This window comes from Esox lucius, unplaced genomic scaffold (genome assembly GCF_011004845.1).
Source record: "Esox lucius isolate fEsoLuc1 unplaced genomic scaffold, fEsoLuc1.pri scaffold_58_arrow_ctg1, whole genome shotgun sequence".
NCBI lineage: Eukaryota > Metazoa > Chordata > Actinopteri > Esociformes > Esocidae > Esox > Esox lucius.
In genome coordinates this window covers 1-63,962 of record NW_022995036.1, presented here as the reverse complement: position 1 = coordinate 63,962, position 63,962 = coordinate 1, and the positions used below count along the sequence as shown (strand labels likewise).

The following is a 63,962-nucleotide window of genomic DNA, read 5'->3' as shown; positions in this document are numbered from 1 at the left end:
AGCCCCTTTGTTGTTGTATATTTTATTTCTCAGTGTTCTTTGCTTTGCTTGTTTTTGTAAAGCGTCTTTGGGTCATTGAAAAGCGCTATATAAATCCCATGTATTATTATTATTATTATTAAAAAAAGAAATGTAATTTCAAACCTTAATGGCTAAAGGTTAAAATCATGTGTATGTCAGCAATAAAACCATTTGTAAAAGCACATCATTGTTTACATAGTATTTTTCATAGAACAATAATTCAAGGTAAAACATACACTTAGACAATGAATGATAAAACATGAAAACAATGAAAGCCATTTTGTGGGGTCTGTGGTAGGGGGTACAAAGAAAGCTTTGGTTGGTTGTTAACCAGAGGCTAAATGATCCTTGTGTCGCCAGACGGTTGTTTATACAAATTGATTGTACCCTTATAAGCTAATTTGGAGTAGTTGTAAAAGGCATGTTGAGACATGCCATGGCCTCTAAAAACATCCCCCTATCCCAATGGCCTTCTATCTTCAGCAATTTTATTGGTTGCTTTCACACTTTACCATATCAAACAGGTGCGAACCCTTGATTATATCTCCTTTGAAAAGGAATTCACCATTTGAAGTCCATGAAGTCAAATCTTTAGACCTGTGCATTGTATTAAGACTGAATTCAACATTCTTCCTATGCCTCGCAGGCACATTATCCAAAATGTAATCAACAAGGTTAGCATTTCGGTCAACAGTTTGCTTAGTCTTAGTCACGTTTACTACATCAGTCCCAGTCTCAGACCCGGGTAGAATTAAAGTCAGTGTGTTTGTATCAAGATCCCCCTGTCTCACAACAGTCAAAAGTTTTTGTAAAATGTCAGATTATCTTTTAGCTTTCTCATATAAATCCATATCAGGCTTCAACAGTATATTGCGAATTGATTCCTGGAAGCTGAAAACATCCCAGTTCTTGCATTGCCAGTATATTAACCGGACACGTCACCCATTGAGCAAGTTTGGGAGGCTCTGGATCAGCGTATACAACAGCGTGTTCCAGGTCCTGCCAATATCCAGCAACTTTGCACAGCCACTGAAGAGGAGAGGACCAACATTCCACAGGCCACAATCAACAACCTGATCATCTCTATGCGAAGGAGATGTGTTGCACTGCGTGAGGCAAATGGTGGTCACACCAGATACTGACTGGTTTCTGGATCCATCTATAAATCACAGTGGTGGCAGTGTGATAACATGGGAGTGCAGGGCTTCCAATGGCACTGGGTCACTTCCAATGGCACTGGGTCAATTATTGGAAGGTGCTTCACTTTACAGATTGATAATGACCCAAAACATATTGCGAAATAAACCCAGGACTTTTTTATGGCAAAGAAGAGGAATATTCTGCAATGGCCGAGTCAATCGTCTGATCTCAACCTGATCAAGCATTAATTTCATTTGCTGAAGACAAAAACTGAAGACAGCTGCAGTAAAGGCCTGGCAAAGCAATGAAAAGTCTGTCTGCTGTGTGGCTTTGTGGGAGGCATGGTTGGGGGTTAGTAGTGTCCTGTGTCTGTGTGTGAAGTGCATTAGTGGAGCATGAGAAAAGACAAGGTGAAAAAGGAAGATAAGAAACCAACGCAGGGGAGGGGGGATGTTATCAGCATTGGGGATATCCTTGTGCCGCTCCATTCTAGCAAAAGCTCTGTTGGCATGGGTGCCTCTGACTTGGCTAGGGACGAGGCAATGTGAGAAATCGTTTCCTCTGAAGTGTTGGCTCACATTGACTTCCTGGTTAAGGGAGGGGGTGTAGAAGGAGCAGATTGGACAGGAGGAGGCCTGTGGCTCTTCTGACTCAGCAGGGGCTCTTGTAGCGGTGGCACAGGGTCATAAAGTGTTATTGTGAGAGAAAAAAAAGGAATAACAATTACTAATTGCTCTCTATGACACAGTCTGACACACTTTTCTCAGAAATCCAGTTAAGATTTGTGTTACATTTCAAACGAAAAAGTACTATTGAAACACGGGGGCAGGTTTCTATTGCTCTAAGGTTGTGGTAACATTGACACAATCAATAAATACATATAAATTAACATACAATTTTTCCTATATGCTTTTTACTAATAACATTTGTGAAGCAAACCCATTTCCCATCCCCTACCCCGGCAGTTGATTCAATCAATGCCAGCATGACCATCAAATACAGTTACATCTATTTGTACATTCAAAGGGAAAATTGTAAAACGTGTTCACTATAATGTGCTATCAAATTGTTGTCACATGATCTTCCCGAGCACATACTCGTTGTGCTTTCTCTACGCAAGATAAGATGGACGGTGAGGAATAGTATGAAAACTAATTTAGATGAATGGATAAATGGAGATTCTAAATGTCAGGCCATCTCTCCTCTCCTCTCTTTCTTAAAATTCATATTTGATGAGAAAGACAGTGTTACTGGTCCTATCATAGGATATCTTCTAACGCGAGTGTGTAGTACGGTCACAATAACAATGATGTACCCAGGAAAAAAAAAATTGTTTCTCAAAGACTGATGTGGTTCACCACAAATGCAACATAGATCCACATATTTCTATGGGGTTTAATTTATAGATTTTGCAGCAATCTTCTCCTAGCTAGCAACCGTGTTGCACTGAAGGCATTATTCTCGTGAGCACCTGTATAAGCGACTCGCAAACAATGCATTTGACTGATTTAAGGTGTTTTGAGGCGTTAGCCCAAGCAATGAATTTGATTGTGTTGACATGTCTTGGGAATTTACTGTCAAAAACGTTTTTCCCTTCTCCTTGGAACAAAAATCCTATAGGTATTCCCCAAGCCTAGCAACATTATAGGCCTGGTTTAAATGGCTACAATCCTAGGGACATGTTCTCCATTGTGTTTTAAAGAATGAGCTGAAGTTTGTAGCTGAAGGAGGAATCAAAGAAAGACTAATTGAGGAAAAGCCCATAAGCAATTATTCATGGTGAACATTGCTTAACCATAAAGACATCTTTGCCTTAATTTTTTCATTTGTAGATAATGTAATACACAGCTGTTTTACAATGTTCATAAGGCAGATAATTAAGGAATGCATTTTGTGATTGATATTGGCTGTTAGATATTGGCTCTTTCCTGTACAAAGTTATTTAGAAAGCACTTTTGAATTGCCAGATAAATTCAACACCATTGTTGTTTGCTTTTTGGGGTTTAAGGCCGGGTGTTTGATAAAAGCACTTTGTGACACCTGCTGATTTAAAAAGGGCTTTTATAAATAAATCTGATTGATTGATAAATATATTTAAATGTATTAAATATAAATGTATTGAGGCAGATGTTAATCCATCTGCCTCCACATTGGGTCAACTCCTGTTGTTTTGAAATGTACTAAATAATTAGAAGTGACTTGACTTTCCACCAAGTTGGATATTGGTCACATTTCTCTCACACAAACACACAGCTTACGTGCTCGTAGAGGGCGGGTCTTCTGCCTAAAGGACTGGCAACTTTCGATATGGGTGAGCCACACTACTAAATGTTACCACATGTCTGAGTCTCCATAACCAGGGCAACGATGACATTGAATGACAGACAACAAGCCTGTCATTCTGAATTACTACTACTTACTATTCCTCATTGACCGTCCTCTGAAATGTGTTACTCAACTGTATGAAATACGAAACCTGTAGGAAAGACAATTTAAATATTCAATCATTTGATAAATGTTTTAATTCATTATTAATACAAAGGCAAAAGTCTTTAAAGTTAAACCAATCACCACAATGAATCTTTCTTTGAATCTTCCTTCATCCACAATCTTCAGCTCTTTCCTAAAAAAATAGAGAACATTTTCCTAGGATTGTAACCATGGGCCTTTTCAAATAGGGATGAGAAGTAGAGATCAAATGTGAAATTGAGGAAAGACTACAGAATACAGATGTTCCCCTTCAAAACCTTTTACAGATATATTTCTCTAGTGTGAAGTTCTCCATCTGTAGCTGGTCTCAAATACATAGACATACAAACACAGTGGTGGCAGTGTGATGACATGGGAGTGCATGGCTTCCAATGGCACTGGGTCACTATTGTTTATTGATGTTATGACAGAAGATGAAAAGCAGCCTGATGAATTCTAAAGTGTATTGGGATATACAGGTGCTGGTCATAAAATTAGAATATCATCAAAAAGTTGATTTATTTCAGTAATTCCATTCAAAAAGTGAAACTTGTACACACACCTAAAGGATTATTAGGAACACCATACTAATACTGTGTTTGACCCCCTTTCGCCTTCAGAACTGCATTGATTCTACGTGGCATTGATTCAACAAGGTGCTGAAAGCATTCTTTAGAAATGTTGGCCCATATTGATAGGATAGCATCTTGCAGTTGATGGAGATTGGTGGGATGCACATCCAGGACACAAAGCTCCCGTTCCACCACATCCCAAATATGCTCTATTGGGTTGAGATCTGGTGACTGTGGGGGCCATTTCAGTACAGTGAACTCACTGTCATGTTCAAGAAACCAATTTGAAATGATTCGAGCTTTGTGACATGGTGCATTATCCTGCTGGAAGTAGCCATCAGAGGATGGGTACATAGTGGTCAGAAACAATGCTCAGGTAGGCCGTGGCATTTAAACGATGCCCAATAGGCACTAAGGGGCCTAAAGTGTGCCAAGAAAACATCACCCACACCATTACACCACCACCATCAGCCTGCACAGTGGTAACAAGGCATGATGGATCCATGTTCTCATTCTGTTTATGCCAAATTCTGACTCTACCATCTGAATGTCTCAACAGAAATTGAGACTCATCAGACCAGGCAACATTTTTCCAGTCTTCAACTGTCCAGTTTAGGTGAGCTCATGCAAATTGTAGCCTCTTTTTCCTATTTGTAGTGGAGATGAGTGGTACCCGGTGGGGTCTTCTGCTGTTGTAGCCCATCCGCCTCAAGGTGGTGCGTGTTGTGGCTTCACAAATGCTTTGCTGCATACCTCGGTTGTAACAAGTGGTTATTTCAGTCAAAGTTGCTCTTCTATCAGCTTGAATCAGTCAGTCCATTCTCCTCTGACCTCTAGCATCAACAAGGGATTTTCGCCCACAGGACTGCCGCATACTGGATGTTTTTCCCTTTTCACACCATTCTATGTAAACCCTAGAAATGATTGTGAAAATCCCAGTAACTCAGACCTGCCCGTCTGGCACCAACAACCATGCCACGCTCAAAATTGCTTAAATCACCTCTCTTTCCCATTCTGACATTCAGTTTGGAGTTCAGGAGATTGTCTTGACCAGTAACACACCCCTAAATGCATTGAATCAACTGCCATGTGATTGGTTGATTAGATAATTGCAATAATGAGAAATTGATCAAATGTTCCTAATAATTCTTTAGGTGAGTGTATATTATGTTCATTCATTACACATAGACTGATATATTTCAAGTGTTTATTTATTGTAATTGTGATGATTATAACTGACAACTAATGAAAATCCCAAATTCAATATATCCGAAACATTTTATATTACTTAATTGAGGGAAAGCCCATAAGCAAATATTCAGGGTGAACAAAGAATTAACCATAAAGATTTCTTTGATAAATGAAAACATTTATCAAACTATTGAAGAGTTAAATAGTTTTTCCTATAGGTTTCCCATTTCATACATTTTTGGAACATATTTCAGAGGACAGTCATGGCTTGTGATTAAATCCATTTTCACAAAGCAAGTGAAAGTCATGGACTCCATCAGTTCATATGCTATATAGCAGCTGTAGCTTACACAGTTTGATTTCAATGAAAACCTTTGTTAAGACAGTCTTTCTGCATAACAATATGCAGCACCTTTCATTGCGATGCACAAATGCATTTTAATGGTAGGTTCTTCATAAAAAAAATATATATCAGGAAGTCTCCATCAACACAGACAGACCTCTATTGTGAGTTCATGTCACATTCCAACCAGCAAGTCACTCAAAGGAGAACAGATGAGGAAGTTGTTATGGACATTTTGAACTAAGGTACATTTGAGAAATGTCTGTCTTTCAATTGGCTGGTATAAAGATCTTTACTTTGATTGTGACACACGTCTGTATAATATCAGAGAAACATTAGGTATTTAGGCCATGTTCTCCTGCCTAGAGAAACAAAGGTGCCAGTCCTTTTGTTCCTTGGAAATGTTGTCCTTGGAGGGAAGAAAGGTCAGTTTGATAAACGCAACAGAAAACATTGGCAGGAAGGATAAGGTGGGGGGACAGCCCACATTTAGCCTATAACCTATGTGTCATAATGGGCAACAATTTAACACACCCCTTTTAACTGTAATAAATACGGATTGTTCATGTATCTACTTTAGAGACTCCTCGAATGATTATGTTTGTAAGCGTTTGACGCGTCTCTCTTATTTGCAAATAATTGAAAAAAGTATTAAATTGTGCCAAGATAATTTTGTCTCTGTTCTTACTCCTTTAAGAGTGTCGATCGATGGAATTGCCATCACAAAGCACAAGTGTGGTAAAGGAAACTTGTTCTAAGATGTCAGAAGGAATCTACGAATTTGAAGGGAATGTAACTAGCACAAATATTGATTGCCCATTATATGGCAATGAAGGAGCTGACAAGACCAAACCAGGTGGAGACGTCATTCAACATTCAGGTAATATTGCATGCACATAAAACACACAAACGAACACATACAGGTAGAAACATATAGCATGCACACACACCCTTATTCATAAAATAAAAATGTAAATAAAACATATTTATTCTTTAAGATTTCATTACAATTTGGACATTTAGCAGGCTTATGACTTATCTTATTAGCAATTGAGTGCACCATTTCATGCTTTTAATTACTGTATTTCAAAATGTTTATTTGATGTTCAGATTCAGCATATTCAAAGTGGTGGAAAAAACCTTCTGGAGTTGCTGCAGTGTGTCTGGGACTGCTGTGTGTTCTGCTTCTGGCTGAGATCATAGGACTGTCTGTCTACTGTAAGTTAAATTCACTCTCACTTAAAGCTGAACTGACAATTTTTTAAGAAAATGAAATCTCAGTAAAATAATGGAATATTTCAATGGAATGGAACAAGTCAAAAGGTCCCATTTGACTAGATGGACCTTGACCCAAGAATAGGCAAAATTGATGTGTCCGATGTAAAAAGCTGTTAGAGAATTATACAAATAGACTCATGGCTGTAATTGCAGTCAAAGGTGCCTCTACCAAATATTGACCATAAGGGCAATGCAATCAATTATTTTCTGTTTTGTAATTAATTGAGAAAGATTTGTAGAATTAGTTATTCACTCTGACATTGTCTTTTTGTGCGCATCACTGACAAAAACTACTAATGAAATCCATTTTGAATTAATGTTCTAACAAAATAAAATGTGGCCATTTCAGAGGGGTGAATACTTTTGAGAGTTACTGAATTTTCTTTTTCGATGCAAGAACTCTTAACATTTTGCTTTTTTTTGCCAACTCACTCGATTGAGTCATTACTACGGCAGTTCAAGTTCAGACTGCCGTACTACACACATTTAATAAACATTGTTCATTATCATAATATCAAAAACAAGTGCTTAGACGAAAGAGTAAAATCTCAACAACCCCTGTATCATAATCCCAAATTGGACATCAGCAAATTAGCAGAGGAAATAATGTTGATATACTATGTGTAGACAAAACGATAGAATCCATGGACCAGCCCTTAATATACAGTGGATATAAAAAGTCTACACACCCCTGTTAAAATGCGAGGTGCTTGGAATGTGAAAGAATGAGACAAAGTCAGAACTTATGTCAGAACTTTTTCAAACATTAATGTGACCTATAACGTTAACAATTCCATTTAAAAACAAACTGAAATCTTTGAGGGAAATTTATTTTTTTCAAAAACTCATAATATCCTGGTTGCATAAGTGTAAACTCCCTTAAACTAATACTTGCACCTTTTGATTTTATTTCAGCACTCAGTCTTTTTGGGTAGGAGTCTATTAGCATGGGACACCTTGACGTGGCAATATTTGCCCACTCTTTTTTGCAAAAGCGCTCCAAATCTGTCAGATTGCGAGGACATCTCCTGTGCACAGCCCTCTTCAGATCACCCCACAGAATTTCAATTGGATTCAGGTCTGGGCTCTGGCTGGGCCATTCCTAAACTTCTTCTGGTGAAGCCATGTTTTGTGGACTTGGATGTGTGCTTTGGGTCAATGTCATGGTGAAAGGTGAACTTCCTCTTCACCTTCAGCTTTCTAACGGACATCTGAAAATTTTTAGCCAAAATTGCCTGGTGTTTGGAACTGTTCATAATTCCCTCCACCCTGACTAAGACCCTGGTTCCAGCTGAAGAAAAACAGGCACAAAGCATGATGCTGCCACAACCATGCTTCACTGTGGGAGTGGTGTTCTTTGGGTAATGTACAGTGTTGTTTTGGCGCCAAACATACCTTTTGTAATCAAGGCCAAAAGGTTCAACCTTGGTTTTTTTTTAGAACATAACACATTTTGTTTTCGTAAACATCAGCTGGGCTTGGATGTTTTTCTTTCTTTAAGAAAAGACTTCCGTCTAGCCACCCTACCCCATAGCCCATTTATATGAAGAATACAGGAGATTGTTGTCACATGTAGCACACAGCCAGTACTTGCGAGAAATACCTGCAGTTCCTTTAATGTTGCTATAGGCCTCTTGGAAGCCTCCCTGACCTGTTTTCTTCTCGTCTTTTCATCAATTTTGGACGGACGTCCAATACTTGGTAATGTCTCTGTTGTGCCATATTTTCTCCATTTGATGATGACTGTCTTGAATGTGTTCCATGGTATATCTAATGCTTTGGAAATTCTTTGTACCCTTCTCCTGAGTGATATCTTTCAACAATGAGATCCCTCTGATGCTTTGGAAGCTCTTTGCGGACCATGGCTTTTGCTCTGAGATGCAACTAAGAAAATGTCAGGAAAATCCTACTAGAACAGCTGAACTTTATTTGTGATTAATTAAGAGTCACTTTAAATGTTGGCAGGTGTGTAATGACTTCTATTTAACATGAGTTTGTATGTGATTGGTTAATTCTGAACACATCCCCAGTTATAAGGGGGAGTGCACACGTATGCAACCAGGTTTTTTAAAAATTTCTCCATCTCGAAGATTTCAGTTTGTTTTTCAATTGAATTGTTCACATTATGTCACATTCAAAGTGGAAAAGGTTCTGACATGGTTTATCTTTGTCTCATTATTTTACATCACAAAAATCTAGCATTTTAAGGGCTGTGTAGACTTTTTATATCCACTGTAACTTGAATATTACAGATGGCGTAATTGGCTGTCAATACTTCATAAAAAGAGACAAACTACAGACCAGTAACAAGAACCTGACTGAAGAGAGAGACCAGCTACAGACTAGTTACAACTACCTGACAAAAGAGAGCGACCAGCTACAGACTAGATACAAAACCCTGAGTGAAGAGAAAGACCAGCTACAGACTAGATACAACAACCTGATTGAAGAAGGAGACCAGCAACAGACAAGTTACAACAACCTGACAAAAGAGAGAGAACAGCTACAGACTAGATACAAAATCCTGATTGAAGAGAGAGACCAGCAACAGACAAGTTACAACAACCTGACAAAAGAGAGAGACCAGCTACATTCTAGTTACAACAACCTGACAAAAGAGAGAGACCAGCTACAGACTAGATGCAAAACCCTGAGTGAAGAGAGAGACCAGCTACAGACTAGATACAACAACCTGATTGAAGAAGGAGACCAGCAACAGACAAGTTACAACAACCTGACAAAAGAGAGAGAACAGCTACAGACTAGATACAAAATCCTGATTGAAGAGAGAGACCAGCAACAGACTAGTTACAACAACCTGACAAAAGAGAGAGACCAGCTACATTCTAGTTACAACAACCTGACAAAAGAGAGAGACCAGCTACAGACTAGGTGCAAAACCCTGAGTGAAGAGAGAGACCAGCTACAGACTAGTAACAACAACCTGACAAAAGAGAGAGACCAGCTACAGAGAGACAGAGACATCTTCCAGAGATTATTGGGTAAGTGAATTGAACTGGTTTTCCTTTTAACAAAATCTCATCAAAATGGCATTCATATTGACTTGCAAAACTGAAACTGAAAACTGAATAAACATATTATATGTGTAATTTAATTAGTGAAATGTCCAAATGGATGGAAAGTGTTTGGTAACCGCTCCTATTACGTCTCAACGGAGAAAAATAACTGGGAATATGCCAACCAGGACTGTCTGAAGAGAGGGGCACAGCTAGTCATCATAAACAACCAAGAGGAACAGGTGAGAGGGAGATCCATAAGGGATTTAGGGATTTATATGGTTATTTTGATGCCATTGTCAACATCATAATCTTTCTCTGATAGAAATTCCTAATTACATTAAACATACGTTCTTGGATCGGTCTGACTGACCGTGAGACTGAGGGGACCTGGAAATGGGTGGACAACACAACTCTGACTACAGTGTAAGATATTGCACTCTGATATTGCACCCCATGCTCCAGACAGGAACTTGCTTTGAGATGAGGCTAATTCATTTAGTGCAAATTCGCAGCATTTGTAAATTATGATATGTTTGTTTGATGTTCGTTTCATATTATGTTTTAATAGCATTCGTAACACACTGTAATGACATTCGTAAGATATGTAATGTTTTAGCCAATTCGTAATGTACTACACGTTTGGTAGCTCATTCTAATGTAATCTAGCATAACGTAACATATCACACGATATCGGGGTGCCATGGATTTACGTAGTCTACTTAGCCCCATGTCCACATTCGATTGTGAGGTAGATAAACGTCTCTGCTGTCTCTTTAACTTTAAAAAATATCAGCAATTTGGATTTATGAATTTGTTCTCTACCAGTTTCTGACTCTCTGGTTCTCTGTGCTGTTCTCATTATAGGTACTGGGGTGACAGAGAGCCTAATAATGGTGATGGTAAAAATGGAGAGGAGGACTGTGCAGAGATTAATAGTTGGTATAGTGATCCTGTAAAGAAATGGAATGATTTTTCATGTACCACTGTACTTAACTGGATTTGTGAAAAAGTCATTTATTAACAATAATTATCTACTATACAATCAGAATAAATTAAGACAGTACACAAACAATAAACAACATGCCATTTAGCAAAAATGTGTATCCAAGATCACTTACAGCCATAGTGAGATGGGGTTGATTTTAAAGTTCAGTATTGATCTGAATTTTGCCTTTAAAATAATATCAAATGCATTGCAAAATTGTAAGATGAATTTAATAGAGAAATCAGGCTTGACTGGTTGACTGTTCTTTTATAAATGTAATTTGCAAAAGTTATTATTGTGATTCTGCTTGTCTCACATCCAACAAGTTTTAGGTGCACACAATCTGCACAAAATAATTAAACATGTTGTCCTGTGTGTATTGAGAAATATCCATTGCAGTTCCATGTTTCTGACAACCACATTGAAGAAGAACCTGTCATTGGGGGCTTCTTATTTATTCATGTTTGTTTCCCAGAATGCCCATTTTAAGCATAAAGGAGATGATTGACTTGACAATCTATTGTAGCATACAAATCTCGTTTAGTCAGGTGGTCAGTCAGGCTAGGTTCAGTAAAGGGTGGTCAATCAGGCTGGTTTCAGTAACAGGTGGTCAATCAGGCCAGGCTAGGTACTGGAATCGGCAGGCAAAGAGGTAATCCTCAGGACAATCAGGCTGGTCAGAACAGAGGTCTCTAGTGAAGGTACAGATGGGAGTTGAGCAGAATGGGGAAGACAAACAACAGTAAGGGAAAACAGTATAGAAACAGTACAGAAATAGAGAGTCAAATCGTTATGGATGGTGAGAGGACCTCTTGTGATGTTCATCAACATGTGCAGTATTTATTGTAATATCAGGAGCTGGTGTTACAATAACTATTCAGATCAACACAGTCCCAAGACGATCTGTTAATTGCAGCAGAAATTCAAGATGTCCATCCTGTCTAAGATTGAGAATGCGATCACTTTATAAAACAAACATTAAGAACATTACATTGATGATATCTTTATTATCTGGCATGACACCAGAACACAACTAGATTATTTTCATCACGAATAGCCTTGTTGACTGGATCACCTTCAGCTTAGAATGTTTCTGTAACAAAATTAATTTCCTGCTATACACCGCTCTCTATGTAAAACCAACTGACAATAAAAGTGTATTGCATGCATCTAGCCACCATCCAGCCTTGTTAAAGCGAGGCTCGCCATACAGTCAATTCTTAGGTATCAGGTGTTTATGCACCCGTAATGGGGATTTTATAGTTGAATCTAAAGCAGAAAAGGAACCAAGCAAGCCTAGTTCAGCCAGCCTGCAATGCAAAGTGATGAATGTTGTCGGCCTCACTGGATTCAAACCTGGTTCTCCAACATAAGTGGGCGGATCTTTAACCACTACACCACGGTGATATATATTGGATCAGTGTCGGTATAGCATCTCGTCATTGGATAATTTTGTCACAAGTTAACATTTGAATATTTGAATATTTCGCTAGACACCATTAAGCATTGTGTGCAACTAACAAAGGTTCCTTATTGACTTTCACAACAAATAGCATCTATGAAACATGGTTTTTGCCACTGGTCATTATAACAGCTTATTGGCCAGTAATAGGCTTACTTGTATCAACTACAGTAACTTAATAATTGGAATAGTCATACGTTTGCCAGTAGGTGGCGCTGCAGTCAGATGAGCAGTTGGACCAGATTGAATGTGAACATACCAAAGCTATTTCACTTCATGGCACAACGACGTTTGTTTTTATGTCATTCGTGAATGCCATTGATACAATAACTATCAATATAAGTGACGATAACTGACCTTTTTGTCAATCAAAAAGACAAAAGAATCGTGGAAACCCCTACTCTTTTACTGCCCAAGGGGTTTTGATCAACCCTAAAAGATCATGCGTGGATGCATACTTCAAAAATCCACCTCAAATAGTCATAGTATAACGTAAACAGTTTTATTTTATGCTTACTAACTACTAACTACTAAAGGTTGTTGCCAGTGAAGTTTTTGTCTATCCAGAACTGATCCTAATGCATAATTTGCTTTGACTGTAATGAGATTCGAACACAGGACATACAGTATTGGTTGCTTTCCGTGTCTCTAACTACTATGCTATTTAACAAGGGTCGGTCGGTCAAAGACATTTGCATTTCTTGGCCAGCTCCGCTTATATGGTCCGGCAAAAGCTGTGTTTCAACTTCCTTAATAGAGGTTACTCAAAAGAGGGTTTGTACTCAGCTCTGAATGAGGTTATCACTATTGATAGAACCAACCAGTGGCAGTTTTAGCACATTTTCCCCGGTGTGGCAAAAGGATGGCATGAGTTTCCAACTAGGGGGGAGCAGAGGTTATTTCCCCAAGACAAATTTGAAAATAAGAGGCTTGTGAATCACATAATAATGAGACGTTTTATGTTCAACAACATAGTCCTATTCAGTTCTAAAAGATGTTTAAACAACTATCAGAAATATTTTTTTTTCACAGTGTGTACTAAGATATCAGACAGAACAGTGCAGACAGAAGACATGTTCTTTATCACATGTGTACTAAGATATCAGACAGAATCTACAGACATAAAGGGAATGTAATTGGCACAAATATTAATTGCCCAGCTGACAAGCCCAAACCAGGAATGTATGTAATTTAACATTCAGGTAATATTGCATGCATGCAAAATACTTACAAACACACACAAACACCCACGACGAAACACAGGTACTAACACAGGCATATAGGCAGACATGCAAACACACACTTATTTTTTTGATTAAAAAAGTACATGAAGTAAAACCTATAAAAAATATTTTACTTAAATAATTTAACAACTTTGACATTAAGCAGGCTTACCTTGTGATTTGTATTATAACTAATCTTATCTTTTCAGCAATAAGGTGCCAATGTTCATACTTTTAATTACCGTATTTCAACGTTTTATTCTTAGACGTTCAGATAAATGTAGTGTATTGTCAGTGTTGGAAAATAACTTCTGAAGTTGCTGAGGTGTGTCTGGGACTGCTGTGTGTTCAGCTACTGCCTGGGATCATAGAACTGTCTGTCTACTGTAAGTTTCATTCACTTACACTTAAAGTTGAACTGACAACATTTTAAGAACATGTTGTCTTGTTAAAAGAATGGAACTTTGCTGTTGCCCAAAGATCCTCATTTGACTTGATTGAGCAAAATTGCTATATCCAGATGAACAAAGCTGGTAGAGAATTATCCAAAAAACTCATGACTGTAACTGCTGCTAAGGCAACCTCTACCAAATATTGACAAAAGGGCTGAATGTAATCAATTATTTCATTTTTCATAAGTAGTTTTTGTTTTATATTTGTAATTAATTGAGAACTTGTATTTTTTAATTGAGTGTATTTTTCACTTTAACATTATGGGCTTTCTTGTGTTGATCAGTGGCAAAAACTCCTAAGGGAATACATTTTGAATGCATGTTGTTACACAGTAAAATGTTGAGAAGATCAAGGGACGTGAACACTTAACAGACCCTGACCTTTCTGTTTCTGTGCAAAAACATAACATTTTTCAAATTTCTGCCCACTCATTGGTTTGAGTCATTACTAATGCAGTTCAGGAGCAGGCTACCCAGACCTTTAAAAACATTGTTCAGTATCAAAATACATTAAAAAAAGCGAGTGTTTGGAAGTAACATAGTTAAATCTCAACTACAGGTACTGGGAAGCAACACAGTCTGATAATGGTGGTGGTACTGTAGGAGAGGAAGACTGTGCTGAGTTTGTGCTGATAATTGGTATAGTGATCCTGTAAACAAATGGAATGACATGACATGTATCACTAAACTTAACTGGATTTGTGAAGCAGTCAGAGATTAACAATACCTAGTTATCTACAGTACAATTTGAATGCATAAAGGATGTACACAAACAATAAACAAAATAATATTTAGCAAAAGAATAAAATATCCAAATTGAGTTACAAGCGTCCCATCACTGGCACCAATATCCAAACATTGCGCAGGTTTTGCCAAAGCATCAATACAATATACGTTGTCTTAAAATAAAATGATACGCTTTTGTGAGATACTAATAAAAATATGTCAGAGAAGAAATAAGAATAATAAAAGGAAACACTGTCATATCCTCACAACTAACCACCATGGGGTTTCACTTCTTATTTATTCATGTTTTATTACTAGAGTGTACAGTGGATTTTAACACAATGGAGATGATCAAATTGGCCATATTTCTTAGCATAGAAATATTTGTATTCTTACTTTCATTATATAACATTTATGTTGAGCTCCATCAGTCTTCAAACAGAGGTCATTTATACAGACTCATAGAAATCCCTTTACCTATCGCTTGTTTTCTGAATTGTTATTCCGAAGGAAACTTTGGTGGTCATCTTGATTTAAAGGGAAAGTTCACCTACTTTTAAGAAAAACTTCTGATCTCAGTAGGTTCAGTTATCACCCAGTGTAGTTTGAAGAAACGCAAATATTTTCACCCGTCTCCCTTTACAGCATCACACATACACACATATCTCAGTACCTGTTGTCAATATAGAACTCTACATCTCTGCTCCAAATCACAGGACAAGAGAAAGCATCACACAGACATTCAGACACAGGGACTGAGTCAAAGGGCGCCCTCTGGTGGACATAGTGTTAAATACTGGTACGGCTGGAGGTTTGGAGACAGAGGTCTGTGCTGTGGAGTTCACACCCAACAGGTCCTTCATTGAGCCCACACACACACCCACGTTGCCGGCCCGATCTACCACCACAATCTCCACCTTCTTCAAACAGCAGGAGGCTCTGTAGGCCACCCAGGTCACATTCTCACCATTGATGCCTACCACCGAAGAAGTGTTCAGGGTGCCGTTGCCCTGGAGCAAGGTGATTCTGTCGATGCCGGTGCTGTTCATGCGTCGGTCAGGTCAGCATGGAGCTGCCAGTAGGTGGCGCTGCAGTCAGATGAGCAGTTGGACCAGACTTAGCGTCCCACATTGGGGTGGAGGGAAATCTGAGACCTGGACGACAGGTGAGAGAGAAGGAAAGTTTAATTACACAACTGATGTAGCTGGTGGGAACCTGTAGCTCACAGCCAGTCTTTACCTCGCTGACAACAGAGAGACGGAGGACGGCCTAGTTTAAATGGAGTTTATTTTAACCTGGCCTGGAGCACACCCCAGGATTAATTTTGTTAGAAAGAAAGCTACCTGGAGGGCACAGAATTCCAGGATAACCCCAAGCAAAGACAGCACTGGACACTAACCACTCCTGGACAAAAAGACTAACCCAGTAAGACACAGACTGCTTTTTTTTTTTTTTACTGTTTCCCTTTTCTTTTGTTTATAGCTGGTAAACAGTTTAGCTGTTAAACAGTTTAGCTGTCCGGTCGAAGTGATTAAACGGGAGGACTGTACAGTAAAGGCTCTAGAAAGAGCTTGGCCTTTCTTTTGGTTTTATGGTTACCTGTTTTATAATTTTTTCCTAAATGTTTGTTTTTATATGCATAAGTAATGGGTAAATGCTGAATGTACAACTGCACATTAAATCCGTAAGTTAAGAAAGAGAGACGTAATTTGTGTGTGCTTCAAATTTACATGTGTTTTGAACTGGCAACAGTGCTGGACCAATCATGTCATGGGACAATAGTGCTTTTGTAACTGGACAGTGATGAGAGAATAGTGCTTTTGTAACAAATATCTTGTGAATTTTTATTGAGGAACACAATTTTTTCTCGATGGTTTCATTTAGAAAATCTCAAGTAACAATATCTCAATTCAGTCATCAAACAACGTTTGCCCACTATGGAAAATTAACAGCATTTAACTTCCTTATAAACTCAAACTGGACTCTAAACCAAAATGTAGCAAATCATGTTGTACAGAGTAGAAGCGAAGCTTCATACATCTTCTAAGGGGCGTTTTCTTTTATCTGAAACGGGTACCGAAGCTTCGATACGACCTGTCTCGCAAGAAAATCTCAAGTTGTGTACCGAAGGATCGCTTCAAGCGTCCCATCACTAGCACCTGGCTGCTGTCTCTTAAAGTTTCACTAATAAGTCCTGGGTCACTGCCTTGGAGAAAGGATCCCCCACTTTGTTCCATCTAGTTCTTCTGGTTCCATCTGGTTTGCTCCCTGTATGGGCCAGTGCATAGTTAGTTTGCTCCCTGTATGGGCCAGTGCATAGTTGGTTTGCTCCCTGTATGGGCCAGTGGAAAGATGGTTTGCTCCCTGTATTGGCCAGTGGATAGTTTGTTTGCTCCCTGAATGGGCTAGTGGATAGATGGTTTGCTCCCTGTATGAGCCAGTGGACTGTCAGTGGAGGAAGCTATGTATCATACATGAGGTTGGCCTATTTTTAACTAACGGTGGCTGTAATATTTAGAGGGGGACAGTGACTAAACCTTTCAACACAAGGGGAGGTTCAAGTGGAAATGTACAGTGTTATTAAGGGTGGTGGCCGCTCATTTCAGCCGCCTGTATCCGGGATCTTGTCCTTTCGGTCATGACCCAAAGCTCATGACCATAGGTGAGAGTAGGAATGTAGATTGACCTAGAAAAACAAATGTTAATACTTAATATTTCAGATTTGACAGACAGAGTGAGAGAGAGACAGACACAGAGAGAGAGAGACTTGTGTAATTGCTCTCTTCTCTCACACACATGTAAAATTACCACTGTCAAATTTACAAACCTAAATTAGGAATGCAACCAAGCTCAGAACCAATGTGCCTACAGGGCCATATGTGAACAGCATTAAGCTCAACACCACTGAAGGCCACAACGAAGCCAAAAGACAACTTTTTAGGGATACAGATCCATTCTATAACAACAACCTTAAGTAGTTGTATAAGCATAGACATTCTGACACTCGTCAGGATGATAAAATATCTGAGGGCTCACTTGAAGAGAAATGTGGCATGGCGGTTCTTCCTCTGGTCAAACTTGTATGGCAACAAATGATGTCTCGTCCACTTGCTTAGCTATCTCCTCCCTGTACACTTTTGTACAGTGCTAGATGTCTCTTTGAAGATGGGCTGAGTGTCATAGTGGCTCTGGAACACCTGTAGTGCATACAGGAGCACCTCTATGCACTGTCAACTTGGGCTGCGACATTTACCTTTTTCTTCAAAAACCACTCCACCCGCGGTTAGTTTTACCAGCAGTTTGAGTGGTGACAATATCCCGTGGCTGATGGGCACCAAGTCGCTTTACTTCAAGTTTCTCCTCCAAATTAAATGTTTCAATCCCGTAATCGAGTATGAAATCCACTTCATTCATTTTCTCAAGTTATCTGGCGTTTGTGAAGCTAACAAGCAAGCTAAGACAATCTACCCTTCTTGCTCTTCTTGCCAAATAATGTTGGCGCCAGACAGACAGACGAAATTACGCTGTAGTGGGCCTACCAGCTGTCAGATCCACTTGGCATAAAATTTGTGTTAACTACATTGATCACCCTAACATTCTGAGCATGCGTATTAATATTTTCACACGTACAATGTACATTGCATTGTGAGAGACAGGAAAGCCCCACATTCACGCTTAGCCCATGGCCTACTACTGAGAACTCAAATCGGCAGAATGCAGTCTGAAGCAGCAAGGCAGGGACCAATAAAAATTAAATAAAATCTTAACACAAATGATAAACAATTTAGGAAGATGCTATATTCATAAATAATAAATTATAGGAAGTAATCTTTGAGATATAAAAATAACAATTTTGTTGCAGTTCTTTCTGTTGACAACAGGTGGGGCTGTGTAATCAAAATAATGATATTTATCATCACAGCAACAGTAGACTAAAACAAAGGGGTCAATAAATTAATTCTGATATTATTCCCACATGGGAGGAATGATAGGTTAGATCTACAGAGAATCGCCCCCATAAGAAATAATTAAAATGACAAAATTAAAGAGTAATTGTACAACTATTATAATATAACCAAATTGTATCTTTCAGGCCATCTAGACTCGTTTTGCTGATGTACTGGATAGCAAAGTCACACTTATTGCAACTGCCAGTTGCCGAAATTCAAACTCTGATGGCTGAGAGATGAAGGTAGGAGAGAGCTTGTGAGGGACCTCCTGACATCAGTGTCGCACAACTGCTCCTGTAGAGGACCCTGCCTGTGATCATGATGTCAGCCAGTTGTGATGAAATGTACTTTTTTCATTTGAGACAGAGCCCAAGGACAGCTACTCAGCAGGAAGTAATGGTCTATTTGAGGTCAGTCATGAGGTTGAGACTCTGAACCAGTTCTCAAATGTCAAAAACATTTACATGAAGTACAACACTCCGACCCCAACAAGTGCACCTGTGGAAAGGCTTTTTAGTTTAGGAGGTTAGAAGGAACAGACTGATAAAAGCTTCTGCTAATGAGATAATCATTTTTTCACTTTTGAACATTATAACCTTGTCTAATGCCAAGGCAGATATTACAAAGTTTCACACTGTGCCCCAAATAATAACAATTATTTTGCTCATAATGTGACTAAGATCAGATTTTTTCATAAGTGTGAACAGCAGAAAACACTTTTTTTTGTATATGTATTGTAGCGGACAGGTGCTGGTCATAAAATTAGAATATCATCAAAAAGTTGATTTATTTCAGTAATTCCATTCAAAAAGTGAAACTTGTATATTATATTCATTCATTACACACAGACTGATATATTTCAAATGTTTATTTCTTTTAATTGTGATGATTATAACTGACAACTAATGAAAATCCCAAATTCAGTATCTCAGAAAATTTGAATATTACTTAAGACCAATACAAAAAAAGGATTTTTAGAGATGTTGGCCGACTGAAAAGTATGAACATAAAGTATGAGCATGTACAGCACTCAATACTTAGTTGGGGCTCCTTTTGCCTGAATTACTGCAGCGATGCAGCGTGGCATGGAGTCAATCAGTCTGGGACACTGCTCAGGTGTTACGAGAGCCCAGGTTGCTCTGATAGTGGCCTTCAGCTCTTCTGCATTGTTGGGTCTGGCGTATCGCATCTTCCTCTTCACAATCCCATAGATTTTCTATAGGGTTAAGGTCAGGCGTTTTTACTGGCCAATTAAGAACACGGATACCATGGTCATTAAACCAGGTACTGGTAGCTTTGGCACTGTGTGCAGGTGCCAATTCCTGTTGGAAAATGAAATCTGCATCTCCATAAAGTTGGTCAGCAGCAGGAAGAATGAAGTGCCCTAAAACTTCCTGGTAGACGGCTCCGTTGACCTTGGACCTCAGAAAACACAGTGGACCAACACCAGCAGATGACATGGCACCCCAAACCATCACTGACTGTGAAAACACTGGACTTCAAGTAACGTGGATTCTTCCTCTAGACTCGTTGACCTTGATTTCCAAAGGAAATGAAAAATTTACTTTCATCAGAGAACATAACTTTGGACCACTCAGCAGCTGTCCAGTCCTTTTTGTCTTTAGCCCAGGCAAGATGCTTCTGACGCTGTGTCTTGTTCAAGAGTGGCTTGACACAAGGAATGCGACAGCTGAAACCCATGTCTTGCATACGTCTGTACGTGGTGGTTCTTGAAGCACTGACTCCAGCTGCAGTCCACTCTTTGTGAATCTCAAATTTTTTGGTTTTGTTTCACAATCCTCTCCAGGGTGCTTGTACATTTTTTTTTCTACCACATCTTTTCCTTCCTTCGCCTCTCTATTAATGTGCTTGGACACAGAGCTCTGTGAACACCCAGCCTCTTTAGCTCTGACCTTTTGTGTCTTGCCCTCCTTGTGCAAGGTGTCAATGGTCGTCTTTTGGATAGCTGTCATGACAGCAGTCTTCCCCATGATTGTGTTGCCTACAGAAATAGACTGAGAGACCATTGAAAGGCCTTTGCAGGTGTTTTGGGTTAATTAGCTGATTAGAATTTGGCACCAGGTGTCTTCAATATTGAACCTTTTCAAAATATTCAAATTTTCTGAGATACTCAATTTGGGGTTTTCATTAGTTGTCAGTTATAATCATCAAAATTAAAAGAAATAAACACTTGAAATATATCAACACTTGAATGTATACATTATACAAGTTTCACTTTTTGAATGGAATTACTGAAATAAATCAACTTTTTGATGATATTCTAATTGTATGACCAGCACCTGTGTGTGTGTGTATATATATATATATATATATATATATATATATATATATAATGATAAAAATTATAACAGCAACAACAGATGTTTTTTCTTTGTCATTGTTTGTGTTTTATGTTCTTCTATATGTATTTGTATTAGACCTCTGGGAAGATTAATTTCCATATGTTCTCTAAGCAAGGTAAGATGGACAGTGAGGAATAGTGTAAAGACTGTCTTAGAAGAAGGGAGATTCTCAATGTCAAACTCATCTCTCCTGTCTTTTTATCTCTTTCTTAAATCTATTAGATGCGTGTCAGAAGTCCCTCCCATCTAAATGTATCATCTGATGGGTTATGGGGACACATGAAAATAGGAGAGAAGACCATGTAGAAAATCTCCATATTTGATCTCTTCCTCCTCATTCTTACCCCTATTAGAGAAAGTACAGTGTTAGAATCCTATAAACATGTTCTCCATTGTGTTTTAAGGAAAGAGATGAAGATTGTGGCTGAAGGAGGAATTAAAGGAAGATTGAGGAAAAGTCCATAAGCAATTATTCATGGTTAACATTGGTTTATCCATAAAGACTATTTTGTCTTCATTTTAAATTAGCCATAAATGTAATATACAGCTGTTTCACAATGTTCATAAGAAGGATAATTAAGGAATGTATTTTGTGATTGATATTGGCCTTTACTGCTCTTTCCTTTTAAAAATGATCTTAGAAAGCAATTTTGAATTGCCAGATAAATACATTTCAATGTATTAAATATAAAGATAAATTATAAAAATATTTATCAAATGATAAAAGTCTTGACTTTTTTGGGGGTTTCCTATTTCATATAGTTGATGAACAGTTTCATAAAAACACATTTCAGGCGACAGTCATGGCCTGTGATTAAATCCATCCTCACGATGCGAATGAAATTCATAGACTCCATCAATTTACAATGAGAAAAAAAATATTTGATACCCTGCTGATTTTGTATGTTTGCCCATTGACAAAGTGATGATCAGGCTATAATTTTAATGGTAGATTGTTTTGAACAGTGAGAGACAGAATAACAACAAAAAGGACAACTTCACTGCATCAAAGGGGCGATGGACAGGGCCATGTACCATCAAATCTTAGGTGAGAATCTCCTTCCCACAGCCAGGGCATTTAAAATGGGTCGTGGATGCACTGTAAAAAAAATAATAATAATCATAATCATAATTCAAATAAAGGACAAACACCATACATTTACAGACATTTTGACCTTCAATAAAGGGTTTGAATGTAACAAGTTCTGCAGAGAAAAACTTTATTTTACAGATTTATTACAAACAAACACCTTGAATAAAGTGTTGACACACGTTCAAGATTGTAAAAAAAAGAAAAAAAAACTGTACAAAATAGATTAATACACTGTAAAAAATAAAACTTAAAAAAAAATGTCAAATGACTGGCAGCTATGGCTTACAAACAAATACCCTAAAATTTAAGTAAAATATCCTAATCCAAATAAAAGGTAAAAACAATACATTTCACAGACATTATCCTAAAAGGTTTTGATGAGATACTTACTTATTTTAGCAGATTTTTCCTAAATTATTACAAGCAAACACCTTCAATAAAGTGTTAACACATGCTCAAAATTGTAAAATAATTTTATGAGACAAAATGAAAATCATTTCAAACTTTAGCATTGATTTTGTTTAGATTCAATCTTTAATATGTCAAGTAATGTTAAGTAAGTTAACTCCCTTGAAAACTCACTAGATATATCTGTTAGCTAGCACGCCTAGCTAAGATAACTAGATGAGTGAATTGGCCAGCTAGTTATTAATGGCAGAATTATTAATGGCAGAGTGACTGACTTTAGAAAAGTATGTCAGTAACTTTTCATTAGCTAGCTACATTTTTTCCAAGCTAGGCTAGCCTAGCCAGTTAGATAGTTACAAGCTAGACACAGATAGACAATCACATCAAATCGGTCAATAACATGATGACAACAGCTTTTAGAAAACTGTGTTCATGTGTATGTAATGAAGTTACACCATGAAATCTGATTCACTTACCATGACTTGTGTTGTGTAAGTCTGACCGAGTAACCCAGCAGCAACATACCCACTCGAACAGATGTATTTTCAAACTTGACCGGTGTAAGGCATGCACAGTTGTCATTAGCCTGATTCCAACTATAGGAAAAGATACTTGTTTTAAAAGAAAGAAAAGAATAGCAGCCACTGTCCAGTTTGACAATGCATGCATGATCATTCATTTCAACACTATAGTAATGTGGTACTTGAGTGGCCCATGGATTAGTGCTTGCAGTGGCATGATGGCTCAGTGGTTAGCACTGTCACCTCACAGCATGGGTTAAACTCCAACCCTGGTCCTTTCTGGGTACTGCTTGCATGTTCTCCTTGTGTTTCTTCCAGGGACTCTGATTTCCATACTATGAAGACATGCACATTTCGATGAATTAAGTGTGTTAGCTCTGTGGTGCTGCTTTTCACCCAGTGCATACTGGGATACATTCCAGTACTTTCAAAACCTTTTCTCCATGTACTGCTTTTTCTAGTTTCAAAAGTGTCAGACTTGCCTCACTGTATTTTTCTCTCACACACTATTCCTCAGGGCACTGATATGAAAATGAGATTACTATATAGATAACACATTCACATTCTAGTCAGATAACATAATTACAAATACTTCAAGCTGTATTTGAGTGCATGCCATATTAGTGCATGTGTAATGATGTGCTTTTCTCATCTCTGTTTACCATTTCTCTGTAAAGCACTTTGGATAAGCTGTGTTCTGTTCAAAGTACTACATAAAAAAAGTTGACTTAACTGCATTTAGTCAAAATATCAAATGTATCATTAATATTCTTTACTCGTTTCCCCCCACTGGCTAGACAACTATACACTGTTTGATGTAATTAAAAAACTTTTGCTAAATTTATATCTAGAATTACAGAGTTTGAACATACAGTATCTCACAAAAGTGAGTACACCCCTCACATTTTGTTGTTGTTATTCTGTCTCTCACTGTTCAAATAAACCTACCATTAAAATAATAGACTGATCATTTCTTTGTCCGTGGGCAAATGTACAAAATCAGCTGGGGTTAAAAATAAATGTACATGTTACATAGTAGCTGTAGCTTACACAATTAGGTTTAATGCATTTTTTTGCTTTTTAGTCTTTCTGCACAGTGATTCGCAGCACCATTCAATGCAATGCACAAATGATTTATAATGGCAGATTCTTAGTGTGACTGTCACTGAATAACAGGAAGTCTCCCTGAACAACTCTGACCTAGCTACTTCCATCAAAAGTAATGATGTTATCTTCATGGTTACACCTTCATTTAACCTCTATGGTGAGTTGATCACATTTCAACCACTAAATCACTCAAAAGAGAACAGTCGAGATAGAACTTCCTTGTCTTTATCACACATGTGCTAATACCACACAAAGACAGCCGGAAACACAGGAACTTATATATGCGATCTAATGAGGGAATGGACACCAGGGTGTGCAATAACAAGACAGGACAGTGCCGTGGAGGAGGAGCGGCGTGGCTAGAAGGCCGGCGATGACGTGCGCCCGAACACCACGTCGGGAGGGGTGGCGTGCGTCCTCCTCGTTACAACAGCCTTATTTTTTAAATGAAAACAGTACATAGAAATAATATACATTAAAACTAAATTTGCTTTAATTATTTTACTATTTTGACCTTTAGCAGGGCTTATGACTTGTCTTATGACTTAAACATTCACATACTTTCATTATCGGTATTTCAATGTTTTTTATTTTATTTGATGTTCAGATTCAGTGTCTTGTCAGTGGTGGAAAAGGACCTCTGGAGTAGCTGCAGTGTGTCTGGGACTGCTGTGTGTTCTGCTTCTGCTTAGGATCATAGGACTGTCTGTCTACTGTAAGTTTAATTCACTTACACTTAAAAGTTGAACTGACAACATTTTAGAATGTTGAAAGAATGGCACATTGCTTTTTACCAAAGTTCCTCAAATTGATGTGTCCAGATGTGGTAGAGAATTATCCAAATAGAGTCCATCCATCCATCTTCTTCCGCTTATCCGGGGCCGGGTCGCGGGGGCAGCAGTCTAAGCAGGGATGCCCAGACTTCCCTCTCCCCAGACACTTCCTCTAGCTCTTCCGGGGGGACACCGAGGCGTTCCCAGGCCAGCCGGGAGACATAGTCCATCCAGCGTGTCCTAGGTCTTCCACGGGGTCTCCTCCCGGTGGGACGGGACCGGAACACCTTCCCAGGAAGGCGTTCCGGAGGCATCCGAAAAAGATGCCCAAGCAACCTCAGCTGACCCCTCTCGATGTGGAGGAGCAGCGGCTCTACTCTGAGCTCCTCCCGAGCTCCCAAATAGAGTCATGGCTGTAATTGCTGCTAAAGGTGCCTTTACCAAATATTGACTAAAGGGGTGAATGTAATCAATTATTTCCTGTTATATACTTGTAATTAATCAACAACAATTCATAGGGCTTATTTTTCAATTTGACATTATGGACATTTGTTCATGAGCGGCAAAAAACTCCAATATCCATTTTGAATGCATGTTATTGCCCAATAAAATGTGGAAAAGTCCAAGCAGGTTGAACACTTTTTACAGCCACTGCTTTTTCACTTTCCCTGCAGAAACTCATAACATTTTGCTAATTTATGCCAACTCATTGGATTGAGTCATTTCTAATGCAGTTCAGGATCCGGCACCCCAGATATCTAAAAAAGTTGTTCAATTTCAACATATATAAAAAAGTGAGTGTTTGGAAGGAACATTGTTAAATCTCAACTACCCCTAAATCATAATCCCAAACTGGACATCAGGAAATTGGCAGAGGAAAAATGTGGGTAAAATGTGTGTAGACACAAGGATAGAATCCATGGACCAGTGTGATGGTAATTCCATCGATCGACACTCTTAAAGGAGTAAGAAACAGAGACAAAATTATCTTGGCACAATTAAACAGTTTATTAATTATTATTTGCAAATAAGAGAGACGCGTCAAATGCTTACAAACATAATCATTCGAGGAGTCTCTAACTTTAACACATGAACAGTCCTTATTTATCACAGTTAAAAGGGGTGTGGTAAGTTGTTGCCCATCTATCATAGGCTTTTTCCCAAAGGGCGGCTGTCCCCCCACCTTATCCTTCTCAACTCCTGAGGAGTCATTAAAGCATCTGGACAAACTACAAATAGACACTCATGGTTATGGTTTATACAGATTGGCAGATTTACGATTAACCCTATAATCTGCTGACACCAGTCTAGGATGCCCCCTTAGACAAATTCCAGATCCCCCCACATTCCTTTTCTAATCTGAACATGGGACTCAGTACCTTTAACTAGTAACCCATTCACACATGTATAAAGACCAAGTATACATCAGTTCAAGAATGTCCACAACACCAGCCCTTAATATTACTTTAATATTACAGATGAAGTCATTGGGCATCAATACACAGAAAGAGACAAACTACAGACCAGCTGCAATGACCTGACAAAAAAACCTGTCTGAAATGTGGGGCCAACTACAAGCTAGTTACAAAACCCTGAGAGAAGAGAGAGACATGTTACATGGTAAGTGAACTGAACTGGTTTACCTTTTAATCTAATCAAGATGGCCTTTATATTGACTTGAGAAATTGAAATAGGTTAATCAAGACATCTGTATGAACACTCATTTCATTAAACATACGTACTTGGATCGGTCTGACTGACCGTAAGGCTGAGGGGACCTGGAGATGGGTGGACAACACAACTCTGACTACAGTGTAAGAGATTATTCTCTGTATGAAACTACATTTCATGTATATCATTCTTTAAGTATCTGTTTTTCAGTGTGAATAAGGTTCACACTGATGTTGTTAGAGGTTGTTTTGCAAGCCAATGATTACCAGCGTTGATTCAATGACTGATAGTCAACAGTAACAGCTAGCATAAAAAACTGTTAAAAGTCCAGTCATTGTGCTAAGGCTATTTCACAATTTAATCAGTGGTAGATGGCAACTTCCTTCACATTGAATGCAGTTTGGATGGTTTGCACTTGTTTGTCTGACTTTGTTGACATAGATAAACTTCTCCGCTGTCTCTTTAACCTTATAAAACATATTCTAGTGTCTGACTCTCTGGTTCTCTGTTTTGTTCCCACTACAGGTACTGGGCAGCACAACAGCCTGATAATGCTGGTGAACGGGAGGACTGTGCCGAGATAAATCTTTGTTTTCCTGATCCTATAAAGAAATGGAATGATAATCCATGTACCTTTCAACTTAACTGGATTTGTGAAAAACACATTGATTAACAATACCTTGTTATCTACAGTACAATCAGAATGCATTAAAAACTGTATTAGCTTTTCCTTTAAACCCTGTTTCCTTCTAAATATATTTTCTTACTGTGTCACATACTGTACAATTGAAAGAGAAAGGGATGTGGCAATGTCCTGACCCCTGCTTGAATGCTTTGTTTAAATGCTGCTGGAGACCAGCATTAATGTTATATGATGAAAGGGTGAATACAAAGAATTTTCAATTTGATCTCTGATGTTTAGAACCAATGTGCATTGTGGAAAAACCAACATTCATAGATATAAGGTGTTGTCCTTGTGAAACGCAATGCTGTAAGTCAATTTGGATATTCATTTTTGCTAAATGACAGATTGCTTATTGTTTTGTATCACTTTAAGAAGGTATTCTGATGTTTGACAATTTGAGAGCGCGTCTTGACACATATTCAAACACATTGTGTGTCAATGTGTGTTAGAATGATTCCATTTCAGACAGCGGCCGTTACAAGACTTAGACACAAGCTTAGACACCCCACAAAATGGACCACCTTGTGTCAGACTCAGTGGATACATTCTGATACACTTGACCCACCTGGACACACCCTGACACATTTCAGATCCTTCGACACACCCCGACACATTTCAGACACTTCGACACACCCCGACACATTTCAGATCCTTCGACACACCCCGACACAATTCAGACACTTCGACACACCCCGACACATTTCAGATCCTTCGCCCCCCCCCCCCCCCCCCCACACACACACATTTCAGATCCATCGACACACCCCGACACATTTCAGATCCTTGGACCTTTGACTTTAGCCTACTGTTCCACCATAGCTAAGAGTGAGCTACAGTAAAACCCAAGCTTTCAGAGTTACACACTGAGGCATGCAAATAACCTTTAAAGAAATGTTTACATTTAGAACAGTATCAATGGCTAAATTTGTTATCTGGTGCAATTATGAAATAAATTGGTACCAGTGAGACACAAATCTATAGAACAGGGCTAAAGCTGTAGTAGCTTATTAGGATGTAATGCTTTCCTTTGAGTTGGTTGTATAACGTTTTTGGAGCTATAGGGAAATGAGATGGGCAGGGTAGGGCTTATGTGGCAGTAGACGATCAACCCCTGGTGGCAGTTAGCAGCGTCTTTTCTCCAAAACATAGTCCCTTGTCTGCTCTTCTTTGTTCTGCCGTCATAAGAAGTCGTTCAAAATCATTCGAGTTCCATTTTGGGGAAGACTCAGGATCTGTTTCAACTTCTGACAACATCTCTAGTGTGGCCCCGTTCCACCTGTTCTTCTCTGGGGTCAGCTCCTATGTGGTTTGCGAGATACAGGTGAACCCCTTCAAATGTTGCTGAGTGGACAGGTAGGAAAAAAAAGTGCCAAAATAATGTCTATGACCGACATAAAAATATAATATCTAATAATCTGACTCCATATTGTTTGTGAACATATGCAATCATAAATAACCATAATATGCTGGACATTGTTGGAAAATGTAGATAATCTTTCGTCACAAGCCAAACATTTATAAGGTCATGTGATTCACGGCCTAACATTATCCTCAATTCTCCTCATCAGTCAAGTACAGAAAACAAGGGTTCATCTAGCAACCCAGAACTCGGGGATGACCAGTCTGGTCACTTCAATCTATGTATGTGTGTGTGCCTATATCAGGTATCCTAAACACCCATAAGGAGTAGGTCGTTTAACACAAACCATACAATGAAATGACGCAAATACACAGAATGTAACGAAACCCACGACTCAGGGATAACAAGTCTGGTCTCTTAGACCTACACCTGGGGATACAATTTTGGCAGCAATATTGATAGCTACATCTACACAAAGTGAAAATAATGACATGGGTAGCTAATCAACAAAGTCAAGCAAATAAACGTCTGGTACTTTTACCATGCATTCCTCTGGTGATGTCTCTATCTCCTTCCATCTGTAAAGGTCTACTTTCAGTTTTTTCGAATGCGGTAAGGAGGCCTGTGCATCTCATATTGCTTTCTCTCACTGATAGTTGTACACAGAGCTGAGGTTAATTTTAATGTACAGTCTTAATCGGAATTCTGCCTATTGAATAGTATTAAATGCATTGCACTGCAAAACTGTAGGAATAATTGAAATCATAGACTGTTCTGTTATAAATGTAATTTCCATATGTTATTGTTATGTTTTCTGTCTCAAATCCAAAAAGTTTTAGGTGCTCACAATCTGCAAACTAGAATTAAACATGTTGTCCTGTGTGTTTAGGACAATCCAAAGCAGGTCGATAACTTACTGTTAAGTGACAGTTCCATGTTTCTGACAACCATAATGAAGAGGAAACTGTCATTTCTACACCCCATTGGGGCTTCTTATTCATTCATGTTTGTTTCCCCAGAGTGCCCATTTCAAACTTAAAGGAAATGATTGAAAACTGGCGATGTAATGAATACACCCGGACGCATAGGCGCCGATTATGTTTTCCTCCGTGGGTGCTCATAGGCGCACGCCATATATATATATATATAATATATATATATATATACACACACACCTATATATACCTATATATAAATACCTATATATACCTATATATACACCTATATACATATATAAACGCACTACGCACACCTATTCATTTACTTATTAATAAAGCCGTAAAGTAGATCTTTCAAAATGTTCCACTTATCACAAATACAGGATTGGAGATGAAAAGTTTAACTGACACGTAGGCCTAACCGCGATCAGTTCGTGGGAAATTAATGTTTTGCGCTATTATCTAAATATCGATTAAAAAAAACGACACATATAGTTTCTGGGAGTTTCTCCCTAATTTCTGCTATGAGTTTTTGATAGTGGGATTTTTTGAGAAACGCTGTGATTGGTGGATAGGGAGCACCCGGAGCAGGCGACTGGTTATGTCGCTGTCACTAACATCGACATAACCAATCACAGTGTGACAGACGCTTTACATATCACCAACGGCAAGTTTAATTTTAAATGAATGTAGCCTACTGGCGGACTGGCGGTCTGGCACACGTGGGTGCTCGTGCTCGGTATTTTCGTGGGTGCTCGCTATGGGTATCGGCGCCTATGCCCGGACGGAAGATTATGGTTCAAATCGCGGAAGGGCGATGTTTATTTAATAACCTGCAAGGGATATTGAAACAAAAAGGCGGCACAGAAAAAAACAAGCAGGCTAAATTTGGCAAAGGGTGGTCAGTCAGGCTAGGTTGGGCAACCGGTGGTCCCAGAGTGCCCATTTCAAACATAAAGGAGATGATTGAATTGACAATATATTGTAGCATACAAATCTCTTTTCTCACTTTCATCATACTGTATAGCATCAATGGTGAGCTCCATCAGTCTTCTAACAGAGTTCATTATACGGCCACATAGGAATCCCTTTATTATCACTTGTTTGCGAAAGAAGAGTAAAACATTAATTTGAGCAGAGTGGGAAGATAAACAGCAGGCTGAAAAACGATACGTCAAATGGTTATCAAGATCACAGGCTTGGTAAAGTCTACTACAAATAATACCTTATAAAGAAGAAGTGGCAGTTATCGTGTAGATAAGTAACAGGTGTCTAGAATTCTGGTGATTGTGATCTGGGTTGAGTTATGATCAGTTGTAAGAGGCTGTGAGTATATTTTGTTAACAGGTAGAGGGAGTGAGGGAGCAGTTAAAGGACATGGATGGTGAGAGGACCTCATGCTCAACAGGTTAGGTTTTACAAATTGAGAGCCATTGACAAAAAAAACGTCACTTTTCACAGAGTACTTTTTACCCATCTCCCTTTACAGCATCACACTCACACTTTTATATCTTACTATCTGTGGTCAATATGGAACTCTAGATCTCTGCTCCAAACCACAGGACAAGAGAAAGCATCACACAGACATTCAGACACAGGGACTGAGTCAAAGGGTGCCCTCTGGTGGACATAGTGTTACATTCACGTTCAGCTGTAGGTTTGCAGACAGAGGTCTGTGCTGTGGAGTTCACACCCTATAGGTCCTTCACTGAGCCCACACACACACCCACATTGCCGGCCCGGTCCACCACCACAATCTCCACCTTCTTCAAACAGCAGGAGGCTCTGTAGGACACCTGGGACAGTCTTACCTTCGATGCCCACCACCGAAGAAGTCTTCAGGGTGCCGTTGCCCTGGAGCAAGGTGACGCGATCGATTGCCGATGCTGTTCATGCTGTCGGTAAGGTCAGCATGGAGCTGCCAGTAGGTGGCGCTGCAGTCAGATGAACCGTGACGGTCAAGGTGATGTCTGTTCCTGACGGGGGGCGCAGTAAAATCCTTGGTGTTCATGGACACAGTGAACTAGTAATACCACTCTGCTGCTTTCCCCTCCCAGTAACACTCACAGCAACACAGTTTCCTATTCTATCTCAGTATGGTTACACTTGGGATCCAAGTTAATTAATGATACTTTGCTGTAAAACAGTGGCTCCCAACCTTTTTCAGTTACTGTACCCCCAAAAAGAATTTGCACTGCTTGGAGTACCCCTGAAGTACCCCTCATGTTCATTTCACTAGTAAGTCTATGGTGTCATGAGTGTTTTCCAGTACCCCCTGTGGAAAGGCCAAGTACCCCCAGGGGTCCTAGTACCCCTGGTTGGGAACCACTGCTGTAAAATGCTGGAAACTGTCTTTCTGTTTCCAAATCTGCACTACTGGCTCATTAATTAAAGATTTAGCATACAGGTTTCTCATGCAAAATAAATTTTTCAAATATTCCACTATTTAATGGCTTGTACAGCTGTTCTTAGCTGTCAACTCGAACGTTCTCTCTGGCAGTACATAGCTCTGACATGCTAACTCTGAAACCAGTAAGTACATCTCTGATACTACCCCGAGTCTCTGCAGACCTGAAAAGACCTGAGTACCTTATGTTGTAAATCTTGCTTCAATTTGTTCTTTTACTCCCCACTTGAATCTGAAAATTTTAATACATATTCCCTGTCTCCTGCCGTTTTAAACTTGGGAGGACATGAGGTCTTTGCCCACACCTGAGGAGTACCAGGCTTGAAAGACCCGTTGCTGTCCCTGTCCAAAGTCCTCCTGGTTGTGTTGCAGATCAAGACAATACCTGACGTTTTTAGCTGCCACTGTCCTGATACATTTGATTGATTGAACACATTCTAATTAACACATTTAATTAATTTTCGATTTCAGGTTACTTTGCGGTTTCCTACTCTTTACTTTGATACAATTTCAAAACGAATGTGAAAACACAAACACCATAGCACATTGCGCATGCACGCACATGTGCATGTCTAACTTAGCAATCTAATTGGAGAAGTTAAAGTTTATTGCCCTAAACTTAAAAATGTATCTAATATCGCCCTGGCCCGTACCATAATGTGAAAATATACCGTAACCCTTACCCTAACTTCAACATCAATAACCAAACATCTATGCCTAACACTAACACCTAAACCCCTGATATTTTATATCTAAAAACTTACACCAATTGTATTGTTGGCCCTAAACCTAACCACTAAGACAGAAATAGCCTCCTTCCTTGTGGGAACAGTTTTAAAACACCTAACAATGTTTTGAAGTACAAGCCACGTACAGCTTGCTTTCACTCTCACTGTCCCCCTCTCTTTGTCTTTCACTATCCACCTCTCTTTGTCTTCCTCTATCCACCTCTCTTTGTCTATCCTCTATCCACCTCTCTTTGTCTATCCTCTATCCACCTCTCTTTGTCTTTCCTCTATCCACCTCTCTTTGTTTATCCTCTATCTACCTACATACATACATCTTCTTCCGCTTCATCCGGGGCCGGGTCGCAGGGGTAGCAATCTAAGCAGAGATGCCCAGACTTCCCTCTCCCCCAGACATTTCCTCCAGCTCTTCCGGGGGGACACCGAGGCGTTCCTAGGCCAGCCGGGAGACATAGTCCCTCCAGCTGTGTCCTAGGTCTTCCCCGGGGTCTCCTCCTGGTGGACGGGACCGGAACACCTTCCCAGGAAGGCGTTCCGGAGGCATCCGAACAGATGCCCAAGCCACCTCAGCTGACCTCCTCTCGATGTGAAAGAGCAGAGCTCCTCCCCGGTAACCGAGTTTATCAACCCTATCTCTAAGGGATCGCCCAGCCACCCTGCGGAGAAAGCACATTTCGGCCCGCCTGTATCCGGGATCTTGTCCTTTCGGTCATGACCCAAAGCTCATGACCACAGGTGAGAGTAGGAACGTAGATTGACCGGTATATCGAGATGTTCGCCTTGCGGCTCAGCTCTTTCTTCACCACGACAGTACCGATACATCGACCGCATTACTGCAGAAGCTGCACCGATCCTTCTGTCAATCTCCCGTTCCATCCTTCCCTCACTCGTGAACAAGACCCCTAGATTAAATTACGAACAGAACCGGCGACAAAGGGCAGCCCTGCCGGAGTCCAATATGCACTGGGAACAAGTCTGACTTACTTCCAGCATTGCGGACCAAGCTCCTGCTTCGGTCGTACAGGGACCTGACAGCCCTTAGCAAAGGACCCAGGGACCCCACAAGATGCCGCGAGGGACACAGTCGAATGCCTTCTCCAAATCCATAAAACACATGTGGACTGGTTGGGCAAACTCCCATGAACCCCTCCAGCACCCGTAGAGGGTATAGAGCTGGTCCAGTGTTCCACGGCCCGGACGAAAACCACACTGTTCCTCCTGAATCTGAGGTTCTACTATTCGGCCGTATTCTCCTCTCCAGTACCCTGGCATAGACTTTCCCGGGGAGGCTGAGAAGTGTGATCCCCCTGTAGTTGGAACACACCCTCCGGTCCCCATTCTTAAAAAGAGGGACCATCCACCCCGGTCTGCCATCCCCAGAGGCACTGTCCCCGACCGCCACGAGATGTTGCACAGGCGTGTCAACCAAGACAGCCCCACAACATCCAGAGACTTGAGGTAGCCTTGTCACTGACGAGTTTCTTGACTACCTCTGTGACTTCAGCCCGGGAGATGGACGAGGTCCACCTCTGAGCCCTCATCCTCTGCTTCCTCAATGGAAGACGTGACAGCGGGATTGAGGAGATCCTCAAAGTACTCCTTCCACCGCCCAACGACATCCCCAGTTGAGGTCAACAGCTGCCCACATCTACTGTAAACACCGTTGGTAGGGCACTGTTTCCCTCTCCTGAGGCGCCGGACGGTTTGCCAGAATCTCTTCGAGGCCAGCCGAGTTTTTTTGCCTCCACAACCACCCGGGCTGCCAGTCCCCTTGGCCTGCCGTCCCCTTCAGCTGCCTCAGGAGTCCCACAAGCCAACAGGCTGATAGGACTCCTTCTTCTGCTTGACGGCATCCCTTACTTCCGGTGTCCACCACGGGTTCGGGGATGCCGCCTCGAAGGCACCGGAGACCTTAAGGCCACAGCTCCGATCGGCCGCTTCGATCAATGGCGGTGGGAGAACATGGTCACTCGGACTCAATATCTCAGCCTCCCTCGGATCCAGTCGGAAGCTCTGCCGGAGGTGGGAGTTAAGATCTCTGACAGGAGACTCGGTCAGACATTCCCAGCAGACCTACAGTATGCTTGGGTCTGCCGAGTCTGTCCAGCTTCCTCCCCCGCCATCGGATCCAACTCACCACCAGGTGGTGATCAGTTGACAGCTCCACCCCTCTCTTCACCCGAGTGTCCAAGACATACGGCCGCAGGTCAGATGAAATGACAACAAAGTCGATCATCGACCTACGGCCTAGGGTGTCCTGGCTCCAGGGTGGGGACCGGGCTGCACCATACCGGGCGACGTCACGGTGCTCGAAATGTAACTCATCATTAAAGGGTTTTGAACCGCTCTTAGTCTGACCCGTCGCCTAGGACCTGTTTGCCTCGGGAGACCCTACCAGGGGCATATAGCCCCAGACAACATAGCTCTTAGGGTCACTCGGATACTTAAACCCCTCCACCACGTTAAGGTGGCAGTTCATGAAAGTGCTCTATCTACCTCTCTTTGTCTATCCTCTATCCACCTCTCTTTGTCTTTCTTCTATCCACCTCTTTGTCTATCCTCTATCTACCTCTCTTTGTCTATCCTCTATCCACCTCTCTTTTTTATCCTCTATCCACCTCTCTTTGTTTATCCTCTATCCACCTCTCTTTGTTTATCCTCTATCCACCTCTTTTTTGTCTATCCTCTATCTACCTCTCTTTGTCTATCCTCTATCCACCTCTCTCTGGATTTTACTAACAGGGACAGAGACCCTTCTTTGCTTCTGTGAATTGTTTTTTGACACTTGCGTGATGCTGACCTTACGTGATGCTGTGGTTGAACAAGGCTAACACCAGCAGGGCCACTGCTGACGATGGAAAAATGTATCACAGAAAGGCTCACAAACCTCATGTTCATCTTACCATGAGCGAAAATGGATAATTGATATTTCACACCTTGCATTTCCTTGCCAAAATTATTTTAGATTGGACGACTAATAGTCAGGCTTCTCTCTTCTTCCCATTCAAATTCTTATCTAAATCTATCTGTAATCCCAATCCATAACCCTTACATAACCTAACCCTAACAGTTAACCTTAACCTAAATTACCTTGTCGTAAGACCAAACCCCAACCTGCCCATAATTCCTAGCTCAAAGCCTAAGCTTAAACATAAAACTATGCCCAACTGTAACTTTATCCAGTAGAAATCAAGTTTTCCCTTGTGGTAAAAAGATACAAATGTTTGGGGTTCAAGACCGGGTGTCTCTGTAAAGCACTTTGTGTCAACTGCTGTTGTAAAAAGGGCTTTATAAATAAATTTGATTGAGGAAATTTGATTGAGAAAATAAATGGGACAATGCCAGGAATATAGGCACTGCCAAAACTGCACCTAAATAACACCCATAACAGGGAAAGCAATAACACACAAGAACCAGGGCAGAAGAGAACAGATATACACTTAGTAATGATGGGAAATGAGGATCAGGTGTGTGTAGATGGCGACAGGACAGTTCTTGGTGCTGTGCTTAGTGCTGTGTCTAGGCACTCTGCAATGTGTCGTACCTACAAACAGCTCTTAGCCCTAGTATTTGGGCAAAATACCACACCCCCTCCTGCCTTATTGATTAAGTACAATCTGATCAGAAAACAACAAATCAGTCTGGTGGCCCTATATCATGTAAATCATGGCGGCACCTGGGCCTGTGGTGGGTTGGGGGCTGCGGTGGGTGGGGGGGCCGTGCTTGGCCTCTTTAACAAATTTTACATGGCACTTTATTTTATCTTATGTTGTTTCAGTGTGGTTATCGTAGCCAGACATCAGCTGTGTGGTTAATCATTTTTCGTCCGGTGGGAGTGCATGGTGCGTGTAAGGACAGCTTGCACACCGGCCCGGCATCACCAAGCTACTCCAGTGTGGGGTTTGGTGAAGACTAATGTATGTTTAAGGATCATTTTTTAGCCAGTCTCCTAGAACACGTACAGCAACTTTCAGAAAGTAGTCAGACCTCTTCACTTTACATTTTGTTGTATAATAGATAGATTTTTTTGCCACAATGTTTTTAGAAAGTAGTTATTTAAAATGTATGCCAATTTATTGCAAATTCAATACTCATGTGAGTAAGTTTTCCTGTTCTATCGTTTTCATTGTTTGGTCACAGTTATTGCCTTTGTGTGGTTTGGTGAAGACTAATGTATGGTCAGTCTCCTGGCACACGTACATTGCCTAGTGCCTATAGTCAGACCTCTTCTCTTGAAATGTTGTTGTGTAATAGACAGATTTTCTGCCACAACGTTTTTGAAACAAGTTATTATGAATGTATGCCAATTCTAAATGAAAAATATATGTATATTTGTATTCAGACCCTTTGCCATGACAATCACAAATTGAGCTCAGATGCATCCTGTGTTCTTTAATCACACATGATATGTTGCCGGAAGTACTTGAAGAGAATGAGCAAAAAGATGATCTGGTTTGATGAGAAACTGTAAGAGGAACTAACCTCACTCAGGAACTGACGAAGACAGTTTTGTCAAATGTGCAGGGAATCTCAAATGAAACTGCACTGCTCAAATCTGAAAAATTACGTATTAATAGATTTGTTGGATTTTGTTTATTATTTATGCTCGTCAAGCTCTTAGAGTCAATAGAAAAAGCACCACCCTTAATAACACTGTACATTTCCACTTGAACCTCCCTTTGTGTTTAAAGGTTTAATCACCGTCCCCCTCTAAATATTACAGCCACCGTTAGTTAAAAATATGCCAACCTCTTGAATGATACATAGCTTCCTCCACTGGCTCATACAGGGAGCAAACCAATTATCCACTGGCCCAAACAGGCAGCAAACCATCTATCCATTGGCCCATATAGGACACTAACCAACTAGCCACTGGCTCATACAGGACACTTTGCAATGAATGCAGCCTCCAGCATGTGTTGTAGTTCTCCTTCTGACCAGACATGCACAACTTAAAAAATGGAAAAACTTAAAGGTTCAAGGTTTATTTGTCAAATGCATCAAACAACACAGTGTCATCCTGCACAATGACATTCTTCTGACCTGGCACCCGACAGCTACATAGTGAGAGTTAAGAATAATATAAGACCAAAAAAATATTTAGACAACAGAAATAGTAAAAGCCAAAATATACACACCACTGTACACTAGAAGCAGTTTAAAGAAAACAGTACTATAAACTAGCAGCAATCTGGGTAGTATTATTGAACAGTTAGTAATGACAAGTATGGCAGTAATATACATTACATTGTATACTAGCAGCAATTGGTAGTTATTGAATATTATAGATACGGTAGCGGTTAATTAGCCAGGCTGGGCCTTAGGGTACAAGAACGAGGTGGAACAAAAGCGGGTATCCTTTCTCCAAAGCTGTGACCCAGGACTTATTAGTGAAACTTTAAGAGACAGCAGCCAGGTGCTAGTGATGGGACGCTTGAAGCGATCCTTCGGTACACACCTTGAGATTTTCTTGCGAGACATGTCGTGACGAAGCTTCGGTACCCGTTTCAGATCAAAGAAAATGCCCCTTAGAGGACGTGTGAAGCTTCGCTTCTACTCTGTACAACATGATTTGCTCCATTTTGGTTTAGAGTCCAGTTTGAGTTTATAAGGAAGTTAAATGCTATTCATTTTTGAGAGTGGGCAAATGTTGTTTAATGACTGAATTCAGATATTGTTACTTGAGATTTTTGGAATAGAACCATCTAGAAAAATTGTGTTCCTCAATAAAAATTCACAAGATATTTCCCAGTTACAAAAGCACTATTCTCTCATCACTGTCCAGTTACAAAACAGTGTTCCAGCACTGTTGCCAGTTCAAAACACATGTTAATTTGAAGCACACACAAATTATGTCTCTCTTTATTTACTTACAGATTTAATGTGCACTTGTACATTCAGCATTTACCCATTACTTATGCCTATAAAAACAAAAATGTAGTAAAAAATAATAATACAGGTAACAAAAAAAACAAAAGAAAAGCCTAGCTCTTTCTTGAGCCTTACTGTACAGTCCTTCCGGTCCCTCACTTTGACCTGACAGCTAAACTGTTACCAGCTATAAACAAAGGAAAAGGGAAACAGTAATTAAAAAACAGTCTGTGTCTTACTGGGATAGACTTTTTGTCCAGGAGTGGTTAATGTCCAGTGCTTTCTTTGCTTGCGGTTGCCCTGGAATTCTCTGCCCTCCAGGTAGCTTTCTTTCTAACAAAATAAATCCTGGGGTGTGCTCCAGGCCAGGTTAAAAAACTCAATTTAGACTAGGCAGTCCTCCGTCTCTCTGTTGTCAGCGAGGTAAAGACTCTGTTCTGAATGACTTGGTGGCTGTGAGCTACAGGTTCCCACCAGCTACATCAGTTGTCTAACTAAACTCTCCTTGTCTTCACCTGTCGTCCATGTCACAGATTTCCCCTACTCCCCGATGTAGGCTGGTCAGAGTCTCATCCAACTGCTCATCTGACTGCAGCGCCACCTACTGGCAGCTCCATGCTGACCTGACCGACGGCGTGAACAGCACCGGCATCGACCGCATCACCTTGCTACAGGCCAACGGTTCCCTGAATACTTCTTCGGTGGTGGGCATCGATGGTGAGAATGTGACCCGGGTGGCCTACAGAGCCTCCTGCTGTTTGAAGAAGGTGGAGATTGTGGTGGTGGACCGGGCCGGCAACATGGGTGTGTGTTTGGGCTCAGTGAAGGACCTGTTGGGTGTGAACTCCACAGCACAGACCTCTGTCTCCAAACCTCCAGCCGTACCTGAATATAACACTATGTCCACCAGAGGGCCCCCTTTGACTCAGTCCCTGTGTCTGAATGTCTGTTTGATGCTTTCTCTTGTCCTGTGGTTTGGAGCAGAGTTCCATACTGACCACAGATACTGAGATATAATGTGTGTGTGATGCTGTAAAGGGAGAGGGGTGAAAATCTGTATGTTTTGTCAAAGTGCTCTGGGTGAAAAGTGACCTTTTTTATTTCAATTGCTCTCAATTTGTGAAACCTAACCTATTGAGTGTGAGGTCCTTTCACCATCCATTTCCTTTGACTGCTCCTTCACTCCCTCTACCTGTAAACATGACACACTCACATCCCCTCAAAACTGAACCTAACTGTCACCCCAGATCGCAATCACCAAAAATCTAGACACCTGTTACTCACCTGCACTCCCAATATATAGTCAATCTCTGCAGCTTTCTCTTTGTGAGGTATTGTTTGTAGTTGACTTACCAAACTTTTTTATCTTCCTGCACAGCTTGACTCCCATCTGTACCTTCACTAGAGACCTTCGTTCTGACCAGCATGACTGTCCTGAGGATTTCCCTTTTCCTGCCATTTCCAGGACCTTCGCCTTGCCTGATTGACCACCTGTTACTGAAACCAGCCTGACTGACCACCCATTACTGAATCTAGCCTGATTGACCTCCCATTACTGAACCTAGCCTGACTGACCACTGGTTACTTAACCTAGCCTCCTTGTGGTTTTCTGTGCTGCCTTTTCCTTTGTCTCTTGCAGCTTAAATAAACATTGACTTTCCGTGATTGGAACCATAATCATCTGTCCAGTAGTATTCATTCCATTGAAATTGTAATTTTGTTTTAAAAAGTAGGTTAATTTTCCCTTTAAACCAACATGACCACCAGAGTATTCTTTAGAATTACTGTTTTACACTTCTGTCACAAACAAGTCATAAAAAGAAACCAGGCAAGCCTAGTTCTGCCGGCCCACAATAGAAAGAGTTGTCATCTCAAGATTTGAACACGGGTCACCAACATGAAAGGCTATGTTTTCAACCATTACACCACAGAGCTGTACAGTTACCAATTGAAAATGACCCTAAGCACAAGGCCAAGTTGACCCTCCAGTGGTTAGAGTAGAAAAGGTGAAGGTTCTGGAGTGGCCATCACAGTTTCCTGACCATTTTATCGAGCCACTCTAGGGAGATCTCAAAAGTGTGGTTCATGCAAGACTTTGCATGACCTGGAGGCATTCTGCCAAGACGAATGGGCAGCTTTACCACCTGCAAGAATTCGGGCCTCATAGACAACTATTACAAAAGACGCTGTCATTGATGCTAAAGGGATATTTACACAGTATTAAGAACTATGGGTATGCAGACTTTTGAACAGTGGTCAGTTCATTTTTCTCTTTGTTGCCATGTTTTCTTTTATGAATGTGCCATTCTGTTATGACCTACAGTTGAATATGAATCCATAAGAAATAAAAGACATGTGTTTCGCCTGCTTACTCATGTTTTCTTAACAAATGGTACATATTACCAATTCTCCAAGGGTTTGCAAGCTTTGAAAACAACTGTATGATGAAAGGGTGAATCCAAAGATTTGCATGCTAAAATATTATTGTCAGTTTTTGTCCATTATGTTTAAAACCAATGTGCACTGTGGGAAAAAAACATAAATAATCAAAAGTCCTTGTGAATCAAAAGGCTGTAAGTCATAATGGATTTAAATTTGTGCTAAAAGTCATATTGTTTATTGTTTGTGTACAGCCTTAATGCATTCTGATTGTACTGTAGATAAAAAGTATTGTTATTCAATTACTTTTTCACAAATCCAATTAAGTTGCGTGGTACATGGAACATCATTCCATTTCTTTACAGGATCAGTATACAAATTAACAAACTCAGCACAGTCCTCCTCTCCTATAGTACCACCACCATTATCAGGCTGTGGTGCTCCCCAGTACCTGTAGTGGGAACAACACAGAGAATCAGAGAGTCAGACACTAGAAGATGTTTTATGAGGTTAAAGAGACAGCTGAGAAGTTTATCTATGTCAACAAAGTCAGACAAACAAGTGCAAACCATCCTAATATAACTACATTCAATGTGAAGGAAGTTGCCATCTACCACTGATGAAATTGTGAAATAGCCTTAGCACAATGACTGGACTTTTAACAGTTTTTATGCTACCTGTTACTGTTGACTATCAGTCATTGAATCAACGCTGGTAATCATTGGCTTGCAAAACAACCTCTAACAACATCAGTGTGAATCTTTTTAACACTGAAAACAGATACTTAAAGAATGATATACATGAAATGTATTTTCATACAGAGAATAATCTCTTACGCTGTAGTCAGAGGTGTGCCATCCACCCATCTCCAGGTACCCTCAGTCTCTATGTCAGACAGACCGATCCAAGTACGTATGTTAAATGTAATGAGGAATTTCTATCAGAGAAAGATTAAGATGTTGACAATAGCATCAAAATAACCATATCAATCCATAAATCCCTTATGGATCCCCCTTTCACCTGTTCCTCTTGGTTGTTTATGATGACTAGCTGTGCCCCTCTCTTCAGACAGTCCTGGTTGGCATATTCCCATTTATTTTTCTCCGTGGAGACGTAATAGATGCTGTTACTAAACACGTTCCATTCATTTGGAGATTTCACTGATTAAAAGAAAAGCAGTGGATAAAATTACACGTAAATTGTGTTTGTGCAGTTGTCTTGATTAACCCGTTTCAGTTTCTCAGGTCAATATGAAAGTCAGTTTTATGAGGATTAAGGAAAAACTGTTCACTTCACTTACCAAGTACCGTCTGGAAGAGGTCTCTCTCTCTTTGTATTTTTTCTCTCTCTTCAGACAGGTTTTTGTAAAAAGTCTGTAGCCGGTCTCTATCTTTTGTCAGGTTATTGTAGCTAGTCTGTAGTTTGTCTCTTTCTGTAAAGCATTGATGGCTAATGACCCCATCTGTAATATTCAAGTAATATTAAGGGCTGGTCCATTGATTCTATCCTTTTCCTTGATTCTATCCACTTATTTTACCCAACTTTTTTCCTCTGCCAATTCCTTTATGTCCAATTTGGGATTATTATCCAGGGGTAGTTGAGATTTTACTGTTTCGTCCAAGCACTTGCTTTTTGATGTATTTTGGTATTGAACAATGTTTATTAAAGAAATGGGCAGTCTGATCTTGAACCACCCTAATGACTCAATCCAATGATTTTGCAAAAATAAGCAAAATGTTAAGAGTTCTTGCACCGAAAATACAGTGGCTCTCAAAAGTATTCACCACATTGATCTTTTCCGCATTTTATTGTCTTAAAACATGAATTCAAAATGGATTTCATTAGGAGTTTTTGCCACTGATCAACACAATATAGTACATAATGTCAAAGTGAAAAATAAACACAAACTCACATTTTGCTCAATGAATTACTAATACAAAACAGAAAATAATTTATTGCAAATCACCCCTTTGGTCAATATTTGGTAGAGGCACCTTTGGTAGGAATTACAGCTGTAAGTCTATTTGAATATTTCTCTACCAGCTTTGTACATCTGGACACAGCATGTTTGCCCATTCGTGGGTCAAGGTCCATCAAGTTAAATGGAACCTTTGGTAAAAAGCAATGCTCCATTCCTTCAACAAGATTTAATGTTCTTTAACTTATGTCAGTTTAAATTTAGGTGTAAGTGAATTAAACTTACAGTTGACAGACAGTCCTATTATCCCAGCCAGAAGCAGAACACACAGCAGTCCCAGACCCACTGCAGCTACTCCAGAAGGTCTTTTCCACCACTGACAATGCACTAAAGCAGAAACGTCAAATAAACTTTGAAATACAGTTATTAAAAGAATGAAATTATGCAGTCAGGTGCAAAACAGATAAGTCATTAGCCTGCTAAATGTCCAAATAGTAAAGAAATTGTAAAGTAAGTATATTTTTGGCATGTTTTAATTCTATTTTCCATTTTTAATTTCAAAATAAGGGTGAGTATGCTATATGTTTCTACCTGCATGTGTTCGTTTGTGTGTATTAAGTGCATGCAATATTACCATAATGTTGAATGACGACTCCACCTGGTTTGGGCTTGTAGCCTTCTACATTGGCATATGTTGGGCAGTCAATATTTGTGCCAATTACATTCTCTTCAAATTCGTAGATTCCTTCTGACATCTTAGAACACGTTTTCTTTAATGTGAAAGATGTGAAAAGAGAATTATGAATTATGAAAGAGAATTAAAGGCCAATATCAATCAAAAAATGTAAGTCTTAATTATCCATTGTATGGATAACATACAAGTATGTTTCACTTACCACAAATGTAATAATTAGGCAAAAGTCTTTATGGTTAAACCAATGTTCAACAGGAATAATTGCTTTTGGACTTTTCCTCAATTAAAGTAATCTTTCTTTGAATCTTCCTTCAGCCACTGTCTTCAGCTCTTTCCTTAAAACAAAATAGAGAACATGTTCCTAGGATTGTAACCATGGACCTTTTCAAATAGGGTTGAGAAGGAGAGACCAAATGTGAAATTGAGGAAAGACTACAGAATACAGAAATTCCCTTTCAAAACCTTTGTAAGACATAATTCTCAACTGTGGAGTACTCCATCTGTGGCTGTTCTCAAATACATAGACAAACAGTCAAACACAAATTTCAGCAAACACATGATAGAAAACGAGTAGCAAATTTATGATGAAAAGTACTCTGTGTGAAAAGTGACCTTTTTGTTGTCAGTGGCTCTCAATTTGTGAAACCTAACCTGTTTAGCACGAGGTCCTCTCACCATCCATGTCCTTTGACTGCTCCTTCACTCCCTCTACCTGTAAACACAACAGACTCACAGCCTCTTACGACTCATCATAACTCAACCCAGATCAAAATCACCAGAATTCTAGACACCTGTTCCTCATCTAAACTCCCTATAGATAGTCGATATCTGCCACTTCCTCTTTATGAGGTATTATTCGTTGTAGACTTTACCAAGCCTGTGATCTTGATAACCATTTGACTCGCTATTTCTGTACTGTTTCTATTTTTAGTTCCTTACTGTTGTTTGTCTTCCCCGTTCTGCTCAACTCCCATCTGTACCTTCACTACAGACCAGCCTGATTGTCCTGAGGATTTCCCTTTTCCTTCCAATTCCAGGAACTTTGCATTGCCTGATTGACCACCCATTACCGAACCTAGCCTGATTTACCACCCGGTACTGAACCTAGCCTGACTGACCACCCGTTACTGAACCTACCCTGATTGACCACCCATTACTGAACCTAGACTGATAGACCACCATTAATGAACCTAACCTAATTGACCACCCGTTAAATTAACCTATCCTGATTGACCACGTATTACTGAACTTAACCTGATTGACCACCCATTAACGAACCTAGCCTGACTGACCACCCGTTACTGAACCTACCCTGACTGACCACCCGTTACTGAACCTAGCCTGATTGACCACCCGTTACTGAACCTACCCTGATTGACCACACATTACTGAACCTAGCCTGATTTACCACCCATTACTGAACCTAGACTGATTGACCACCCGTTAATGAACCTAACCTGATTGACCACCCATTACCGAACCTAGCCTGACTAACCACCCGTTACTGAACCTAGCCTGATTGACCACCCGTTACTGAACCTAACCTAATTGACCACCCGTTAAATGAACCTAGCCTGATTGACCACACGTTACTGAACCTACCCTGATTTGCCACCCGTTACTGAACCTAGCTTGATTTACCACCCGTTACTGAACCTAACCTGATTGACAACCCGTTTCTGAACCCAGCCTGATTGACCATCCCTTACTGAACATAGCCTGCTTGTGGTGTTCTGTGCTGCCTTTGCTTCTGTCCCCTTGCAGGTTAAATAAAATTTGCCCTTTCACGATTGGATTTATAATAATCTGTCCGGTCGTATTCATTACATTGAGGTTGTAATTTCTTCTTAAAATGTAGGTTGATTTTCCCTATAACGAAGATGACCACCTGTTTCCTTTGGAATTACTGTTTTGATCTTCTGTCACAAACAAGTGATAATAAAGGGATTCCTTTGTGGCTGTATAATGACCTCTGTTACAAGACTGATTGAGCTCAGCATTGATACTATGCAGTGTGAACAAAGTGAGAATACACATATTTGTATGTTAAGAATTATTGTCAATTTAATCATCTCCTTTATGTTTAAAACCAATGGGCACTCTGGGAAACAAACATTAATAAATAAGTTCCATGTGGGCTAGAAGTCACAGGCTCCTCTTCAATATGTTTGTCAGAAACATTTAACTGTTGTACATGTTCAATTATTTTGTGCAGATTGTGTCAAGCCTGATTTGTCTGTTCAATTCATCCTACAATTTTGCAATGCATTTAATATTATTGTGTTTTCCATTTTTGTCTTGCCCTCTATGTATTATATGTACTATTGTATATATTATGCATTGTTGCCTTTTATGTATAATTCCTTTAATCATGCATACAGACCCAGCAGCACGCAGGACAGGAGAATGCTTTACCCCCCAAAAATTGTTTGGGTCCCAATACCATGTATACCATGAATGTAGGCTAGCAAATGCGATTGAAGATGTGCTTTAAGAGATGTGATCACTAAGTTACAAAGAATGTGTTACTATTGTAGTTGCTAAAGCTTTTGAATTTGATTAACAGCTGAGAATATTGCTATTATACAGTATAGCCACAGCAAGCCATGCATGCAAAGATTACTTGCTTTCCATTCATTGTACTTTAGCCACTATTCTATGTTGATCAGTAGGACAAACGTGCCCACCCATGGAAATCAAAAGCTGTCCATGTTCTAGCGTCTTCACGTAAACCTGTTTTGAGGCAGATGTTAATCCATCTGCCTTGACTGTAAATCACTTTGGGTCAACTCCTGTTGTCTTTAAATGTGCTATAAAATAAAACCGAGTTGACTTTCCACCAAGTGGGATATTGGTTACATTTCTCTCACACATACAGTAAACACACACAGCTCACGCACGCGGAGGGGGCGGGTCTTCTGCTTACAGAACTGTCAAGTTGTTTATATGGGAGAACTGCACTGCTGATGTTACCATATGTCTCCGTAACCAGGGCTACGATGACGGAGTGACAGACAACTCGCCTGTTATTCTGATTTAATACTTCTCCACTATGTCTCATGAAACTTTGTTGGTTTTATTACTTCTCATGTCAATCAAAGCTTGACAAGCCCCACCCTAAGTTTTAAAGTCCAGGAGGGGCCATGATCTACTGGCCGAATGGCACCGGTCCGTGTCAATGGAAACAGAACATAGTCTGGACTTTGGAGTGTTTGGCACCAGTGGAAACCAGTCAAGGGAGTGACTTGGTCAAGATGACAGAGGTGGTCCAGGTTGAGGCCTTGGGGTCAGAGTTTAACGGAACCCTGCAGTCATTGGGCTCACACAGGGGAGACTTCCTAGTTTATTTTGTCAGAATCCTACAGGGGGAGTTTGTTGTGTGTCTGAGGGGGGAGACCAATAGTAACACTGGCATGGCATGGATTAGCCACTTCCAGAGACATGCCTCCACTCAGATAAAGACATCCAGCATCTCTGTATCAGTTGGTTGCATTGTCAACTTTTTAGATTTTGTTTAGTATACAGTAGATAGTTTAATAGATTTCGAGGTTGGACAGAATATTCAGCATGTTATCATGAGGACAAAATGCTCTGGGTTATTCCACCACTCTGCACACATATAAAGCTTAGTCTTCGACTATACATGTTGTTTTTTTTCATCATGCCTTAATCTTATCAAACTACCCCCTCTCCCCCAGGCCCAAGCTGACAGTATTCTAACTGTTCAGTTGTTTAACTAAACTTTCCTTGTCTCTCACCTGTAGTCCAGGTGACAGATTTCACCCCTCCCCGATGTGGGCTGGTCAGAGTCATTGGCTCCATGCCGAACTGACCGACAGCGTGAACAGCATCGGCATCGTCCGCGTCTCCTTGCTCCAGGACAACGGCTCCCTGAACACTTCTTCGGTGGTGGGCGCCGAAGGCGAGAATGTGACCGGGTGTCCTGCAGAACCTCCTTCTTTTCTAAGAAGGTGGAGATTTTGTGGTGGACCTGGCCGGCAATGTGGGTGTATGTGTGGGCTTAGTGAAGGACCTGTTGTGTGTATTCCATCAACACTGCTTAAGAAATCTGCGCTTAATTGAAAAAGCCTAGTTTGAATGAACGCCAACCTCCACTTAAGGCTTAAGCCGTTCCATAATGCTGACTAATGCTGGAAGGGAAAAAAATGAAAGAAGGAGGACCCCTTTTTGGAGGGCCCCCTTTTGAGTCAGTCCCTGTGTCTGAATGTTTGTGTGATGCTTTTTCTTGTCCTGTGGTTTGGAGCAGAGATCTACAGTTCCATATTGACCACAGATACTGGGATATTATGTGTGTGTGTGTGATGCTGTAAAGGGAGATTGGAGAAAATCTGTCGTTTGTCAAAGCACTCTATGTGAAAAGTGAGCTTTTTTCTTTCAGTGGCTCTCAATTTGTGAAACCTAACCTGTTGAGCATGAGGTCCTCTCATCATTCATGTCCTTTGACTGCTCCTTCACTCCCTCTACCTGTAAACACAGGACTCACAGCCTCTTACATCTGAACATATCTCAACCCAGATCACAATCACCAGAATTCTAGACACCTGTTCCTCATCTACACTCCCTATAGATAGTCGATATCTGCCACTTCCTCTTTGTAAAGTATTACTTGTAGTTTCCTTAACAAGCCTGTGACCTTTGAAAACCATTTGACATATCGTTTTTCAGCCTGTTGCTTATCTTCCCGCTCTGCTCAAATTAATGTTTTACTCTTCTGTAGCAAACAAGTGATAATAAAGGGATACCTATGTGGCCGCATAATGAACTCTGTTAGAAGACTGATGGAGCTCAGCATTGATGCTATACAGTATGATGAAAGTGAGAATAGAGATTTGTATGCTAAGATATACTGTCAATACAATCATCTCCTTTATGTTTGAAATGGGCACTCTGGGAAACAAACATGAATGAATAAGAAGCCCCAATGGGGTCTTAAAATGACATGGAACTGTCAATTAAGTTTCTGACCGCAAGGAACACAAATGGGCAAGGACCATGTCCTTGTAGTGGATGCAACCTTCGACTATAAGCCAGTAGAGTGAATGTAGGAGTGGGGTGACATGAGAGAATATGGGAAGGTTGAACACCAGGCAGACAGTTTTATTCTGGTTATGTTGAAGGGGTTTGGTGGCACATTCTGGAAGCCACACCAATAGGGAGTTGCTTTCCCTTTTTACTTAAAGTTATGCATGTCTGCTCAGATGAAGAACTGCAACACATACAGGAAGTTGTGGATATTAGCTTTGCACCATGCATGGGCCAGTGGATAGTTGGTTAACGTCCTGTATGGGCAGAGTTGGGGAGCTACTTCACATTTTCAGCCTGATAAATACAGGAATGTGTGTGACTTGTCCTGTTCTATCGTTTTCATTGTTTGGCAACAGTTATTGCCTTCTTCACTTTAAATGTACTCGTGTAATAGATATATTTTTTGCCACAATGTTTTAGAAAGAAGTTATTAGAAATCTATGCCAATTCATTGCAAATGAAAAATTCACAAATTTTGTTCAGATGCATCCTGTGTTTTTAAATCCCACTTGATATGTTGCTGGAAGTTCTTTAAAAGAATGAGGAAAAAGATGATCTGGTTTGATGAGAAACTGTAAGAAGAACTAACCTAATCTAATAAATCTATTAATAGTTAATATTTTATGTTTGAACAGCGCAGTTCCATTTGAGAGTCTATGCGCATTTGACAAAACTGTCTGTGGTAGTTTCTGCACTGTCTGTTGCAGACCCATGCAGTTCCTCAGTGAGGTTACAACAGAAAAGGGTGAAGGTTCTGGAGTTGCCATCACAGTCTCCTGACCTTAATATCATCAAGCCACTCTGGGGAGATCTCGAACGTGTGGTTCATGCAAGACAACCAAGACTTTGCATGACCTTGAGGCATTTTGTCAAAACGAATGGGCAGCGATACCACCAAAAAGAATTCAGGGCCTCATAGACAACTATTACCAAAGACTGCACGCTGTCATTGATGCTATAGGGGGCAATACACAGTATTAAGAACTAAGGGTATGCAGACCTTTGAACAGGGGTCAGTTATTTTTTTTCTTTGTTGCCATGTTTTCTTTTATGATTGAGCCATTCTGTTATGACCTACAGTTGAATATGAATCCCATAAGAAATAAAAGTAATGTGTTTTACCTGCTCACTCATGGTTTCTTTACAAATGGTACATATATTATCAATTGTCAAAGGGTATGCAAGCTTTTGAGCACAAATGTAGGATTAAAGGATAATGGATACACATTTTTGCTAAATGTCATGTTGTTTATTGTTTGTGTACAGCCTTAATGCATTCTGATTGTACTGTAGATAAGAAGGTATTGTTAATCAATGGTTTGTTCACAAATCCAGTTAAGTTGAGAGGTACATGAATTGTCATTCCATTTGTTTACAGGATCAGTAATGCAATGATAAATCTCGGCACAGTCTTTCCCTCCACCAGCATTATTAGGCTCTTTTTCTCCCCAGTACCTAAAGTGGGAACAACACAGAGAACCAGGGAGTCAGACACTGGTAGAAAACAAAATCCTAAATACTGGCAGACAATGCAGATGTTTTATGAGGTTAAAGAGACAGCAGAGAAGTTTATCTATGTCAACTAAGTCAGACAAACCAGTGTAAACCATCTTCATATAACTGTAGTCAATGTAAAGGAAGTGGCCAACTAGCACTGATGAAATGGTGAAATAGCTTTAGCACTACGACTAGACGTTTAACAGTTTCTATGCTAGACGTTTAACAGTTTCTATGCTAGTTGTTACTGTTGACAATCAGTCATTGAATCAATGCTAGTAACAATTGGAAAGCAAAACAACCATTAATATCTTTCACACGTAAATCAGATACTTAAAGAATCATATAATGTAGTTTTATACAGAGTATAATCTCTTACGCTGTAGTCAGAGGTGTGCCATCCACCCATCTCCAGGTCCCCTCAGTCTCTATGTCAGACAGACCGATCCAAGTACGTATGTTTAATGAAATTAGGAATTTCTATCAGACAAAGATTAAGTTGTTGTCAATAGAATGAAAACAACCATTTGTATCCATAAATCTCTTATGAACCTCCTTCTCACCTGTTCCTCTTGGTTGTTTATGATGACTAGCATTGCCCCTCTATTCACACAGTCCTGCTTTGCATATTCCCAGTTCCTTTGTTCCATGGAGACGTAATAGTTGTTGTTGCCAAACACTTTCACTTTTTAAAAGAAAATAAGTTGTTCAAATTACACATATAATGTGTTTATGCAGCTGATGAACCATTTCAGTTATTCAAGTCTGTATGAAAGATATTTAGCGGATTAAGATTAAATGGAAAACCAGTTCAGTTCACTTACCAAGTAAAAAGCTTTCTCTCTCACTCAGTAGTTTGTCTCTCTCGCTCTGTAGTTTGTCTCTCTCTTCAGTCAGGGTTTTGTATCTAGTCTGTAGCCGGTCTCTCTCGTCAGTCTGGTTGTTATAGCTAGTCTGTATTTCATCTCCTTCTGTGAAGCATTTATGTCCAATGACTCCATCTGTAATATTCAAGTTATATTAAGGGCTGGTCCATGGATTCCTGATGACCAATGGTATTATGATGTGGGGGGTAGTTGAGATTTACTACCAGGCACTCATTTTTCTATGTATATTGATTTTGAACAATGTTTTTTAAAGGTTTGGGCAGCTCGATCTTGAACAGCCATAGTAATGACTCAAACCAATCAGCTGAAATTAGTAAAACGTAATGAGTTTTTGCATGGAAACAGTTATACATTTTACAACCATGAGTCTATTTGGATATGTCTCTACCAGCTTTTTACATCTGGATGTAGTAATTTTGCTCGATCATGTCAAATGAGGACCCTTAGTGAACAGCAATATTCCATTCTTTCAACAAGATTACATGTTCTTAAAATGTTATCAGTTCAACTTTAAGTGTAATTTTATGAAACTTACAGTAGACAAACACTCCTATGATCCCAGCCAGTAGCAGAACACACATCAGTCCCAGACACACTGCAGCAACTCCAGATGGTCTTTTCCACCACTGATAAGACACTGAATCAGAAACGTCAAATCCACTTCAACATTTTGAAATACAGTCATTAAAAGTATGAAAAAGTGCACTCCATTGCTGAAAAGATTAGATTAGTCGTAAACTCATTATCCTGCTAAATGTCAAATATTTTGAAATAGTTTTAGTTCTATGTACTGTTTTTATTAAAAAAATAAGGGTGTGCGCATTTCTGACAATATGTCCGTGTCTATACCTGCATGTGTGTGTGTGTGTGTGTTTGTGTGTAATTTGTGTGTAATATTACCTGAATGTTGACTGACAGCCCTACCTGGTTTGGGCTTGTTGTCTCCTACATTGGCATATACTGGGCAATCAATGTTTGTGCCAATTACATTCCTGTCAAGTTTGTAGATTCACTCTGACATCTTAGAACACGTGTGATAAAGAGAAGTTCTATCTCAACTGTTCTGCTTTGAGTGACTTCCTGATTGAAATCTGACAAACTCAAAATAGAGGTTAAATGATGGTGTCCAAATGAAGGCAACATTATCGCTTATGTTGGAAGTAGCTCGGTCTGTGTTGGTGAGGAAGACTTCCTGTTTTTCAGTGTCGGTCACAATATGAATCTGCCATTATTTTACAGTTGTGCATTTAATACAATGAAATACTCCCATCTTGCAAGTCAAAACTGCTTTCAAAAAACGTCATAAAGGAAAGAGAATTAAAGGTCAATATCAATCACACAAAAAAATATTTTATTATCCATTATATGACCATTGTATATAAGTATGTTTCACTTACCACCAATGTAATACTTAGGCAAAAGTATTTCTGGTTAAACCAATGTTCAACAGGAATAATTGCTTTTGGACTTTTCCTCAATAACAGTAATCTTTCTTTGAATCATCCTTCAGCCACTTTCTTCAGCTCTTTCCTTAAAACACAATAGAGAAAATGTTCCTAGGATTGTAACCATGGACCTTTTCAAATAGAGTTGAGAAGGAGAGACCAAATTTCATATTGAGGAAGGACTACAGAATACAGAAGTTCCCTTTCAAAACCTTTGAATAACATATTTCTCAACTGTGAAGTTCTCCATCTGTGGCTGTTTTCAAATAAATAGACCAACAGTCAAACACAAGTTTCAGCAAACACATGATAAAAAAACGAGTAGCAAATTTAATTGTACACTTTTCCTTTTGAATTTGAAAATAGATTGTGTTTTGGTGGTCATGTTGGCATTGATTGGATGAACTGCTGGGGTCTTTAATATGGGTGCAAGGACATCTGTAAGATCTAATTAAAATATACAGTCACAGTCCACCTCATTAGTACACCTTGCTAATAGCGGGTTGCATCCCCTTTTGCCTTCAGAACTTCTTTAATTCTTCATGGCATGGATTCATCAAGGTGCTGGAAACATTCCTCTGAGATTTAGGGCCATACTGACATTATAGCATCACACAGTTTTTGCAGATTTGTAGGCTGCACATTTATGATCAGAATCTCTGATACTCCAAACGTGATCTATTGGATTGAGATCTTGTGACTGTGGAGTCCATTTGAGTACATTGAACTCATTGTCTTGTGCAAAACCAGTTTTAAATGATGTGATCTTTGTGACATGGTGTGTTATCCTGCTGAAAGAAGCCTTTAAAGATGGGCAGACTGTGGTCACAAAGGGATGGACATGGTCAGCAACAATAATCAGGTAGACTGTGGCCTACCCTTTAGTTGAGAAGGATAAGGTGGGGGGACAGCCCGCCCTTTGGGTAAATGTTACACAAGACAGATGGGCAACAACTTACCACACCCCTTTCGGTATGTGATATATACAGTTGAATGAGCTGTATTGAGTTAGAGACTCCTCAGACGATTATGTTTGTAAGCGGTTGAAGCGTCTCTCTTATGTGCAAATAAATAATTAATAAACTGTTAATTTTGCCGAGAGTATTTCGTCTCTGTACTTCCTTCTTAAAGAGTTCTGATCGATGAAATTACCACCATCAAAATTAAGATCATCTTGACCATGTCTACATGTCTAAATGCATTGAGTTGCTGCCACATGATTGGCTGATAAGATATTTGCATTATCAAACAGTTGAAAAGGTGTACCTAATGAAGTGGCCGGTGAGTAACCATGTTTTGAGATGATACAGTACCAGTTTAAATTACAATGATCACAAACAGTGAATTAAATAACTGTACTTCATTATTGTAAGTACTGATCGTGTATGATAACGAATATTAAGGTTGTGAGGCAATTGTAATGTATATAGTATGTCCTACATTTTCCAAAAGGAGGCGTAATAACTGCAGATGTTCTCTGTAATATAATGATGTATTTCTGTCATATCAATAAAGAAACTTCCAATCAAACAGCTGTGAAAAAAACCTCTTCATGCAGCTGATTGTCACAAACTAATCCTTTAAACATGTCTGTAGGTGTGTTTGCATTTGTATGCAGATACACAGATACACAAATCTACAGCAGGTGTTGGAAACAAATGACTGGTGGGCCAAACCCCCCACAAAAGTGACCACAGTTGACCCAAGAATAAACACACTTGATCTTGCAGACTGGGTAAATTAAAAACATGACTTGTCTGTTTGGTTGCCTATCAAAACTGTTAATCATTATTTAAACTGCAATTATAGAACCTTCAGGAAGTGGGATTTCATCACAAATTTTTATGGTATAAAGCATGTAGGTTAAACCTTTTGGATAGTCCAAATAATTTGTATGTAGTCATCAATTGGGTCATCTTTACTTCCTGTGGAGACATTCTGGAGAAAACATTAGCGTTAACTTTCTCCCGACCTGGTTTGTTCTTCAATTCAAAACTGTAGTTGGCAAATTGACCGAGTTCCTGGCTGTGGGGAGATGGACTATGGGGTTGTTGTCTGTGTAAATTGTGAACAGACAGCCCCATAAATAGTCTTTAAACTTCTTTCACTTCCCATTTCAGGGCCAATAAAGTGCTATAGTCACCATAATTGTGTTCTGTGGGGGACAAACTTCTGCTGGCATGGATCATATCCCATTCTGGTCTTGAGTGAGCAAAGCTCCGAGACCAACATTGCTGGCAAAGGGGCACTTGTTAAAGGATTAAAATGATGCCATTTATACATGTATAGGACCAAGTATACATCAGTTCAAGAGCTACCCCTAAGCTACCCCTAACAGTCACCCTAAGCTACCCCTTCTTCTTTCTAACCAGGACAATAGGCGCTGTCCAAGGACAAATTCTTTCTTTTGCAACCTGTCTTCAGCATATTACTTAACAGACCACGGACTTCCTGATACATGCTAGGAGGAATGGGCCGATAATGGGCGTGTTTGAACAATATTTCACAAAAGTATTTCACAGAGTACACCCCTCACATATTTGCAAAAATGTGGTGTTATCACTCTCTCACTCCCTCATACTGGTCACTGGAAGTTCAACATTGCACCTCATGGCAAAGAACTCTCTGAGGATATGAAATGTTTTTTTTGCTCTACATAAATATGGCCTAGGCTATAAGAAGATTGCCAAGACCCTGAAACTGAGCTGCAGCACGGTGGCCAAGACCTTACAGCGCTTTACCAGGACAGGTTCCACTCAGAACAAGCATCGCCATGGTCGACCAAAGAAGTTGAGTGCACATGCTCAGCATCATATCCAGAGGTTGTCTTTGGGAAATACACATATGAGTACTGCCAGCATTGCTGTAGAGGTTGAAGGGGTGGGGGGGTCAGCCTGTCATTGCTTAGACAATACACTGCACACTGCATCAATTGGTCCGCATGGCTGTCGTCCCAGAAGGAAGCCTCTTCTAAAGATGACGCACAAGAAAGCCCGCAAACAGTTTGTTGAAGACAAACAGACTAAGGACCATGTCCTGTGGTCTGATGAGACCAAGATAAACTGGTTCAGATGGGGTCAAGCATGTGTGGCGGCAACCAGGTGAGGAGTACAAATACAAGTGTCTCTTGCCTACAGTCAAGCATGGTGGTGGGAGTGTCATGGTCTGGGGCTGCATGAGTGCTGCTGGTACTGGGGAGCTTCAGTTCATTGAGGGAACCATGAATGCCAATATGTACTGTGACATACTGAAGCAGAGCATGATCCCCTCCCTTTGGAGACTGGGCCACAGGGCAGTATTCCAACATGATAACGACCCCAAACACACCTCCAAGATGACCACTGCCTTGCTAAAGAAGCTGAGGGTAAAGGTTATGGACTGGCCAAGCATGTCTCCAGACCTAAACCCTATTGGGCATCTGTGGGGCATCTTCAAATTGAAGGTGGAGGTGCGCATGGTCTTTAATATCCACCAGCTCTGTGATGTTGTCATGGAGGAGTGGAAGAGGAATACAGTGGAAACCTGTGAAACTCTGGTGAACTCCATGCAGGTTAAGACAGTGCTGGAAAATAATGGTGGCCACACAAAATATTGACACTTATATGGTGTACTCACTATTGTTGCCAGCAGTTTAGACGTTAATGGCAGTGTGTTGAGTTATTTTGAGGGGACAGCAAAATTTACACTGTTATACAAGCTCACTACTTTACATTGTAGCAAAGTGTCATTTCTTCAGTGTCACATGAAAAGATATAATCAAATATTTGCAAAAATGTGAGGGGTGTATTCACTTTTGTGAGATACTGTACCTGTTGGTATGGTGTGCTGTATGACTCCAGTCCGGCCAAAGACTTGCAAATGAACCTCCCATTTCGTCAGTAGGCCCTTAAATTCCTCCTGCTGGCTCACAGATAGTCCTTATTCTTCTAAGGCCAAGGTTTCTAAATGTAGGAAATTCTCAGACAGTTCTTCACTTTCATAAGGCAAAGCAGTGGACAAAGCAGCAATTGGTTGATATGGGGTAATGCCACTAGCTGAGCGTTTAAGTTTGTTATTCTGACAGGAATCCTCCCTTTTCAGACCGTCTCAAGACTTCTAGCTGTAATAATGGCACTCAAATTTTAAGATTAGAGTGTGCTGTAGCCCAAACCACTCTGTCACTATTGTGGAATGCCACCGGGTGGTGATACACTGGCATCAACGTTCTGGTTACCATAGATGCAAGTGATGCTCTGACCTTTCAACAGTCCTCAAAGACCCTGCCTAGATGACATCTGTGGGAATGGACAGAGGCTCATATTGAACCTGTAAATCGGAAAGGAGATCATCCCAACTGTAGCAAAAAATATGAATTCCCTAAGTGGGTAAACTATATTTGTGGGGTAATCTTCTGCAATCACTATTCCCTTGTCTTGCAATATCAGCTCCCCTACCTGAATTTGTTAGCAGAATTTGTAAGCCATTTGCTACTCTTTGTGTCAACCAGCTTACACCATTCTTGGCTACCACCACCTGTTCAGGGAAAAAATTAGTATCTGACATAGGTGTTACTTGTGACCCAGTGTCCATCAAAATTGTCACCTTCTATCCATCAATCAGGCTATCAACCCTTGGGTATGTACCAACCAAAATAAGTTGCTCTGCATGATTTAAACCTAGAGTAGATTGTCCAGTCACCAGGCCCGTGGTCACTGGGTCTATTAGTTTATAGCCACGTTGCTCTCTCTATGATTGCATTCCTGACCAATGGGTCCACTGACTCCACACTTAGAGAAACAGGTCTGCCCTGTGGATCCCGTCGGTAAGCTAGTTGGTCCTTGTTGTCTGATGAATCAGGGGCTTGTTTATGAGTCCAACGAGATCCTTGCAGCTCTGGGTTTTGTTAGTCAATCGCAGTCCTAACTCCATGAGAGAGCATAATGAATGGAGTCCTCAGTTTGGTTTTATTCAATATCTCTAAACTTATTGTATTACTTTGATCTGGATTTAAGTGTTTTCCATTTTAGTCAATGTATCGTATGTACTATTGTATTATATTAGGTATCGTTCTTTTTATGAATTATTAATTTATTCATGTATACAGACATGTATTGCCCCCAGCGAGAATGCTTTGCCCCCCAATAAATGTTTGGGTCAGATGCTTCTCACAATACTGTACTTCATTAATTACTGTTGGGAATGTAAACTAGCTCTCTTGCCTTCATCTGCAAATGTGATCCTAGATGTGCTATAAGTGATGGCATTACTGAGCTACAAAGAATGTGTAACTACTGTAATTGCTTAAGCTTTTGAATTTGATTGACAGCTGAGTATTTTGCTAGTATACAGTATAGCCACAGCAAGCCATGCATGTAAAGATTATGTGCTATCCGTCCGTCGTGCTTTAGCTACTATTCTAAGTTGATTCTATTGTGCAGATTGTGTGCACCTAAAACTTGTTGGATGTGAGACAAACAGAAACACAATAATAACTTTTGGAAATTACATTTATATTAGAACAGTCAACCAGTTAAGCCTGATTTGTCTGTTTAATTCATCCTACAATTTTATAATGCATTTAAAAGGCAAAAATCTGATCAATACTGCACATTAAAATCAACCCTAGCTCTGTATAAATCAATCAGTGAGAGAGGGTGAGAGAGAAAATTGAACCGAGAGAAAACATAATTTCAGAATGAAGATGTTTTATAAGGTTATAGAGACAGCAGAGATGTTTATCTCCGTCAACAAAGTCAGACAAACAAGTGCAAACCATCTTCATATAACTGTAGTCAATGTACAGGAAGTGGCCAACGAGCACTGATGAAATGGTGAAATAGCCTTAGCACTACGACTAGACATTTAACAGTTTCTATGCTAGTTGTTACTGTTGACTATCAGTAACTGAATCAGCAACAATTGGAAAGCAAAACAAACCTTTTATTTCTTTTAAACTTTAATCAGATACTTAAATAATTATTTCTATAAAATCTAGTTATATACAGAGTATAATCTCTTACGCAGTAGTCAGAGGTGTGCCATCCACCCAGTTGTTGTCAATAGAATGAAAACAAATTTTTTTTTATCCATAAATCTCTTATGAACCTCCTCTCACCTGTTCCTCTTGGTTGTTTATGATGACTAGCTGTGCCCCTCTATTCAGACAGTACTGCTTTGCATATTCCCAGTTATTTTGTTCCATGAAGACGTAATAGTTGCTGTTGCCAAACACTTTCAATTTTAAAAGAAAATAAGTTGTTCAAATTACACATAGAATGTGTTTATGCAGTTGATGAACCAATTCAGTTATTCAAGTCTGCATGAAGGACATTTAGAGGATTAAGAATAAATGGAAAACCAGTTCGGTTCACTTACCAGGTAAAAAGCTGTCTTTCTCACTCTGTAGCTGGTCTCTCTCTTCAGTCAGGGTTTTGTATTTAATCTGTAGCTGGTCTCTCTCTTCAGTCAGGTTGTTGTAGCTAGTCTGTAGTTTGTCTTTTTCTGTGAAGTATTGATGCCCAATGACTCCATCTGTAATATTCAAGTCCATGGGCTGGTCCATGGATTCTCTCTTCTTGTCTATACATATTTTACCTGTATTTTTACCTCTGTCAATTTCCTGATGTCCAATTTGGGATTATGATGTGGGGTGTAGTTGAGACTTAATTATGTTACTTCCAGCATTTCCTTTTATTATGTATTTTGATATTGAACAACACTTTTTAAATAATTGGGCATCCGGATCTTGAACTGCCATAATAAGGACTCAATCCAATGAGTTGGCAGAACTCAGAACAGTAGTCTACGTAATCAATGTCAATTTTTTTTCCCAATCCCACTGTACGACCTTGTGCCACCGCTACAACAGTCCCTGCAGAGACGGGGGGGTCATACATTGCCACAGGCCACCTCTGAAATTGATCCAATTAGCCAGTGTGCTTCTTTACCACCCTCCTTAACCAGGAAGTCAATGTGAGCCAACATGTCAGAGGAAACACTTGCACACATTGCCTTATGCATGGCCAGGTTAGAGGCACCCCACGTCCCCCTGAAACTTTGCTGAAACTTGGCGGGACAAGGACATCCCTAATGCCAATTACATCCCCCCGGACAACGCCAGCTGTTCACAATGTTCCAGCTGTTCACAATGTTCCAGCTGTTCACAATGCTGTTCACAGTGTTCCATTCTTTCAAGAAGAGAACATGCTCTTTAAATGTGGTCAGTTCAACCTTAAGTGTAAAAGAATTAAACCTACAGTGGAAAGCCAGTCCTATGATCCTAGCCAGAAGCAGAACACACAGCAGTCCAAGACACACTGCTGCAACTCCAGGTCTTTTCCACCATTGATTATACACCGAAGCTGTATGTAAAATAAAAAATATTTGAAATACAGTTCTTAAATGTATGAAAATGTGAACTCCTTTGCTAATAAGATAAGATTAGTCGTAAGTCATAAGCCTGCTAAATGTCAAAACCTTTTCTGAATTCAATATTACCTGAATAGTGAATGACAACCCTACCTGGTTTTGGCTTGTCGTCATCTTCATTGGCATATGTTGGGAAATCGGTCTTTGTGTTTGTTCCAATTACATTGCCCTCAAATTCGATTCCCTCTGACATCGTAGCACAGAAAACATGTTCTATGTCCACCGTTCTATTTTGAGTGACTTGCTGGTTAAAATGTGCCCAAAAGTCACCATAGAGATTAAAGACAACATCATCACTTTTGTGTGTAACTCGGTCTGTGGTGATGAGATAGACTTCCTGTTTTTCCGTTGGCATTAACATTAAGAATCTCCCATTATAAAGCCTGCAGACTAAGATTTACAACAAACGTTCAGTGTTTCAAGGTTTATTTGTCAAATGCACCGAACAACAACAGTGTCATCCTGCACAATGAAATTCTTCTGACATGGCACCCGACAGCTACATAGCGAGAATTAAGAAGAAAAATATATAAGCATAACTATAGCCAATCAAAAAATAGAGCAATTATATACGTATCACAGTACACTAGCAGTGGTTTAGAAGAGTACTGTAAACTAGTAGCAATATTGATCAATAGTAATGAATATTATAGATATGGCAAGTATGGCAATAATATACATAACAATGTAAACTAGCAGCAATTATAGAAAGAGTAGGAAGGGGATCAATCAATCAATCAACTGCATTTATAAAGGCCTTTTAACATCAGCAGTTGAAGTTATTTTACAAAAGACCCAGCCTGAAACCACAAGGAGCAAGTAACAACAGTGTTGAAGAATAGTGGCTAGGAAAAACTCCCTAAGAGTTGTTTTATAGATCTCTAACTCATATGAATAGTGAACTTTTAGAAAATATTTTATCCTTTTATAGAAGGATATATAATCCTTTTATAGAAGGCTATATTCTTGTATATTCTCAGAAATATACAATTTCCTAAGGGGTGTCCTCTGGACAAGGAAGGTCAGTGACCATAATAGCAATGTTTTAATATATATATATATATATATATATCATGTGGTTAAGAAGCTATTGAAGACAGTTCATGTGAATTAGGTACACACCACACTTGTTTGTAGATCTCTTGCTCATTTGGATAGTGAGGTATTAAAAACATATTTCACTGAATCACAAACTCTGGTAGAATTGTGGAAATTGAAAATGGAAAGGATAGAAAAAGGTGCAGTGGTCTCTTAATTTCTTCCAGAGCTGTATGTAGGAAGTGATTTGTTTGTTTAATAACACAAACGGTGTCTCTACATATGCTTTTCTATTTATAGGTTGAAACAAAAGAAAATATTTTTTCGTCATATTCAATCAGCTGTATTTGCACTTTTATGACGGTTCCTAAACTGCCTAACCAACATTCAACAGTATTGCAAGATTATGGGCTCTGCTAAAGGCACAAGGCAATAACCACACAAATCCACACCAAGGCAAAATGTATAAAATTGCAGAACATTGGTTTTTCTTGTTCGCCTTTTTCATGTCATTTCTCACACTCAACTTCTCAAGCACTTCACACTCGGACACAGACACAGGAAACTACTGACCCACGACCATCCCTCGCTTCTATTAAATTGTTATTTGTTACTATTTCCAAGCCATTATTTGTATCAACTTAAAATGTACTCTGCTACTAAGTGGAAAGATGGGTTAACATTATCATGTAGATCACAGGATCACCTAGATATGATGGTTGAAGCATCAGGTTATCTTTGTCTAAATCTTGTAATACAAATATCTTTGTAACCCACTCTTATTAGTAATTGTGGAACACACATTTTCTGCAAGGGTGATGGAACTTATGCCACAGGTTAATAACAGATAAAATGGTTAGTATGTTGTCTTTTCACATGACTTCAATGACACCTGAAGTTCCAGAAGATGTATAAGAGATACTAATCACTAATCAGCATAATAATTCAGTAAATATAGAATGATCTCATCAAGGGGTAATCTTACTGCAGGGTTATTCATTGAAAACAGTTGCCTAGCGACTCCTTGTGGTGGCTTGGGTGCATGTGAGATAAATTGAGGTAAATCACTGGACAATGTGTTCCCTCTAGCATGCAAAGATTCAGGTTGAGCGAACAGCGTAGTACGATGAATGGCATTAAAGATACAGTACTTCAGAGGACAGATACTGTACCTCGACATTGACTGTCCTGAAATAGGAGAAAAACACCTTAGTGTCTCAGTAAGGTGTTGGTCCACCACTAGTCACCAGAACAGCTTCAATGCACCTTGGTATAGATTCTACTAGTCTCTGGAACTCTACTAGAGGAATTGAACACCATTCTTCTATAAGATATTCCCTCATTTAGTCTTTTGATGATGGTGGTGGAGAGCGCTGTCTAACACGTTGGTCCAAAATCTCCCATATGGTTTCAATTGTGTTGAAATCTGGTGACTGTGAAGGCATAGTATATGACTCACATCATTTTCATAAACATCAAACTATTCAGTGATATATATAGAAATATATTATTAACTGGAAATTATTATTAACTAGTTTCATTAGTTTTACTATTCATAGGTAAAGTGAGGGAACATATTATTTGATCCCCTGCTGATTTTGTGCATTTGCCCACTGACAAAGATATGATCAGTCTATAATGTTAATGGTAGGTTATTTGAACAGTAAACTCATGTCAATAATGTTATAAATTGATTTGCATTTTAATAAGTGAAACACATTACTCCATTACTAGCCTCTTTACAGTGGCTGCCTGTTAGGGTTAGAGCTGATTTTATGGTTTTATTGTTAAACTATAAATCAATACATGGGTTTGCTCCTACTTACCTCCCTGAAATGATCCAGCCATACATACCTACACGTAACCTTGGATCGTAAGATGCAGGCCTTTTAATTGTACCTAGAATTTCTAAACAAACATCCTGAGGCAGGGCCTTCTCTCATAGAGCTCCACTACTGTGGAATGATTTGCCAATTAAGGTTAGAAATGCAAACTCAGTGCAAACTTTCAAGTGTTTACTAAAGACACATCTCTACAGCATTGTCTATGATTATGTGTAGTCTGGCCCAGGGGTGTGAAGGTGACCAGAAAGGCTTGATACTGTTCACCCTTGTTGTCTTGCCAGGGGGGCTCTCATCGCCACTGGGATGCCCTCCCTCCAATGCCATTTGGGGGTGGAGTCACTGGCTGGTTGTTGTCTCACTGTTGTGCACTTGTGTAATTGGGCTGAACTCTGCTTGCCAATGTGGATGGATTGATTTCCTGCATGTTGGGCCTTGTCCGGGGCCTCACCCGGGTAGGACCACACTGTCACTGGACCCCCCTGTCTCAGCCCCAAGGTCTTACGCTGCTATATTTTTGTGCTGGGGGAGTAGGGGCATTCTCCTTCTCCACTATAAATCCTTGTAGATCTAAGGAATAGATTTTCTAAATTCTCCCTGTCTCCTGCCCTGTTTTAAATTTAGAGGACATGAGGTCTTGGCCCACACTTCTGGAGTGCCATGCTTGGAAGATTCGTTGCTGTCCCTGTCCAAAGTCCTCCTGGTTGTGTTGCTGAACAAGACGATACCTGACGATATCAGCTGCCACTCTGCTGACCCCCCTGTCCTTGTGTTGTCCTTGTCCATCTTGTTATGCTTCAGCCCTGGATTAGATTTAAATAATCTCTGAACTTAGCCCACATGCATTTATTTATTATTACAATTTGTAATCTTAATATGTTCACCCGGACTGGTCACCCCTCTGAGCATGTGTCCTCTCTAGGTTTCTTCCTTAAATTCAGCCTTCTTAGGGAGCTTTTTCTAGCCACTGAAATTCAACACTACTGTTGTTTGTTCCTTGGGTTTAAGGTCAGGTGTTTTGTAAAAGCAATTTGT

At 39.9% G+C, this 63,962-nt stretch overlaps 2 protein-coding genes and 2 long non-coding RNA genes across 4 annotated transcripts; 2 read left to right on the top strand and 2 right to left on the bottom strand.

The window, feature by feature from the left end:
* Positions 1-6,412: 6,412 nt before the first annotated feature.
* On the top strand, positions 6,413-9,901 carry LOC114830632 (golgin subfamily A member 6-like protein 7; the record flags this gene model as incomplete). The annotated part of the gene is made up of 3 exons (XM_034291311.1): positions 6,413-6,616; positions 6,847-6,954; positions 9,267-9,901. Coding segments are annotated over exons 1-3 (915 nt in total), but the record flags the coding sequence as incomplete, so codon positions are not given.
* Positions 9,902-9,974: 73 nt separating this feature from the next.
* LOC117594226 lies at positions 9,975-10,434 on the top strand. The gene is made up of 3 exons (XR_004575591.1): positions 9,975-10,016; positions 10,134-10,273; positions 10,357-10,434. It is a non-coding gene; the product is annotated as an uncharacterized LOC117594226 (long non-coding RNA).
* Positions 10,435-41,321: 30,887 nt separating this feature from the next.
* Positions 41,322-42,835, bottom strand: LOC117594227. Its single transcript, XR_004575592.1, has 4 exons — positions 42,455-42,835; positions 42,175-42,314; positions 41,991-42,091; positions 41,322-41,605 (listed from the first exon to the last, which is right to left on the bottom strand). It is a non-coding gene; the product is annotated as an uncharacterized LOC117594227 (long non-coding RNA).
* A 7,222-nt stretch (positions 42,836-50,057) lies between these two features.
* LOC117592776 (CD209 antigen-like protein E) lies at positions 50,058-60,265 on the bottom strand. Its single transcript, XM_034291310.1, has 6 exons — positions 60,142-60,265; positions 59,877-59,981; positions 58,996-59,151; positions 58,736-58,851; positions 50,689-50,789; positions 50,058-50,267 (listed from the first exon to the last, which is right to left on the bottom strand). The coding sequence occupies exons 1-6, from the start codon at positions 60,239-60,241 to the stop codon at positions 50,120-50,122; spliced, it is 726 nt and encodes a 241-aa protein (XP_034147201.1). The 5' UTR covers positions 60,242-60,265; the 3' UTR covers positions 50,058-50,119.
* Between the last annotated feature and the right edge of the window lie 3,697 nt (positions 60,266-63,962).

Coding starts and splice junctions, on each gene's coding strand:
- LOC117592776 (XM_034291310.1), bottom strand. CDS start 60,241: ATGTCAGAGGGAATCGAATTTGAGGGCAATGTAATTGGAACAAACACA. Junction 58,852..58,995: donor GAAAGACAGCTTTTTACCTG/GTAAGTGAACCG, acceptor TAAAATTGAAAG/TGTTTGGCAACAGCAACTAT. Junction 50,790..58,735: donor TAAACAACCAAGAGGAACAG/GTGAGAGGAGGT, acceptor TTTGTCTGATAG/AAATTCCTAATTTCATTAAA.